Source organism: Caretta caretta, chromosome 2 (genome assembly GCF_965140235.1).
Source record: "Caretta caretta isolate rCarCar2 chromosome 2, rCarCar1.hap1, whole genome shotgun sequence".
NCBI classification, from domain to species: Eukaryota; Metazoa; Chordata; order Testudines; family Cheloniidae; genus Caretta; species Caretta caretta.
In genome coordinates, this window is record NC_134207.1 from 85,389,250 (window position 1) to 85,452,786 (window position 63,537).

Consider the following 63,537-nt stretch of genomic DNA (forward strand, 5'->3'; position numbering starts at 1 on the left):
TCCTTTGTTTCAAGGCCATGCACAAGTCTGCCCCTTCCTACATTGCTTTACTCGCTTTTGTCTACTCCCCTTCTCATTGCCTATTTTTCTCCCATACCCTGTTCCCAACCCCATGACTCCCGTTTTGTATTCTTCTCCCACTCTCATTTATATGTCTACTTTCATGATGCCCTTTCATTTGGAACACCCTCCTCTTGCATGTGAGCTTCATCCAAACCTCTCTTAAAATTACCACCTTCCATGAAGCTTTTCAGTGATAATCAGCTGACAAAAGGTGAATGCAAAGAATCACCAAAGATCAGTATCACTGACAGTGTTCCCTCTAATTTTTTACATCTGTGTGCGCAATTAATTTTGTTATGTGCACCACTATCGAGGTGATGTGGTGGGGTGGGGTTGAGGGGTTTAGAGTGTGGGAGGCGGCTCAGGGCCGGGCAGAGGTTTGGGGTGCAGGGGAGTGAGGGCTCCAGCCAGGGGTGTGGGCTTTGGAGTGGGGACAGGGATGCGGGGTTTGGGGTGCAGGCTGTCCTGGGGCTACAGCAGGGAGAGAAGACTCCCCACAGCTCTCTTTCCCCGCAACAGCACCTGGGATGGGGGGAGAGGTGCCTCTCCCCAAGCCATGGCAGATCTGGGCCAGGGCTGGGTTGGGGCTGGGGGAGGGCCGCCTCTCCCTCCAGCTGCGGCAGTTCAGGGGCTGGACTGGGGGAGGGATGCCTCTCTCCCAGACGTGACAGGTCTGAGGCTGGGGGAGAGGCATCTCTCCCCACTGCAGCCCTGAGTGCCTATGCAGTGCTTAATAGGCTGCTGCGTGGGTGCGCAGCGTAGAGGGAACTTAGATCACTTGTTTGAATGCTGGACTTTCATATAGTACATCGTGTGCATCTGTGTATCTTTTGCTGACTGTGTCTAATTTTGACTGCAAACTCCTTGGGGTAGGGATTGCGTGATCCTCTGTATGGGTCAGATTATGATAGCCATACTCCCACTAAAGTAGTCCTATTGAATTTAGAGGGATGATTCACACATAAGTAAGCATATCACAATCTGACCCTATATTTGTTTGTTGATGATAATGAGTAATAAAGAATAACAAAGTAATAAGAACCTCTTTAGGACAGGGAGGGGAGAGTGGTTACATGGAAGAATCTGTCCAATGGTGCAAGTACCTGTCTGGAATAAGTAGTCTGTTTGGGAGACCACAATGGATTTTAGAGGATTACATATTTTTAGCACCCAGTTAGTCTTAATCTTCCCCCTCATGAGGTGAGTGAATGCCCTTGAGCTGTCATACTGCTATGTTCAGCAGCCTGTGGTATGAGTTGTAGTTTTGAGTGTAACTCATAGCAAGGCGCATAACATTTATAAGAAGCAATTTAAAAGTGCAGACTAGAGAGGAGAGTTTTTCCTTGGTTTGTTCCTGTTCTTGTTTTTTTTTAAAAAAAAAAACCTTTCATTTCTGAATGTGACAAGTAGTATAACTTAAATCATAAATTTACAGGAAAAAAAGTAGCAGTACGTTCTATGGATACTATGGTGTGGAAACCAGAGAAAACCTGTGGAATCCAAATATATATTGCTTTATATCCAGCTGGCTATGTCAAAAAGAAATAAGTTGGCTTCCATAAACCCTTTTCTAAACATTGCCATTTTTGAGTGTGGTTAGGTACGAGGGCAGAGTTTTTTGCTAATGAGTTCTTACATAATACCATGTTTTTCTCAATATTGTATTTTGTTAGGTTTTCCTTTAAACACACATTTCTGTAAGAACATTACAAGCTTTTTAAAGTGTGTGCTAGTGAACCAAAGGTAGGATTTACCTTTGACTAGAGGTTCCAGACTGATCTGGAGTCTAAAATAGCTGAGAAACTGTCAAACATATTAAATACACCCTTAAAAACAGCAACTGTTCCACATAACTGGAAAGCCACTAACGTGCTGACAATTAATTTTTCAGGAACCCAGTAAGCTGTTGAGCATTAGTCTTGGGAGTTGTCTATATGAGAAAGTTGCATCAGTTTAATTTAAATCAGTTTTTAAATCTACTTGGTTAAACTGGAGCAAACTCCTTTGTTGACACTGTCATTTCAGTTTGAGGGGTTATTGCAGTTTATCTTAAATTGATTCTGATTATAAGCTAGACTAAAATGAGTCTGGCTTAAATAAAAATAAGAGCATACATGCCAGAGGTTTACACCTGCTTAACTAAAAGGGTTTCAAATCACAGCTTTGAATTTTTGGCCTTTTAAAAAAAGCTTCCCACATCCATTATTTTGGTAAATTTTTGTGGCAAACTTCTAGGAATCATTTTGTTTTTGGAAAAAGGAACCAGGAACTTTAAAAACAATTGGCTGCTGCAATATGCGCACAGGGAGCATGCTTAACAAATTAAAGGTACAGTACACAGAACATACGAAGACATCAGTTTTATGGATATAGTCACCCTATTATTAAGGATAATTTGTTATAAATAAGATTATTGTTTTAAAAATTGAATCTATGATTCACTACTTATTGTATTTATCTACTTTGTGCAGTTCTCCCTACTTTGGCATTTGCTTCTAGTCCATTTCCCATCACTTTCATGGTATCGTCCAATAGCATGCTGCTGAATGTTTGGGTTGCAAACACTGTGGAGGATTGCTTATTTGTTTTAAAAAAACTATTTTCATGAATTTGAATAAAAAAAGTTTAATGGAAACATTTCTATGCTTTTTAAGTATTATAAATGCATATCTGTAAAACCTAAAGTTTGTAGAAAGTTAGAATTGGCAGTGTCACTTTATGATCCTTTTTTTTTTAGCCTCGTGTCTAATTATTGTGTCTACATACCCAGCTTATGAAGACCCAATGTTATCAACATTCTACAGCCTATGAAAACTTCTGAAGGCCACATTCTCCAGGTTAAAAATTGTCCTCTGTGGGAGTGGCTAATAAAGATTTCCCGTGCACTGTAGGGATTGTCTTGGGAATTTCTACAATCTGAAATGACATGATAGATCCCAGTAAGAATCGTTATGGTGTGAATGTTTCTTTCATATGAAAGTAATATTAATCTTGACACTTGGAGCCATCCCAAACTCTTTTAATAAAACCAGGTAGCCCAGTAATATATGCATCAGGAAACAGAGCTTGAATAGCACCTTCAACATGCATCTGAGTCTAAAATTCTTATCTAGTGCACTGTACCCTGTTCTGTGAAGCACAAAAATGATTTTTGTTGGATTAGCTGATATAAGCCATTGATAATTTTTTGGCGTTGAGGCTGATTCTAGATCTCTGGCCAGATTCTTCCATTTTAATCCAATTACAATTCTTCTAACGGCATGTTCTTCTTCGAGTGATTGCACATGCACATCCCACTCTAGATGTGTACGCACCCCCTGCAGAGTCACCGGAGATTTTCCCCACAGGACCATCGTGGCAAGATCTGCACCATGCCAGGCACATCTGGTTTCCCTTTTGACTGTACCGAGGAGCACGGTACTGAATGCTGAAATAACCCAGTGAGTTCACTCCTGTCTGCTGGCTCCTCCAATAACGCTGACTCCTGTGCTGCGGTGATACTGGTATTGACAGTGAGAGAAGGTCACTGGCAGTGACTCAGATACATTTGATCATATGTTCTGATACTCAAGATACATTTCCCCTAAGGGTGGAGTTCTGAAGAAAGTTTCAGGCAACTGTTAGTTGATTCATTATTTGTCATGACAAGGGGATTAATAAATGAAGGCTTACAGTTACCCTCTGTTCTACTGTATTTCATATTGTGTTTGATAACAAAATCCAGGTTTCAAACTATGGGTTGTTAGGGGCACCTCATGCAAAAGTAGAAGTAGTAACTGCTGCCTGGTTGTTATGGGGCACCTGAATCGTTTTCATTCACCAGGGTATAAATTCAAACAAAATATTTTGTGTATACAGACATACCACTGTGTCTTACTTTTGTTTAAATCATCCAATTCATTTTTGCAGTGCAAAGTCATTCAAAAGATAGGAATGACCTCAGTCGTCCATTATTTGACGATTTTCTCTTTCGGGACAGCCCACTCTTACATATTGTAGCCTTTTGAAAGGGGGCCGGTTGGAGTTCCTTTAGTGGAGGGAAAAAAAGAGAGTCTTTACTGTTGTGTTTGACATTTTTGGGACCACGCTGGATTCTATTTTGCCTACTCAAGAGAAATTCCAAAGAAGTTCTATTGGCATAAATAACGGAGTCTAAAATGTAATGGTACTGCAAGTGTAAACCATGGTGCAGTATATTATTTGAACTTTGCCTGTAAAATCATTTATTACAATCAGTCAGTTGTTTTCTTTCCCACAACAGCTATGGAGCACTGTTGGAAGGATGTTATTATGTTAGGTGAAACAGTAAAGACATCCATCATTCCTAAATGGATTAAAGAGAGGGCAGTAATCTTGAATAGTTCTTATTTTAGATGATCTCTTCCAATGCACCTGTAATTTAGAGAAATTTCTAGTGGCAAGCATCAGTAGAAAACTTCAGCAGTTTCAAATGAAGCAACTACTGAAAAGAAATTTGCTGAAAGAATGATTTAGCCTCATAGTCATACAAGCTAATTTTCTTTCAGATTTGGTGGCCTTAGCCAAGCAGTTGGACAGTGGGTTTTGGTAGATTGGCAGGTGGAATTCAGGAAAGGTTAGGAGTTATGTTAGACCATGTGAGAAGCACTAAGTGAAGATAAATGTTATCATGGTAATGATTTATTTGTTTGTATTGTAGTAGCACCTAGGGACCCCAATCGTAAACCAAGTTGTCATGGTGAGAGACACTGTGCAAACCCAGAACAAAAAGACAGGGTTCTTCTAAGAGTTATAGGAATATGAGCCTGTCATTTTCCAAAGTAATACCTTAAAGAGAACAGTCTGGTCGGCAGCGCAGCGGGGCTAAGGCAGGCTCCCTGCCTGCCCTAGCTCTGTGCGGCTCCTGGAAGCAGCTGCTAGGTCCTTGCAGCCCCTAGGCGCATGGGTGGCCAGAGAGGCTCTGTGCACTGTCCCTGCCCAGAGCGCCAGCTCCACAGTTCCTATTGGCCAGAAACCGCGACCAGTTGGAGCTGCGGGGGTGGTGCCTGCGGGCCTGAGGGCAGCATGCAGAGCCTCAGTGGCCGACCATGCACCTAGGGGCTGTAGGGACCTGGCGGCCACTTCCTGAGGGCCATGGTAAGAGCCTGGGATCCCCACCCTGCTTTCTGAGTCCTGAGCCCCCTCATGCACCCCAAGCCTCTCATTCCTAGCCTTACCCCAGAGCCCATCCCCTCCCGCGCTCTGAACCCCTCGACCCTAGCCAGGAGCCCCCTCCTGAATCTCTCATTTCTGGCCTCACCCGGAGCTCATACCCCCCTGCACCCATGCCCCAGCATGGAGCCCTCTCCCACACCCCGGAGCCCTCATCCCCGGCCCCACCCCAGAGCCTTCACCCCCCCTCCCGGATCACGACCCCTTGCCCCAGCTCCGTGAAAGTGAGTGAGGGTGGGGGAGAGTGAGTGATGGAGGTAGGAGGATGGAGTGAGCGGGGGTGGGGCCTCAGAGAAGGGGCGGGGCAGGGGTGTTCCTTTTGTGGGATTAGAAAGTTGGCAACCCTAGAGGGTCATGGTGTATGGGTAGCATGGCAGCACTCCCATTATATGAGATATGACGCCCTACACACAGAGTACAATGTTCATTTTGGACTGAGCAGTTTCTGCATTAGTTACCAGTATTAATGTATAAAGCATTGATTGCAAAAGCTGTCACTGTTACTGTTTGCTGACTTGTATAACTGGGGGGAGAGAGGGGAAGGCAGTCCTGAGTGAATCGTGGGAGGGAGTGGTGGGTGCATGCCAAATGGGTTGCCTGTGTACCTAAGTATCTTACAGTTGCACGTGTGCACTCCTCTGGGGGATTAGAAGACAAAAGTTTCCTGCCAAAGGTGCAGGCCAATAGAGGGCGGGGTGGGGCCTGTTTGTCTGTAAGGGTCTGCCCCGTGTGGTTGTGTGTGCAGAGATACTTGGTTAAACTCTCTCTCTCTGGAAGACAAAAAAACCTCCCCAGCTGAGTAATATGAAGTAATCAAGACCTGCCCCTTCTCCCCTGCAGGGTGGGAAAGGAGTGGGGGTTGCTTGCCTTGCACGGGTTTGGTCAGACAAAGCGTGGGTAGAGGGGAGTCACCGGTCGGGTGTGAATCTAGTGGAGGGCGGAAGCCGAGTGGGGGGGGGCTTCTTGCGTCAGTGAGGGATCGCAGGAGGAGAGCGGAGGGAGAAAGCGGAGGGGCGAGAGGAGAGAACGGGGGATTCAGCGGAGTGTGTGTCTGTGGGGGGCGGGGGGGACGTCTCTGCACGGCGCGGTCCGCTCTAGGGCGTCTCCAGCCCCGCTCAGCCCTCAGGCGCCAGTCCCCAGCCAGGCGCGGGGCGCTCCAGCCTCGCCTGCCCTGCCGGCCGCCATGGGGCTGCGCCCGGGACCCCTCGCGCCCCTGGGCTGGGCACTGGCGCTCCTCCTGTCTTTGGACGCCGGGCTCAGCGAGGCCACCCCGCACTTGAGGTACAACCGGCCGGGCGCCAGGAGCAAGTAAGTGCGTGCGCGGGGCGGGCGGGACGGTCCCGGGGCTGCTCTCCTGTGCCCGGATCGGGGCTCCGCAGCAACTCCCGTGGCAGGGCTGTGGGGGCGGGAGGCTCCGCGGGAATCCCCGGTAGCCTGGGGGTTCGAGATGCAGCTGGGCGAGCCAGGGCGAGAGGAGTGCAAAGCCCCAGCCCTTGAAATGGCTGCAGGAGTGATGGGGGTGGATGCTTGACACTTTGCTCAGGGCGCCGCAAAGTCATTCGCCCGAAGAGCTGATCATAGGCTCGTGCTAGACGACATGAAGAAGGTTTTATGAGCTACAGTCACAGGGCTGTCTCCTGGCGGGTGCTTTTGTTCCCCACTTGACATGCCACTGGCTTAATAATCTTTATTGTTTGTCCCTTTAACTGTGCGTTTGTCCTGCTTTTTGTCACCCCCTCCCAGGAACTGGTGTGCCTACATAGTGAACAAGAATGTGAGCTGCTCTGTGCTGGATGGAACTGAGCGGTTTATTCAGGCTCAGTACAAATGTGCCTGGAACCAGTTTCCCTGTCAACCAGCCCCAGTGTAAGTAAGAGAGGAGGAGAATTCTGGGTGGGGAACCATTGGGTCATCAGTAAATCATTTCCACATCTAGTGAGAACACAACAGCTAACAAGCTTTACAACACCAGAGCTCAGATGGTCTGTGGGGTTTTAAAAGTTTGGGATCTCGGTGTGGGTATTGCAGGACAATGTGTATAATTTTCTAGCCTCTGAGTACTGAGCCATAGCTTGGTTCGTGATTTACTATCTTTTTTTATTACAAACATAAGGCAGCTGAAATGAATTAGAGCCACACTGAGTATTCTGTTGTGAGATCATGCAATAAGTTAATTGTACATTGCTAAAACAAATCAAGGAAGTTACTTGCAAAAGTCTGAACTGTCCATTGATAATTGATTTGGTGCTGATGTCATTCTGGTGATATCTAGTTGGGGTGAATATGCACCTGTACTTCAACTTTTGTGGAAAGAGAGCAAGCACTTGCTGAGAGTACAGTTACCAAACACCTTGGCTTAGAATTATGGGTGCACTGCAGCTGCTTCGCTCTGTTCCAGTGGTACAAAGCAATCATAAACCTGGCTAAAGCTGGCTTTACGGTTGCTTTGCATTGCTGGAACAGTGTACTGGTGAATGTGGGCTAATATGTTTACAGTTTATAGATTCGTAAATTGTCCAGCATAGACAGGAGTCAATGCAAAATTGTTTTTGCTTTTTGTTTTGTAATAAAGCTAGCGCATTATGCACTAAGATATGTTTCTGTAGTACGTGTTTTATGTTAGGTGAGTCATTGTGGTCCAGTGGACAGGGCACTGGAGTAGGAGTCAGGAGATTAGGGTTCTATTCATAGTGCTGCCACTGACCTGTTGTGTGACTGGGGAAAATCACTTTACAGTGCTTCAGTTTCCATATCTGTAAAACAGTAATTATGGTACTTACCCTCCTCTGCAAAGGAATTTGAGCTCCACAGACAATAAGATCTGTTTAGGTCTGATCCAACTCCTACTAAAGTCAATAGACTCCCATTCACTTTAATGGATATTGGATCAGACACTAAATGAGCTAAATTTTATTGTTCTAAATAAAAAAACAAAAACTGTTTGTGTGTATTTCTGAACAGACATGAGCGAATGAAGTATGTGGCTGATACTGCAAGGGCCTGAGCACCTCCTGCGATGGGCTCAGTCCACTCAGCTCATTTATGTCTATGGGATCTGAGGACGCTTCTTGCCTCACAGGGGCCTGAGACAATTAAAGGTGCATATTTAGCATTTATAAGACTTTTTGGCACCAAAAAAAAAAGTACCTTCTTTTCTTATATATACATTGGCCACTTGAGACAAATCATGGGAGGCTCCCTAGACACACAGCTGAATAACCCTGTCTGGGTCATTTCCGATGTTTCTTTTCTTAGATTTTAACTGCCCATTTTAGAGTTGTGACACTGAAGTGGACAAATAAAGATTGGGTGAGGTATATCCTTATTTATTAATGGTGCCTGTCATTGCTTCTGAGTGACAAACCTACCAGAAAGTTATATATGGTAAGCCAGGTTCTAAAATATTGACTGTGAATATCTGATAACGTATACTGGAGGTGTCCATTTTAAAGAAAATTAGATCTTCCTAATTGCAAATCTTTATTTCCTGAATCTCACTTGTGTTATATTGGTGAAGATAAACATTATCTTCTGGTTAACTAGAGTTGGAATTACAAAGCATCTTCTTACCTTTATATAGTATAACTTATATTAAAAATATCTTTCAAGTTTCATATGCATTAAGGTGTATGTTAGTATTGCAGCAGCGTGGCTATAAAACTGTGAGAATATTTTTTAAATAACTCAAAATATAAGTTCTGTAGTCTTGGAAGTTTGCTGTGTGCCCAAAACTCTTTGATATTAGGAGAGTCTATTATTGTTAATATTGATCTATCACTCACTGTGTGCTAGTTTCCTTAAGGATAGAGAATAAGAAAGGAATCTGCACTGCAGAGTTTGTAATCTATGCCCTTGATTCTGCAAACAGTTATGCACATGAATAATTTTACTCACGTGAGTAGCCTCATGAAACCCAATGGAACTACTCATGCAATTAAAGTTACTCATATATGTAAGTGTTTTAAGTTTCAGGACCCAAACATAGACGAGACAGTAAGAGGACAGGGAGAAGGGTTATAACACAATAAAGCCAGTGAGGCAAAGTTCTGTGGTGGTGTTCTTTATTTCCTTTACAAATTTACAGATAGAGGACTAAATCATGAAGTAAATTCTGCTCAAATAGAGTACCTGAGATCTGAATCGGGCATACAACTTGTTACCTGTGTTATAGATGTGTGCCTTTTATTAATGTTGATCTGTGACCATCACTGATGTGTCAAACCGACTTTCTGTATCCAACTTTAAAAACTGACTATACCCCTTCCTATGAGGATTCTCACCTGTTCCATGAAATGTCAATATGTGTCTTTCATTCGTAATAAGCTGAGCAATAAATTGCTAAGAACTGATACCCTTCAAATAGAAGCTCTTCATCATTTTAATGCTGAATATTAAATAGCATTTTAAATTTGCCATTTACTTTTAGTTAGATCGAGATCATGTCCACGGTGCTTTTTTGATATTTGGATGACCTATGTTACATATAAAAATATTTTGATGAAACAAAACTGTGCATTATATATTGTGTATATAACTGTCTTAAATATCAGGTATTTACCTGAACAGCAGATATTCCATACATATGAGAATATATGTATTATGGATATTAATTACAATGATAGTGAACTACTCTATAGAAATATGAATTCCAGTGGCATGTGAATTCATGAACTCATTTTTAATTACTTCTTACCCATTAGTCCTATTAAAAAATATTGTTTGTTTTTGTGTTTTTTTTTTTTTTAAAAAGGCTGTTGAATTACTGCATTGCTAGGAAATTTTAACTGTAACAACTTTAAATACAATTTAAGCAAATACATCTTGTAAGTTAAAATTCAGGAATGAAGTAATTGCAGTAGGATCTCATTATATTTAAGTATCTTTTGATATGTATTGGAGCCCAGTACTACAATCTTTCACTGAAAAGTTAGTGGGAGTTTTTTCTGAATAAGATTCTAGACCTATATGAGCAGATGCTTGGAGTCTAAGGAGTAGGAAGAGAGAAGGAAGAAAAACCAGAAGGGCTCTTTGAAGTATTTTCTGTCCTGGAGAGAGATTTGATTTATTTTTCTTAAACTATGACCGGCCCTGGAGAGAGAGGGGGGAACCAACAACAAACCTTTGCTGTCGGTGGGAAGTCAGAATAAAATGTACTTATGCAAAAATGTCCATGGGTTTACTTACCCACACTCAAATATTTTTATAATTTAAAAAATCACTAATGTTTACAAATAACTGACCTGTACTACCTTATTTTTTATGTATTTATTTTACTTTTTTCCCTTCCATTGTTCATCACTCACTTCGGTTTCTTATTGAAGGGTTATTCATGAGAGTTGGGTTGATACCATTATTATATATTTTAATATAATTATTATAAGAAAACTAGATATGGTAAGCCAGGTATATGTGGTAAACTATATATTGGACTTCTGGCAAATAACAAGTGTAGAATAGTATCCAATATAATCTTCTATATGAGGATTATGGGACTGATCCTACAAATATCTATGCATGTGAATAACTACTCATGTAACTAGTCCCATTGATTTCTATGGTTTGACTCATGGGAATAGAGTTATTCAGGTGCTTAAATGTTAACTGGGTCAGGCTATATGTTCTTACCTTGTGGAGGGTGAATTTAATAATTTTAATTGGTCTTTTTCATCTTTAACTTCTGTGATCAACATATAATAAACAGGGAGACAGATTATTCCACTAGATTGCAAGTAATTAGAACAGACAGGAAAAATGACAAATTGTCTAAAAATAAGTGTGACTAAATGAATATTTGTAAATATTTGAATGAATATTTACAAATTGACCCATTAAACAAGTATTTTTGAACCTATTGTTTTTACGTATATTTATCGCTATAAATAAATCTAATTCCAGAATAATCACAGTGTGATAAATGCCAACATCTGAATAAAACATAGACAGAATTATATAAAACAAAAGACAGTGAAACACCCATAAGCTCTAATCACTAGTATATGTAATTGTAAAGGCTGGGAGACCAACCTATAAGTAGCATCAGACAAAATGTGTTAATAAAAACATTCCAGGTAAAGATGTAAACATTATTTTATTTAATGGGGGGAAAAAGAATATTCAGGTGCTCCCTTTAGAAAGAAAAAGGTAGACCAGATCCTTGGTGTAAATCAGTATTGCTGGTTGTTATCTACATTTTTTTTTTCTGGCATACATGCTGCTGTTTCAGTCCCTGTTCCTTACATATAGGGTACTATAATAGGGTTCAGTCCTGCTCAGATGGAGCGCTCTGAACCCAATCCAGCATAGCACATGCTTAACTTTCAGCTGTTGGCAGTCCCGTGGTAGTCAATGGGACTACTTGAGAGTTGAAAGTTTAGCATGCGCTTAAGTATTATGCTGGATCAGAGCCAGAGTACTCTGCACTGGGCAGGATCAAGCCCAGGTACAATACTCCTGGAAGGATCAGGGTCTAAGTTTGTATCTGGCTTTCAGAAGTCAATATCACAAAAGGAAAAACCCTTGAAAACACAGACTCTATGTTAAGTACAAAAGGGGAAAACTGAGGACTATTTTATATTTCCCCCTAAATATCAAGAATGGAGGGGTTTTTTTTGTTTTTAAAGAGAGGGTATCTTGTGTGGGACAGAAATCTCTCAGTACAGGCTCCTGCTAGCTGACTACATGGAGAGTTTAGCCTAAGGATGGGACATTGAAGGCAGTAAGAAAACTTTAACATATCTGAGTTTCCTGGAGTGTTTGTTTGATAATCTTTGCAAGACGGCTGGGTGTGGTGAACTTGCCTGGCTGTGTGTCTCTGAACTTAATGTTGTGTATCTCTGTCTATGCACACAGCAAACAACACTGCCTTTCTTCTCTGAAACTTGGATAGGAATTTTCACTTCATACATCATTCATAGCTTGTTGCAATAATTCCAAAAACTTCACAAACTCCCCCTCAACTCACATTAATACAAATATTGCAGTTATTTATGTCTGTGTTTTCATGATTTGAAAATTGCACTGATTGGAGGTCTGGGGGTTCTGTTAAGTGACGGACAAGTTCCAAAGTAGCAATTTAAGGTCTGATATTCAATAAATCACCAGAACAATAGAGGCATGTGCTACATCACTGCCGGGTTTCCCATAATGTAGAATATTCCTGAATTCCCTTTGTGGTTCTCAAGATACCACACCTTCATATAATGTTCTGATCACAACTTGCCTTTTTTTCCTCCCCCTCTGGCCACCGCCCTTCACTTCTGACCTGATTCAAGTCAGGGATCAGCAATGTGTCCATTCACACACACGCAAGTGTCCGTGGTAAAAATGTTGAGTTCCGTAGAGGCGCTTCCCTCGGGCGGCTCCCCGCAAGCAGCTCCCCATCACTGCTGTTGCTGGGGGAGGCACAGTCAGGCGCTTGGCAGCTCTGCAGGCACGCTGCCTCCATCCCCACTCCCCAAGTGATGACTCCGCAGCTCCCAGCCCATTGGCCATCGGGAGCTGTGGGGGTGGTACCTGAGGATGGGGCAGCATGCAGAGTCACCTGGCTGTGCCTCCGTGTAGGAGCCGGAGGGGGGGACGTGCGCGTGCTTCCAGGAGCTGCTTGAGGTAACTGCTGCATGGAGCCTGCACACACACACCCCCACCCGATCCCTGGTCCTCCTCCTGCCCTCCGAATCCCTTGGTCCCATCCCGGAACATCCTCCTACACCCCAACCCTAGCCCCACTCCAGAGCCTGAACCCTCCCACACCCCAACCCCCTGCTCCAGCTCGGAACCCCCTCCCACACCCTGAACCCCTCATTTCTGGACCCATCCCAGAACTCGCACTCCTAGCCTAGAGCCTGTATCCCCTTCCATACTCCAACCCCCTGCTTCAGCCTGGAGCCCCCTCCCGCCCCCTGCCAATGTCTGTCACTAAGTCCGGTAATTTTGTCAAGTGTCCGTGGTGCTGACCCCTGATTCAAGTGTGTGCTGCCTTGAGAAATGTAAGCTCTAGAAACAATGATATAGTTCATTCTGAAAGCTTAGAATCCCAGCTTTTTCCTTGTTCTTAAGATCCAAGGGTTTGGGTCTGTGATCACCTATGCAAATTGGTGAGGATTTTTATCAAATCTTCCCCAGAAAGGGGGGGGGGTAACGTTTGGGAGGATTTGGCGGTGGGGAAGATGTTTCCAGACGGACTCTTTCCTAATAATAATAATACCGGTTAGATGTTTGGTTGTGGCAGTGAAAGTCCAAGGGCAAAAGGTAAAATAGTTTGTACCTTGGGGAAGTTTTAACCTAAGATGGTAAAAGTAAGCTTAGGAGGTTTTCATGCAGGTCCCCACATCTGTACCCTAGAGTTTAGAGTGGGGAAGGAACCTTGACATGGTTGTGTTTCTGAATTCAATATTTATCTTCCATATTTATTCTTTAACATTCTGTGAAAGTTTCTCTAAGTTTCTCGTTCTTGCCAGGAAACTTTTTCATGGAGAGCAAAGACAAAAGAGCTGCAAACACAGATTAAGCAAATTCATTTTTTATTCAAGTAAATGTGTTCAGAAAAAAAGAGGTACATTATTTTCACAGTTCTCTTGATAAGTCCACTGTTGCTGACGTGTTGTTCGCTGTCACAAGAGAGCTGTCCAGTAAAAATAATCTGATAAAATATCGTAGCATCAGTAAGGAAATCAGCAAGTGAAAAACTGCAGTAATAATTAGCAGGACCAAGTGCCTCTAGTCCTCCTTGCTTTTGTGAACAAACTTAAAAAACGATGAGAGAGCATTGACCAAAATGAAATCTTGCTGAAGAAGTTATGTGGGGAGGCAGTGAGTGATTCAGTACTATCTATGTCATTCTAACACTAACCAGAGCTATTCCTTTGCCAGCTGTAGTGAAGGGTAGATTAAATGATAATGACCAAAGCCAGGTGAAGGGAGAGCAGTAACTCTGGTTCAAGCACAGAGCATTTTGTAGAGAAAAATGAGAGCAGCAGCAGTGAAAATCTACTATTGTCCCAGTGTCTCCTTCCTCAAAATGATTCAGCTGCTGGTTATAGCAGAAATTCAAAATCAAGCAAACTTTGCCAGGTCTGGTGTGAATTCCAACTCCAGTCCATCTGTAGAACACATCACATGCTCATGCTTTACCTAGCCTGAGTTGTCAGGGGGAATCTATTAGGAAGGCATTTCAAAATCCAGTTAAATATATGTCCTTTCTACTCACTGCTCTGCTTTAATCTCTTCTTAAATTTCCTTGGCGATCTGTAGGGCAGCCACTCCCGTTGATGCTTTTTACCTTTCTTCCTGCTCATTACAATGCTCTGTTCACACTGCTGCCTTGCTCCTGCACTTTGCATCCTTCCTACTCCCATCTTCCTCCTCTGACTTCTGATTTTCCCTCATCCTTTGCAGTGTATCCTGTCCTGAGCACACAGCTCCTATCTCCCCACTTTGCCAATTGCCCTCCATAGTTCCAGTTCCCAGGAAATTGTAAAATGGGGTCTGATTTTTCTCTCACAACTTTTACAGCACTGACCTCAACTGAGATACTCCAGTGTAAAAGGAGAATCAGGCCCAGAATCTGGGATTATGAAGTGAAAACAGAGTTGACTAAGTATCTGCTGTTAATGTAATCAGTGGCTAATATACTACAAATAGAGCTCTCAAGCAATTAACCCCCCCGGCAATTAATCGCATAATTAAAAAAATTAATTGTGATTAATTGTGCTGTTTAATAATAATAGAATACCATTTATTTAAATATTTTTGAATGTTTTCTACATTTTCAAAAATATTGATTTCAATTACAACACAGAATACAGTGTACAGTGCTCAATTTATTTGATTACAAATATTTGCACTGTTAAAAAAAAGTTTTGCTCATAAAAGTTGAACTTACAAATGTAGAATTATGTACAAAAAAACCTGCATTCCAAAATAGAACAATGTAAAACTTTAGAGCCTACAAGTCCACTCAGTCCTACTTCTTGTTCAGCCAGTCACTCAGACGATCAAGTTTTTTTACATTTGCAGGAGATAATGCGGCCCGTTTCTTGTTTACAATGTCACCTGAAAGTGAGAACAGGCATTTGCATGGCATTGTTGTAGCCGGCGTTGCAAGATATTTACATACCAGATGTGCTAAAGATTCATATGTCACTTCAGGCTTCAACTACCATTCCAGAGGACTTGCGTCCATGCTGATGAGGGATTCTGCTCAATAACGCTCCAAAGCAGTGCAGACTGATGCATTTTTCATTTTCATTATCTGAGGAGATGCCACCAGCAGAAGGTTGATTTTCTTTTTTGGTGGTTCGGGTTCTGTTATTTCTGCATTGGAGTATTGCTCTTTTAAGACTTCTGAAAGCATGTTCCACACCTCGTCCCTCTCAGATTTGGAAGGCACTTCAAATTCATAAACCTTGGGTCAAGTGTTGTAGCTATCTTTAGAAATCTCACATTGGTACCTTCTTTGTGTTTTGTCAAATCTGCAGTGAAAGTGTTCTTAAAACAAACATGTGCTGGGTCATCATCCAAGACCGCTGTAACATGAAATATATGGCAGAATGCAGGTAAAACAGAGCAGGAATTTAATTAATGCATTATTTTTTTTTAACAAGCACCATCAGCATGGCAGCATGTCCTCTGGAATGGTGGTCAAAGCATGAAGAGGCATATGAGTGTTTAACATATCTGGCATGTAAATATCTTGCAATGCTGGCTACAAAAGTGCCATGTGAACGCCTGCTCTCACTTTCAGGTGATGTAAATAAGAAGCCGGCAGCATTATCTCCCATAAATGTAAACAAACTTGTTTGTCTTAGCGATTGGCTGAACAAGAAGTAGGACTGAGTGGACTTATAGGCTCTAAAGTTTTACATTATTTTTGTTACATAACAGCACTCCATAACAAAACAATCTACATTTGTAAGTTGCACTTTCACAATAAAGAGATTGCACTAGAGTACTAGTATAAGGTGAATTGAAAAAAAACTATTTCTTATTTTTACAGTGCAAATATTTGTAATCAAAAGTAATATAAAGTACAATTTGTATTCTGTGTTGTAATTGAATCAATATATTTGAAAATGTAGAAAAACATCCAAAAATATTTAATAAATTTCAATTGGTATTCTATGGTTTAACCGTGCGGTTAAAACTATGGTTAATTGCGATTCATTTTTTTGAGTTAATCACATGAGTTAACTGCGATTAATTGACAGCCCTAATTACAATTCAATGTTCATTTACCAGCATTTTCCCAAACCCTTTTTAAAATACAGACCTTTTTTCTGTTTTCTTATTATTAGAAGTATTTAGGTTTCTTCTGTATGTTTTAAATACAATGGATTCTGTAACTAAAAGTGGAATTTAAGGGTGTGGTATTGAGAATAATTAAATGTGTTTCTCTTCCAACAGTGCCCCATAATCCACCTGTCCCTTACAAGAGAAACAAACATCCTGAAGTGATATCGGGTTAGAGTCTCGGCTGCACCCAGCTTCTGCTCAGTGTTGCAGAGTGGCATACAGGAGTGGGGCTATAGTGAGTGGGATTCTCTGTCCTCCCCAGCACAGTTTAGAGTGTTCAGAGGCTGCTCTCATTTGTGCTAGTTAGCAGCGAGTAGGGCCCTACCAAATTCACAGTCCATTTTGGTCAATTTCATGGTCATAAGATTTAAAAAATTGTAAATTTCGTTATTTCAGCTACTTAAATCTGAAACTTCATGGTGTTGTAATTGGAGGGCTCCTGCCCAAAAAGGAGTCGTGGCGGGGGCCTGCAAGGTTATTGTAGGAGACGTGTGGTGCTGCTACCCTTACTTCTGCGCCGCACTGCTGCTGGCGGCGGTGCTGCCTTCAGAGTAGTGCAGCTGCACCACGGCAGCCTTTTAAGTGTAAACAGGCCCCTACGGTGCAGATGTGCTACGTTTAAACTGGTTCCTGCCAAGTCGCCATAAGTGTCGATCGAATCGTTTGGCCAACAGGTGTTTGTTCAAGACTTAGCTAGTCTGGGCAGTAGTTGTGTACACACTTCTTTCATTGATTTTAATGGTAGTTGTGCATGTGTGAACATTGTAAGATTGAGTCCTAAATACTTTTTTTTGTCTTCCTTTTTCTTCCTTTTGTTTTGCTGTGCCAGTATTCATCGCAGTGCCTGATCATAGCTGTAAGACTCAGGCACTGGAATTTTGTTTGGGAGGATTTTGCCAGTGCTGGCATTGATCAAGTGTGTAAAATTAATGGCACACTTAATTCTGATTTATGGCCGTCCATTTTTTATTTTCCGTCCTCACTTGCTAGACGGAAATTATTTTATTCAACAAGTCACTCCCTATCCTTCCTCCTCACCTCCCCACCCAGCACGTGTTCTGTTTTTTTATATATTAAGTTAGCAACTGGAAATAAAAATAGCAATGTAATACAGTAAACGGTGCCAGCAATAAACAGACAGTTCTTTCTTTAGAGTAGCAGCCGTGTTAGTCTGTATCCGCAAAAAGAAAAGGAGTACTTGTGGCACCTTAGAGACTAACAAATGTATTTGAGCATAAGCTTTTGTGATCCGATGAAGTGAGCTGTAGCTCACGAAAGCTTATGCTCAAATACATTTGTTAGTCTCTAAGGTGCCACAAGTACTCCTTTTCTTTTTGCGAATTATTTCTTTAGTGCATTCAGTAAAAAGAACCTTGATTTTTTTTTCTTAATGTCAGACCAAGAAACTGATAATTTGAAAATAATGTTTATTTGGCTATTTTTCTTTGTTAATGGCATTTTAACTCTCAGTGTAGTCTAGATTTACTCCTAACTTTACAGCTCTCTCTCCCTTCACATTTATGCCTTCAGCAAGTTAATCTGTGTTCCTGCCCCAAAAAATATTTTTCTGTTTTTGAAATATTTGGATTATATGCACACAATTATTTACCAGCATATAGAACAATAAAAAGTTGTCTTTTTAGTTTTCAGAATTAAAAGTTTTTAAGAATAAAAAACCTAAGAATTGAGCTGGATTCTGAGACCCACAAGAACCAATTCTTTGGGAATTTGAGAAGGTGAGGAGAGCTTAAAGTGATGGAAGTCCCCAGAAATAACATTGAGGGCCCCAAAACCCTAAATCCAGCCATCCTAGGAATTCACAAAAGAATTTAAACCACTTGTAGTAAATGCTTTTGGAATAAACGCCTACTTTATTAAGACACTTTATATTTTTCTAAAATCAAACTACAAACGCTGTAGAATGGCAGTGAGTTGTATCATAAAGCATCTTGTCTGGGTGAAATCGACTCCATTAAAATCAGTGGAAAACTTTCATTTACTTCAGTGAATCCAAGGTATCCCCTACCATTTGTTGCAGTACTGTATATGAACTCTCCTCATGCTGCTAGCTGAAGGTATTAAGCGGTGGCCCCTCTTCTCCCTCCCCCCCCCCCCCCCAGTTTCTTCTCACTGGCTGTGGTTGATAGTTGGGGAATGTGTGAGCTTCTCACATTCTCTTCCCTTTGTCCCTCTAGAAAACTTTCTAGAAATAATTTATTGTAAATAGTTTTTAATTAGCAGTAGTTATTGTTAGTGGTACTTGGTTTTTGTTTCTAAAACATTTCCTTGAGTTTTATAGTGTTTTCTTTGAGATTTTTGGATACTTCAGTGTACCTAAATCCTCGAGATTTAAGCACTGTTCTGGCTCTAACATGTCCATGCCAGTCAGCAATCCTCACCCTTGCTGTTTAAAGTGTTTGGCAGAAGGTCACTTTGAGGCATAAATCCCCTATTTGTAGGGGATTTAAGACTAGGACTAAGTAGTTGAGGGAAGTTTGCCTTTCATCCTGATGGAAGCAGCTTTGCACCCCCATTTGATTGCAACCATTTCTAGCCAGAAGAAAGCCACTTCTTTTTGAGAGCTAGATTCCCTACAGATTCTCACAAGAAGAAGACTTCTGGTAGGAGCTCCCTGGCACTGCATTCTAGCAATGTACAGTCATTGACTCTGGATCCTCATTTGGTACCATGTAGACCAACTCCATTGCTGGGATCTTCAACAGCATTAACTTCCTCTGCAATACACACTGCTATATCGGTATCGACGAAGCCTGAGGTGTACGCCATGGACAGGGGTCTTTTGTCAGTGCTGAACTCACCTGTTACAGGATGAGATCCAGGTACCGATTATTCCTTCCGTGCAGGTACTGGTACTGGGATCTTGCTTGGCACCTGTACATCTGATATCTTTGGGAACTGAGCTTTTGTTGGTACCCTCAGGGTCTGGACTCTGTGATGCAACAGTCCAAGTGCACAGTCCCTTCAGCAGAGAAGCCTTGGATAATTTTTCCACTACCATCCTCTGAGTGCTAGTCCAGGTCCCTGGCTGCTTTGCCCTATACTGTGCCCCCTTGGCCTTTCAGTGTTGACTTTTCTTTGGATACAGATGTGGGATCCTACATATCGAGCTCTCATTACAGGAGATATCAACTGTCTCCTTGTTCTTCATGGCACAGGTCAAGGCTCCAGCACAGTGACTCTTACAGAAGTATATCTAGATAGGTTGCACTGGGGTTTGACTCTGGTACCGTATCAAATACAGCAGTGGCCTTGCCGGAAGTCATGGGGGGGGAGGTCTTCGGGACTCCAGATCATCTTCTCCTCAACACCGCTTTACTAAGTCCCTACATAAGCACTGTTCTCTGTCTGATATCACTCTCTCTGCTGGCACTGGTACCCAACAGCTGAAGAGGATTATCCCTGCAGATTCTGATTCATTTGCAAGCAATTGAAGAAAAAATGGTTACATGCCTGTTCAGTAACTGTTGTTGTTAAAGATGTGTTGCATATGTTGGTTCCATGACCCAACTCCCTTCCTCTCTACATTGCAGTTACAGCAAACGTAGCTTCCAGAGTGAAGGAACTTGGCGGGGGGTGAGTGTGTGTAGAGCGGCTCCACCCTTTATACCTGACCTTGTAGCACAAGGTTGCAGAGGGTGCATGAGCTGCCCTGGCGAGAGCAGCTATGGGGAAAACTCTTTGAAAACTCATGGCGATCGGGGGAGGTCCCGGACGACTGGAAAAAGGCTAATGTAGTGCCCATCTTTAAAAAAGGGAAGGAGGAGGATCCTGGGAACTACAGGCCAGTCAGCCTCACCTCAGTCCCTGGAAAAATCATGGAGCAGGTCTTCAAGGAATCAATTCTGAAGCACTTAGAGGAGAGGAAAGTGATCAGGAACAGTCAGCATGGATTCACCAAGGGCAAGTCATGCCTGACTAATCTAATTGCCTTCTATGATGAGATAACTGGCTCTGTGGATGAAGGGAAAGCAGTGGATGTATTGTTCCTTGACTTTAGCAAAGCTTTTGACACGGTCTCCCACAGTATTCTTGCCAGCAAGTTAAAGAAGTATGGGCTGGATGAATGGACTATAAGGTGGATAGAAAGCTGGCTAGATTGTCGGGCTCAACGGGTACTGATCAATGGCTCCATGTCTAGTTGGCAGCTGGTATCAAGCGTAGTGCCCCACGGGTCAGTCCTGGGGCTGGTTTTGTTCAATATCTTCATAAATGATCTGGAGGATGGTGTGGATTGCACCCTCAGCAAGTTTGCAGACGACACTAAACTGAGAGGAGAGGTAGATACGCTGGAGGGTAGGGATAGGATACAGAGGGACCTAGACAAATTGGAGGATTGGGCCAAAAGAAATCTGATGAGGTTCAACAAGGACAAGTGCAGAGTCCTGCACTTAGAACGGAAGAATCCAATGCACCGCTACAGACTAGGGACCGAATGGCTCGGCAGCAGTTCTGCAGAAAAGGACGTAGGGATTACAGTGGACGAGAAGCTGGATATGAGTCAACAGTGTGCCCTTGTTGCCAAGAAGGCCAATGGCATTTTGGGGTGTATAAGTAGGGGCATTGCCAGCAGATCGAGGGACGTGATCGTTCCCCTCTATTCGACACTGGTGAGGCCTCATCTGGAGTAGTGTGTCCAGTTTTGGGCCCCACACTACAAGAAGGATGTGGAAAAATTGGAAAGAGTCCAGCGGAGGGCAACAAAAATGATTAGGGGACTGGAACACATGAGTTATGAGGAGAGGCTGAGGGAACTGGGGATGTTTAGTCTACGGAAGAGAAGAATGAGGGGGGATTTGATAGCTCCTTTCAACTATCTGAAAGGGGGTTCCAAAGAGGATGGCTCTAGACTGTTCTCAGTGGTAGCAGATGACAGAACAAGGAGTAATGGTCTCAAGTTGCAGTGGGGGAGATTTAGGTTGGATATTAGGAAAAACTTTTTCACTATGAGGTTGGTGAAACACTGGAATGCGTTACCTAGGGAGGTGGTAGAATCTCCTTCCTTAGAAGTTTTTAAGGTCAGGCTTGACAAAGCCCTGGCTGGGATGATTTAATTGGGGATCGGCCCTGCTTTGAGCAGGGGGTTGGACTAGATGACCTCCTGAGGTCCCTTCCAACCCTGATATTCTATGATTCTATGAAAGTTTTCTGTCTTCAGTGCACTGGTGCACACAAACCTAAAGTGAAATGGACATGTGCAACACACCTTGAAGAACAATAGTTACTGAACAACTATGTAACTGTTTTTTTTTTATAGTCAGTTACAGAAAGTCAAGTCAATGGAACGATAATTTAATCTATATGTTACAATATTTTCACCACATTCTAGTACTAACAAGTAGTAAGATGGAACATGAATTTTCCAAAGGCCTTGGCGGACCTGTGAAACTGTTGTGAAATCTTTGGTGTAGAGTTGTAAGGGGAGGGCAGGACAAAGCTACAGAACATGCTCTGAAGGCTGGGGATCAAGATTCCCTTACCCCTATCTTGCAGGCCACATATTGGCCACGATCTGGATATGTGGGCTGTGCGTTGGCCGAGAGTATACAAGACATGAGAAGCCCATGCACATTATTCTGTCTATATCCTCCCCACCCACCCACCAGTGTTGGGGTAATATGTTGTCTTCAAACTTACACTCAAACCGGCAGAAAAGAGAGACTTTTGTTCACTTTGTGATATGAAAATCAACATGAAGGGGTGGCTTGGCTTTAAATTGGTATTTTTACTGTATGGCATTTTAACACTTAATCCAAATGTACTATTAAAATATGCAACCTCACAATTCATTGTTAGAATATGTTCACTGTTAGATAAAAAAATCTTTAAGTGGTTGTGCTATAGAGTAAGTCTTCCATGAAATGTAGAGATGCCACGCTTCCTGTACATTCTTCATGTAGTCTTTGGTTTCCTGTGACACACTTCCATTCTTCTGGGACAGAAACAGGGAAGCCCAGGACAGAGCAATCACAGGCTGAGCTACATAGCATAGTAGGAAGTTTTGTTACCTCATGTCTGTACGTAGTTCTGTTCATAATAAAGGATTTATATTGAGACTGGTAGCATTGACCCGAAAGTACTTGTGCTCTGTACTAAACATTTAGGCCTCAATCGTACAATTGGGTCTGTGAGGGTGGACCATTGTGCCCACCCAAAGTCCCATATGAGACTCTCTGTGGGCCCAAGGATCTATCTGTGCAGCCCCAATTGCATAATGGAGACTTTTGTCTCCACTAGTTACAGATCCTCATTGGCATTGGTCCATAATGACATCTTAGACTTTTGATTATGAAAATCAGAAAATGACTATGGGAAAATCACTAACTGGATGTATAGACTAGGTGTATGTTGTTAATTATCACCTAGAAACACATCCACAGTGTGAGAGTGGTCATGTACTACTTATTGTGAGCAATTTTAACATGGTGGAATACATCAGTAGTCGAAATGCTACAGCAGTTAAGAAATTAACCTTATTGTAGCTGGGAACATGGTGGAAAGCCATTAAGGTAAAATCCTGTTTGCCTTACTCATGACTAGACACACTGATGTTGATGGGACTGCTTGGCTGAGTGGCTCCGTAAATCCCAATTTAAATGCTAAGGCACACCAGTTTGTATGCCTGTAGTTCTCTTGAAGATTATAGCAGTGTAGAACTTGTAGGTTGTTCTTTCTATGGCTTTTCACGTATTTTAATTCTTGCTCCATGGAGTTTTGTTTTAAGATTTAGGTGAGTTTGAACCTGATGTGGTAAAGCTGAAACTCAAATCAGAGCCAGTGGGTCTGAGTAAGCTGTATGCTGTGTATGAGCTATCAAATTTGCAAGAATTCACAAGGAATAGGGTTGGTGAGGGATTTCTTGATTCATGGGACCTACCATGTGGGGTTTTTTTAAACTGTCAAATCAGAATAGGAGGGACAGCCCAATATTTTAGACTTATTTTTGTATTAAATTATTGGAAGTATTTTAAAATACATTTTAAATGTTTAAATAAAAAATGTAATTGATGGCATATTCTGTGTTGTATTTTCACATAAATACCATATGTGTATCAAGTAATGGTAAGCATACTGTAATCACTTTTTTTATTTTATTTTATTTTGCAGGATATATAGAGTAGTAAAATCATATGTAAATTGTCTGTATGAATAAGATTTGTCCTGATTGGCTTTAATTTTTGTTTCACTCCTCTTTTATTCTTATGTGTTTTTTGTCATGATTTATTTTTACCTGAATATTTTTTGAGATGATCTCCTCTTGTTTAGCTCTGAAGGAGGTCACAGGGAAAGTGTGCACAGGGTAAAGGGCAATAGTTGTGTTATGAATTGCAAAAGGGACTGCTTCAAAAAAAATTCATTTACACAGTTTTTCAGAGTAAAGTGAGATGAAATTCTGTGTCTGAGTTCTTTTCTTACATTCCTTTAAACCTGTTCTTTTAAAAGTTTATTACAAACTCCTAGCTAATTGTATTTGGAGCAGATTAACAAAATATCTTAATTTTCAAAAAGGAGTTTGGCCCCACAGGGATGGAATGGAACACACACCAAGCTTAGAGTAGTTAAACATTTCATGGAAATCAGAGAGTATCTATTGCCATCTCCTTCATACCAAAATTGACCTATGAGTTCAAAGTTTGTATTCCAGTTAGATGCTATTTCTGAGAGAGATTGTAATGACCCTCAAACCACTGAAATATCTAATTAATCCTCAGTCACTCCACTGTCTCCAGCAAGTAGGTCAAAGTAAAAGCACCTTAACAAAATTTACATATAGAATATAAGTGATTTAATGTTATAAACAAGAAAAGATGAACAGGAAAGTCGTGGGTGGCCAGGATGTTGTTTTTTTCATTGTTCCACTTTCCACTACATTAATCTATTTAATGTTTAGGAATTTGACCTAGGACATCTGTACTTTGCAGTTACAAACAGGATTTGTTAGATCTGTTGATGGAAATCATAACAGAAACGATAAACTTGTGTGCAACCTACAGTTCTGAGTTTATATTTTCATGAATGTAAAATTTAGTGGAAACAGTCTGAATGAGTGTGCCGTAGGTCATAATTTGAAACCATGATACACTGACTCTGATTATTATTTTGTTAACATTAGCTGAGTAGCAGATGAGAAATCCTGTGGACTTCTGCATTTGAGATAAAATAACCACAAGGATCAGAGACTCCAGAAAGTGATTTTTAAAAAAAATATTTTAATTAGGCTGCCTAAAAATACAACTTATATAAATATAAGTTGAAGGAAGTACACAGTTGTCTTCACAGTCCAATAATTCTTTCTTTCTCAAACTAGAGATTGCAATGAACGTAATGCAGAAAAACATTCTCTTTCTTTAGACCTAAGATTGATGCAAAGGTTAGAATATATTATTGTGGAATGTGGAAAGAAACTTGATTAGAAGAGAAAAGGATTCTTAATAGTCATTTTTCCCCCTGACTTTTCTGAGCCGCATACTAAATCAGAGAGGGACAGTAAATGGATAACGGATGTAGGACATTATGTTACAATTGTGATAAAGACACATTTTACTGAATAGAAGATGTTGGCTAAAATATGTCTAATTACTAAAGCAACTGTTTTTGCATGTGGCAAGAAGTCAGCAAGAGTAACAGTTAAAATAATATTTAATTCATTTGTGTTAGGAATTGTTTCCCAAACACAGCAGGATTTAAACTTTTTAGTCTGGTGGTTGATTTCTGTCTCATTTAAACAATAACACTCTTCCCAATTTAATGTTAGAAAATGATTAATTTAATACAGTCATTCATATATAGTTCAAGTTTTGTGACTGTCTGTGGTGCTCAGTCTGCAGTGTGTTGCCTGTATCCATATGTTCCTGAAGTCAATGGCAAAACTCCCATTGAGTCCTATGTCATTATCCTGTCTTCCTTTCTACTGCATTACTATTCCAGTGACATCAAAGTTGTGGAGTGTGTGTGTGTTTCATTAGCCTATCACCAGAACTCACAATCAGACAAACAAATCTGAGACATGAAAAAGCAAACCAAACACTATACAGTATAAAGGATAGCAACAGGATACTAATTTTATCAACCGTGAAGGCATTATTTCAAGCAAATAGGTAACATTGTATTTGTTCACATTACTTTTTATTCTAAGTGTAATAATTTATGGAGACACAGTTAAAGAAAATAGTCCCTGTTTTGTTTTGTTTTTTCCTTGTCTCTTACTTTGAAATGAGATGTGCGTGTGTGTGTTGTCTTGCTTCAGCATATACCCATAAGGAGAAAATGGTCTGTCTGTCAATGTAGTATGAAAAAAATTGCAAGATGCCACATGTATCATGTATAGGGAAGAAACTTGATATTTAGAAATAGTTGGTGATCATCTGATTAAAGATTGTTGTAATACATAAACAGAGGGTGCAAAATTAAGGTTAACGTTTCAAATTTGTAATTTACCAACTTACAAGTGCTTAACCATGGAAACTTAAAATATTTATATATAGTTTTTTGCATTTAATTAAATTTATTTTTTCTGGATTTTTCTAAAAAGAAAAGAGCTGGTGGGAAAGGGGGTAATTAAAAACTATAAAAATAAGGTGTTTCATTCTATAGGAAAAAGAACAGTAGTACTTGTGGCACTTTAGAGACTAACAAATTTATTAGAGCATAAGCTTTCTTGGGCTACAGCCCACTTCATCGGATGCATAGACTGGAACATATATGGAACAGCATGGAGAAAAAAAAACTTTTGTAGTGATAATCCTGCTGATAATAGCTCATCTTAATTAATTAGCCTCTTACAGTTTGTATGGCAACTTCCACCTTCTCTGTATGTATATATATATCTTTGTACTATATGTTCCATTCTATGCATCTGATGAAGTGGGCTGTAGCCCAAGAAAGCTTATGCTCTAATAAATTTGATAGTCTCTAAAGTGCCACAAGTACTCCTGTTCTTTTTGCGGATACGGACTAACACGGCTGCTACTCTGAAACCTGTCATTCTCTAGGGTTTCAAAGCTCTGCTGTCTTACAAAGTAATGTCATAGAACATGGTAATTCCCTAATCTTGAGCTATTTGGCTAAACAACACCTGGACATTACCACCAAAGGCACCAGAATCTAGCCACATTGTGTGAAAATTATCAGGGCTGGTTTTGGAGCACTGTGGGAGATGAAGGGCTTCATAATGCAGGTAACTACTGACATACACATCCCACATCTTTTCTTAAGTGTGCATTTAATGAACTTAGGGGAAAAAACTCACTGTACACGCTCAGTATGTGATTTTTCAAATGCTCATAAGATGGCCCAATAAAACTAATAATTACTAAAAACAAGGCCCAGCAGTGCTTCTGAATGAGTAATCTTTCTAGGCCAAGATGCAGCTTTCAAACTTCAGCCACTTGGAGAACAGAAATCAGTCTCTCCTGGCACCCTGCCTGTGCACACTTAGGTTTGTCTTCAAGATCTTCTACACCTTAACTCCTTCGTACTTCTCTTCTCTAATCTCCTTTTCCCCCCTCCCCTGATCATTCCAAGCCTTTCTTCTAACTATGTCCTTCATATCCCTATTCTGTGTCCACCTCCAAACCTTTTTTTTCTTAAGCCACTCTCAGTGAATGGAACCTCTTTCCTAATTCTGACAATGGTCACTATCACAGACGCCAACTTCAGTTGGTGCCGGTGGGGGCTCGCGCCTCCCCCGGCCCTGCCCCGACTCTGCGCCCTCCCTGCCCCATTGGATCTCTCCCCAAATCCCCACCCAGGCCACACCTCTTCCCCAAGCACACCACATTCCCCCTCCCTCCCAGGCTTACCATGCGAAACAGCTGTTTTTTGGCGCAAGCACTGGGAGGGAGGGGGGAGAAGCAGGATGCATCAGCCCGCTCAGGGGAGGAGGTGGAGGTGAGCGGGGGTGGGGGGAGCTGCTGTGGCACCCCAGAGCACCCACAGAGTCGGCACCTATGGTCACTATATCACATACGCTGATGCTGAAAAAAAATGTAAGTCAACATAATGCAGAAAAATAGTATTTTTATGAGACAAAATAGGCAGCAAAAGTTTTTTGAGATTCAGGTTGGCTCTGATTCAGCAGCTGCTCTGTGTTTAAGGATGTAAGAAAAAGCATTCAGTGGAAAGGAAAACTGTTGAATCAGTAGTGCAATATTAACACTGGTAGTCACCAACACTCTCAGTAACTTCCCATTCTCCTGTACATCAGTCAGTTCATAGTGCGAAAACCCGATTTATACAGGCGGCACATCCTGTTTGTTAACTCTTACCAACAGTGGGTAGGTGTTCATGTGTATGTATAACTAGAGTGTTATGCTCTCTCTAAGAGGAAAAATAAATCTTGGTAGGTATTATTAATTTAATTAGTCATCATTGATTACTGTCTTTTTGAATCTAGGTCTGATATAAATGACTGAATGATTACAGATTACTTTTAAGTACTCTCTTTCTATTTTGGCAGCTACCGTATGAGTTTCAGACCTCGATATACAATTGCTTATAAGACAGTAACAGAACTGGAGTGGAGATGTTGTCCTGGTTATAAAGGTGCAGATTGCAGAGAAGGCCCAGCAGAACAACCAAGAACCATCCTGTTTCCCACTCCACCACCACGAACTGGTGTGAAGAAAGTCTTGGGTAACTTTTTGTTTGACTCTTGGTATGCATGATCATGTCTAGTTTTGTATTTTGTCGTTTGAACCAAAAGAAAAGTGGCTTCAGTTACACGGCTACTGAATGGTTCAAAAACAATATTCAAGATGTCATATAGTGGGGGCGGGGGGGAAATAGCAAAGCTATAACAATACTGATTCAGGGTGTTTCCTGGGGGTGATGAATGACTGGGTTATAAGGCTAGTCATAAACCCATGCTGGTCAGTAATAGTTCAGGAAATTCCTTGTGGTAAACTTGTTTGTGATAAGGTTTTTAGTGGGTTTTTTTCTTTTTCCCCCCAGAATGTTGCAGGGAAGATGAGTTTGATTAGCACTGCTATAGAACCAAAAGTGATAATAGTAATACATGATCATTTTAAATTACATACTAATAATGCATAATACTTGCATAGCATTTTACTTGTAAAAGGGCAGTCCAAACATAACTAACTAATCCTACAGGGCAGATAAATAGCAAACCTCAACTGTTGAGATGAAACCTGTAAGAGTAAACGATGTTTTCATAAAACACTGCGAGGGTAAATGAAGTTCAGTTTCTACAAGATTGTGATTTTAGTCTCGGTTAAGTAGAAGACAATGAAACAGAAGGCTTCTGCTGGAGGAATTTATTACAACATTTATCAGAAATTAATATCATGTACAACACTCAGAATTCCGTTAGCATTTGTTACATACACTGGGTTGGAAGTGAACAGATTGCTATGATTTTAAGTAGTAAATAAATCTATTTTCAACAGAATAATATAGATTAGATAATGTAAGTGATTATTTGTGAAAAAGGACAACAGATGGTGGCAAGTATTTCAAATAACTAGCACACCAGTTATGCCTATAGCCATGTTGGTCCCAGGATATTAGAGAGACAAAGTAGTTGAGGTAATATCTTTTATTGGACCAACTTCTACTGGTGAAAGAGACAAGCTTTCAAGCTACACAGAGCTCTTCCTCAGGTCTAGAAAAGGTACTCAGAGCGTCACTACTAAATACAAGGTGGAAGAGATTGTTTAGAATAAGGAGTTAACAGATATTCTAAAGGACCATTCAAGTTGAAGTGGCCCATTAACACCTTTGCAGTCCGAGGACAAAAAAGGGCGGGGGAGGAGTTAGTAGGTTGCAGATTCTTGTAATAAGTCATAAATCCATTGTCTTTATCAAAACCATGATTTTTTAGGCCTGGTCTACGATACGGGATTAGGTTGACGTAGGCTGCCTTGCGCCGACCCAGCTGTGGAAATGTCTTCCCTTAAATTTGGCTTTTGCCGATACAAGTGCCTCTCTGCGTCGATTTAGTAACATCACCTCCCCAAGTGGCATAGAGTCATGGTTAAGATGACCAGATGTCCTAATTTTAGAGGGACAGTCCCGATTTTTGGGTCTTTTTCTTATATAGTCTTCTATTATCCCCCCACCTCCAACCCGATTTTTCACATTTGCTTTCTGGTCACCCTAGTCATGGTCGATGTAATTAAGTCAATGCAGTGTCAGTGTAGACACTGCATGGCTTACGTCGACTCTTACTGGCTTCTAGGAGCATCCCACACTGACAATAAAATTGATACAAGCACTCGTGAGGCTGCGCACTGCTGACAAAAGAAGTCAAGTGTCTACACACACAAGTGATTTAATAACTGCAGTGACTGTATGCTCACGTAAATTAGGTCGACATAATTCTATAGACCTGGCCCTGGTGTCGAGCAAAGTTAGGAATCGGGTTTCAGAGTGGTAGCCGTGTTAGTCTGTATCAGCAAAAGAAAACGAGGAGTACTAACAAAATTTATTTGTTAGTCTCTAAGGTGCCACAAGTACTCCTTGTTTTTTTTAAAATTATGAATGTAAGCTCTCAGGCTTGTCTTTCGAAGGTGTTCATGCAGGTTTCCTTAGTAGGTGAGTACACACTCAGATATGGAGTAATGGTTTTGTGAAAAGTCTTCACCCACGGATGATACGGTGTTTCTGTCTTATAATTTTTCACACACAAAACAGAAACACCATATCACTCTGCAAGAGCCAAATTTAAGGGAAGACACTTCCTCAGTTAGTCAAGGCAAAGTAGTTTACGTCTACCAAAATCTGTAATGTAGACCTAAAAATCATGGTTCTGATAAAGACATTAAATTTATGGCTTATTACAAGAATTCGTAACCCCAATGCCCCTCCCCTTTTATCCTATGACTGCAGAGGTGTTAATAGACTACTTCAACTTGAATGGTCCCTTAATAGATATTCTAACTTACGCTAAACAATCTGTTCCACCTTGTATTTAGCTATGACACTCTGAGTACCTTTCCCATACCTGAGCAAGAGCTCTGTGTAACTTAAAAGCTCGTTTCTTTCACCAACAGAAATTGGTCCAATAAAAGATATTCCCTCATCCACCTTGTCTCTCTGTTACACTATATATACAGTTTGTATGTCTATATTCATATATATATACACACAAATCTGTGTATGTATATATTGTATTTATGTATACAAAAATTACATCAAGGACCTGACTTGAATGACTAAATCCAAAAATTAATGATCAGGCTGAAAATTCAATTTATATGAGTTCATTGTGCATATAGGTTATATATAAGGTTGCCCACTATATCTTGACCATATATTACCTTGCAATTGAAGTGCAGTTATTAGTTAATAACTGAATTTCAACTATAAGACTAAATTTTTACCTTTGTTTGACAAAAGAAAATAAATTCAGTGTTATGATCTAATAATTTTCTTTGTGCGTGAGAATTTCCTTTTCTCTTTTCTAGTTTTTGCTTGTAGAAAACACACATTCCTTATGGACTTTTAAAATGTATATTAAATAACTTGGAATTTTTAAAACAAGGGTTATAACCTTGGAATCTGCGTTACTCCATCATATAAATGTGCTTAGACCTTGGTTCAACAAGATATTTAAGAACAAACCTTAACTGTAAGCACGAGTGGTCCCACTGAAATTAATGCCTATTCACAAATAATTCAGGAGCAGAAAAAGGTAAAGTTGTTTTCTGCTTATAATGTGACCAGTATTAATTATTGTTATGAGAGATATAATGGCTCTAAAATAATCATTCATGTAAACTCTAGGTAAATATAGCTACTTAATATGCATACTAGCGGCTAGATATCATGGGTCTACAAAGAAGGGACAGGCATAAGGATCTCTTTGATCTCTAGTGCAGGATGCAGCCAAAACACTAAAGATTTCAGTCCTTTACCTTGGAATGAACTGATAACGGCTGAATTATAAACCACTGACAACAAGGACTGAGAATAGAAAAGATGCCACCAACCTATATAATATTTATAAAGCATTAATATGCTTTTAACTTGACCTAAAGAAATTAAAATTGATCTCCAGTTGTTCTAAACTGTTGTTGTTTAGACATACTTGCATCCAAATTTTGTTTCCATTATGTCTTTAAAACAGACTCAGAACCAACAGAAATGCCCTGGGAATCACCTGGGAAGAAAATTCAATTCCTTGAGGATGAATTGTTTCGACTTACGCGAACAGTGCTTGATCTTCAGTCGTCCTTAGCAGGTGTGAATGAAAACCTGAAACTTACTGTCCAAGAAGATGCCAGTAAAATGTTGGTCTCGTGGCTGAACAACCTTCATGATCACCCAGGGCCTGATAGTGTCCTGGGTGGTGAAACAGACAGTATTCATCTGCCTGGAATCCTTGGCAATAAAGACCAGAAAGAGCCTTTTACTGATTTTGGAATGGAAGACATAAAGTCTGAACTAGCTGAGGTCAAAAATACCTTGAAGACAAAAAATGACAAGCTGGAAGAACTGAATGGGAAAGTGAAAAGCTATGAAGGGCAATTAAAACAACTGCAGGAAGCAGTACGAGGACCTACAATAACAATACCGAATGGTGATTTATATCAGGAATATCTAGATTCTAAAATTGAGGCCCTGAGACAAGAAATGCTGGAAGGATTGGAGAAGAAAATGGCAGATCTGAAAAACTCATGTGAATACAAACTAATGGATATCCAGCAACAATGTGATGACCATGAAACCAGCTGTTCAGAAATAATACAACTTGTAGAAGAAAAAGAAAATGGCCTAAGGAAAGAAATAAACGAGCTCAGAACTCAGATCCAGGCTCCTTCAAACCAGTCAGATTGCTGCAAGACCAGCCACAGTGATGACTTTGGTCAACAGATAAAGAATTTGGATGAGAAACTTGACAGAGTTGTGGAAGCACACAGAATCTTAAATGCCAGAATAGATAATGAAATCATTCGCATGTCCACTCCAAATCTAGAAGACATCTTTGGCCCAAGATGGGAGGATCTAGACGCTAGAATTAATATTACAGAGAGGAATGCTGAAGAACATTGTTTTTACATTGAGGAAACTCTCCGAGGTGCTATAGCTGCTGAAGTGGATGAAGTCAGAGACTTACTTGATCAAAAACTACAGGCACTGGAAGACAGGCTGGGTGGCACTATTTTAGAAATTGCCAATGCCACAGCCTCAGATGGACTATCAATTAGTTCAGGATCAGTCTTGCACAGTGACCTAGGATCTGGAAATGAGCAGCTTACAACTGAGATGAATCTCCTGAGGAACAAACTGCAAGCCATTGAACACCTTTGCTGGCAGAAATGCCAATCTGCACCCCTAGATATGGAAGACCTTCAGAAAAGCATAGAAAATGGTAGCAACAAATATGAATACTTGCTTTTGAAAGTAGAAGACAACTCTGCTCTTTTGAAGTCTTTAAATGGTTCCCTTAATGAGAAATTTAACTTTACTAAGAGCAACCAACAGAACATCCAGAAGGATCTTCGTAGAATTTGGTATGGTCTAAACATCATCGATAAAGATGTGAAAAATCTTCAGGTTGGCTTGAGCAGCTGCAAGGAGCAACTTCTGGGTGTCAATTCTACATGTGAAAAGATCCAGCGAGGTGTATTCAGAAAAATAGATGAAATACGAAGAACAGTTGTGAGTCAAACCTCTCACCCAAATAATTGCTGTAATGAGGTGAAGGAGAGGATGGAACAGCTAAAGTACCAAATCTTTAATGACCTCAGGAAATGTAAAGAGAACACCGATGATATCCAAGAGGGAGTCTCAGATGTGGATAGCAGACTGTCCCATGTTGAAAAAGTCTGCAGCAAAATGGACTCCATCTCAGGTAGCCTGCAGCGAATAAAAGAAGGTCTGAACAAGCATGTCACTAGCTTATGGAACTGCATCAATCAGATGAATGGAACCATGACATCTCATTCCAAAGACATTTCTGGCCTCAAAAATTCTGTCCAACAGTTCCACAAGCAGGTCACCAAAATCACCACTGACCTTCAGGAGCTGATGAAAATTCAGTCTGGGGCACGTAAGTTAACCTTCCTTTTTATTTTCTTCACTAGCTTTCTCGACTGAAAAGTTTAGAGAGTGGAGCTGAGCTAACTCAGTTCAGCTTAACAAGGGGGAGCAAAAAACATTACATTTAAACATTTGTTTTGTTTTAGAAAGATAGTAATTTTGGTTCTGTTTTCCAAAACTACATATAAAGCTCTTTGCACACGTTTTCAAAAAATACAATGAATATGTTAGGAATGTTACCTCTTACTTTTAGATTAAAAGCAAAGCAGCAGCAACAAAACAAATGTTTTGGTACTTTTTTTCTCCCGAGTGCTGAATTTCAAATGAGTGTTTTAGGTAGTGAACATCAGTGAAAATTGCTTCAGTTTGTTTTATTGTATTCACCTCCCTCCTTTTTTTGGGGGAGGGGGGGCGGGGAGAGGGGGAAGTGAAAGACAAATTAGGAAAAATCAAAGCCAGATGAATTTTGACTTGAAATAATTGACATACATCTCTAATTTGGCTACTCCTAAATATCACTCTAAGGTTTCTTTTTAAACAAATGAGATTCGCAGGTCGTGTAATTCAGTACTGGTCCATTGATTTATATGGAGCTATGTCATTTTACACTAGCTGAAGATCTGGACTAAGACTCTGATGGTGTATAGTTTTATGAAGAAGCTGAGTTTACTGAAGAACATTTGAGTTCCTGTCTTTGTTACCGTGATTAAAAAGTTGACTGTATTGTGAAATTTGCACTCTTCAATTTGTTGCGAAACACCTAGCATTTATTTTATTTTTATGCTTCATACATAACTGATAAATTTGATATTAAAATGGATTGATTATGCTATAACTTTAAATCAAGGAAAGCACAATTTCATTATTCACTGATATTAGGATTTAAAATGTAATTGTTGAACTTTTCTTTGCGTTAGCTTTACAGTCTTTTACTCTGAAGTTATTTTCATGTAAGTACAGGATAATTAAGTAAAGAAGGGAGGCTTGTGAATGCTAGATAAGGCACATTGGCATGGAAATTTGTTTTTTTTTTAAATGACAATGTTTAATTGTTTAAACAGCAACAAATGTGTATTTTGATAACCGAAATAAAAATCTTTCTTCTTCAAGTAGTGCCCTTATTGGTGCTCCCCATAGATGTGCATGTGCGTCAGATCAAAGATTTTACATAGCAGTGTCTGTTCGGCCCACGCATGTGCCCCCTGTAGCCTTGTGCCTGGCACGGTGGCTACGTAGAGCTCTGCGGGTGAACTGACCTCAGCTCCTTCTCAATCGCCTTGGCCTGAAACAGAGCCTTAGCAGCATCTGAGTTGAGCTTACCTCAACTGTATTTTTTTCCTCATATGTTACTAGTTAGTGGTAGTTCTTAGTGTTTCCTTTGTGTGTGCTAGTTGAGGTAATTTTATAAAATAAGTAAATTTTTGTAATAATTTTTTTTATTTGTTTAGGATAAGGCCAGTTGTCCTTTCGCCTGTTTTTTTTTTTTCCCCCTCCCCTCAGAGGAACTTAAATGCTGGAAGGACATGCCCGGTTCTAAACACTGCCTTTCGTGCCAAGAGGCTATCCCAGTCACTGACAGGTACTCCTGGTGTGTCCGTTGCATTGGGGAGTCACATGTTCCCCAAAAGTGTAACTTCTGCTTGGCATTACAATCGAGAGCCAGAAAGAAGCAGGATTTAAGCTACATCGCCTTATGATGGAGAGCTCACTCTGACTGGCTTCTGACCCTGGCCAGGGGACCCTCCCACACAATGGTCTCCCAACAAGTCGACCACTTCAACCTCCTCGGCACAGCACTCCTCTAGAGCATTGAAAAAGAAATCTATGGAATCCTCTCAAAAAGACTCTAGAAAGTGGTTTTTAAGCCCGTTATTTTAAGCAAATAAGACTCTACCTCAAAGAAACAGTCTCTGTTGCAGACACCTGCCTTGGCACGTACCAGTCTCCAACTCGGTACTGACAAGGCTGTAGGTTCCTCAGGTACCATGAACACCGGTAAACCCAAGGACTCTAAGCGTTCCTGCTCCAGAAGATTGGTAGCATCTGGTGATTGGAGTGGAGGGAGAAAACGACCAGCTCTTCTAAATTGGTACCAACAGAGTCTACTAGATACCCAGCACTTTGGCACCACAGAAGACCAGACCATCACCTACTATTCATCAGAGCACATAAGACTTTTGGTACCGACTGCTCCCTCTGCCACAGTTACTTCTGCCAACCTGCTTCATCGGTATCAATCATTGCTCCAGTACCACAAGCGTTTTGATTCCTGCAAGACCTGGCATTAACAGAAACACTTGAATCCCCTCTCTTTGGCACCAAACCATTGCTGGTATTGAACACCTCTTGGTCTCCAGACATTCACCTGGTAACATTGGAGTGTCCATCTATCTGTCTGAGTGCTCCACCTTTACCAAGTGTCGAGGAGGAGGAAGATGGGCACTTCTCATCAGTCTCCCACATTGCCATTCAGGGCTCTCCCTTCCATTATCAGGGAAACTTCTTTCCTGAGACCTCCAAGGAATCCGCATGTCCCAGTGAGAGACATGCCCCATGCAGTTGGTATGGACACACTTGGGTGCTGCCTCCACCCCTGCCCTATGCACCACCTCGTTGGTCATACTGGAACTCTGGATGGCTTATTGCCAGCAAATTGCCAGGGCCCCTAGTGTTTTTGTCATCCAGAGAGAAGACAATCCTCACCAGCCTGCCTCTCTCTCTCTGTCTGTCGCTCTCTAGGATGCTTGATCCACAGGAGGAGATCACTGAGGAGCAGGAAGTGAGCTTTTCGGGTGATTTCCTTGTCCATTCTAACATATCTTCCTCCTGTCCAGATGAAGCCGCCATACCTTCTCCACCATCACTGGTTGGTGATTTTTAAACCATTCCAGGACCTTATTAAAAGGAAAGAGAACTCCTTGGAAATTCCACTTGAGGAGGTTAAGGAGTCACAGCATAAGCTGCTAGACATTCTGCACACTACATCATCTGCCCACATCATGTACTGATTAATGACGCCCTGCTAGACAATGCAAAAATAATTTGGCGAACCCTGGCCACAATACCACTTACTTGTAACAGGATGGGCAAAAAAAAAATTACGTTCCCTGTAAGGACTCAGAATTTTTATTTTTGTATCCATCACCCAACTCCCTTGTGGTGGACACTGTGAAAGAATGTGGAAGACAGCACCATGCTAACTCATCACCTTATGATAGAGATCTACAGCGACTTGACTTATTCTTATTTGGCTGAGTGTCCTATTCATCCACGTCTCTACAATTTAGGTTCACCAACTACCAAGCTCTCATGGTGAAATAAAGCCATACTAACTATTGAGCATCTTCCAATAGAGTAGAGGAAACGATTTTAGGCAATCATTGCTGAGGGTCAGCCGCTGGCAAGAACAACTCTGCAGGCCTCCCTGGACACCACTGGTACAGCTGCTCTTTCTATCTCCATGGCAGTCATGAGGAGGCCCTCCTGGCTTCAGCTCTCAGGGTTTCTGAGGGAAGTCCAAAATACAGTTGAGGGACCTTCCTTTCGATGGATTGAAGCTGTTTGCAGAAAAAAATGACAAGTCACTGCATACCTTAAAAGATGAGCATCTCCTGTGACAGGAAATAGACATCCTCCTAAACTTGGATGCTATTGAATGGCTCCTATGCCATACAGAGGGAAATGATTTTATTCCAGATACTTCCTGGTTCCAGAAATCAGGGGCAAGTACATGAAGAAAATGTTGGACAACCTGTCCTGAATGTTTTATATCACTTTCGAGGGGGAGCGAGATCACCTTCCCCCTGTGCTGAAGCAAGGAGACTCTGGAATTGGTGCATACGAAACCAGATCATTATCTCAGCAGCTTACTTTCTGGGTATACAAAATATCAGATGCCCAAAATATCAAACAGCAGCAAATGCCCTCAGCAGGCCTTTCTTACAAGATCACAAATGGGAGATAGATTGCATTACACTCCACCGGATATTTCAATGTTGGGGCAACCTGCAGATAGAGCTGTTCGCCACCCCAAAGAGCAAGAAGACTCCCAGTTCTGCTTGAGAGGCGGACTGGGTCATCACTCCCTAGGGGAAGCCTTTCACCTTTGTTTGGAGTTCAGGCCTGCTGTATGCATTTCCCCCAACATTCTCGATATCCATGGTGCTATTCAAGATCAGAAAAGACAAGGCCAGCGTTACTCTAGTGGTTCTGATGTGACCAAGACAAAGATGGTTCCCTTACTTCATCCAGCTCTCTGTCTGTCAACCAGTTACCCTCCAGACCTTTCCCCATCTTCTCCCACAGGGTGCCGGTCAAATCCTTCACCCCAACCTTGAGCTGCTTCAATTCAAGGCATGGCTGATAGAAGGTTCACAGGGTTAGAAGCAGACTGTTCTGAGGATGTAACGAGAGTGCTGTTACATCGTAGGAAACAATCCACTCGTAATACCTATGTACAAAAGTGGATGAGATTCAATCACTGGTATAATCTAAGACATCTTTCACTACATCCTCTCCATTATTAGTTATACTGGATTACATCCTAGAGCTAAAATGACAGGATTGTCTCTAAGCTTTGTTAGAGTGCACTAGGCAGCTATAACAGCCTTCCATCATATGGTAGAGGGTTTTTCTGTCTTTGCTTATCCTACAACAAGGAGGTTTCTGAAGAGATTGGCAAACATCTTCTCATAAATCAGATGCCCTGCACTATCACGGGACCTCAGCTTGGTGCTCAGATGCCTTAAAAGGCCCTCCTTTGAATCTAGGGTGACCATCTTCGCCTGTGCTGAATACGGGACACCTGGTAAAATTGCTCGTATTCAAATGAGTTCAAAGACAATCAATTAGAACATGCTATTTAAAATGCCAGGGCCCAGCAGCAGAAGGAGGTTCTCAGGGGGTTTGGGCTGGGAGGGGCCTCGGGCATAGGTGTAGTATGACTTCTGTTTTGGGGGCAGGGGCCAGTGGAGCTCAAGCCAGCTCCAGCCCTTGATTCACCTCAGCAGGCCACCCAGCCTGTCTTTTGGTTGCGCATCCCGGTGCCACAACTTAAAAACTATAATTCAAAGGTGCGAGGCTCAGCTCAAAAAGTTTGAAAACAGCTCAGGGAGCCGGTAGCTAGGGGCTGTGTGCGGGCAGGGGGGTAGCTCAGGGTGCAGGCAGGGGGAAGCTAGGGGCTATGTGCAAGCAGGGGGGTAGCTCAGGGTGCAGGGAGGGGGTAGCTAGGGGCTGTGTGTGGGCAGGGGGTAGCTCAGGGTGCAGGGAGGGAGTAGCTAGGGGCTGTGTACCAGGAGGGCTCTCCTGTGGTCCCTGTTCCCCAAGGGCTCTGCCAGCCATGGAGCCAGGTCCCTCCCGCTGCAGCTCTTACCGGCTGCGTGAGAAAAGAGAGCTTGAAGCTGAGGAGCAGCATCAACCCCCTGCAACAGCAGCAGGAGGAGAAGAGGAAACACTATGGCTGCCTGATCTATGGCACCAACCAGAGCAGCAGCTGCCCCGCATTGCCTGGCACTTGTCAGGGGGCAGGAGAGAGAGAGTTGTGGGAGGTATGGAGCTGCCCACTGGACTGCCCCGCTCTTGCACTGCAGTTTTGGGAGGCAACATCCCCAGTGCCCCCAAACTCTTCCCATGGTCTCAGGGGACTTCTGCCCCTGCCAGGGAGCACTGGGGATCGGGGCTTCAGCCCCACGGCTCTGGCTTCAGCCCAAGGCCGGGTATCAGGGATTCAGCCCCACGGCTCTAGCTTCAGCCCCACGGATGGTGCTGGGATCAGGGTTTTAGACCTGCAGAGGGCGCTGGGCTCAGGCTCTGGGGTTCAGCATTGGCGCACAGTGGCCCCCCTTAAAGGGCTTGCAGACCCCCATTGAGAACCCCTGCTTTAGGTTTCACATAGGGGGGCGCCCCCCGCCCCCACACACAGGGCTGCCTCTTCTCCTACCTGATGTCGCCTCTTGTCGCCTCTCCATCTGGCCTGAGGCCACCACGTGCTGTCACTGACCAGCCACCGCCTGCCCACACCAACAAGATGGGGCTGGGGCTGTGCTGGCTGACCAGCAGCGGGAGCAGAAAATACAGGACAATTTGCCCGTTTTTCAAAAAAAAAAAAAAAAAAGTGGGACACCTGCAAGAAGACTTAAATATGGGAATGTCCTGTTTAAAAACAGGATGGATGGTCACCCTACCTTTTACACTCATCTATGAAATCAGACTGTTCTAGTAGCCATTACTTCTGCTTGAAGAGTTGGAGAGAGAGGGGCTCTGATGGCATATTCCCCCTCTCCTCAGCCTTTTCTAAGGATAAGGTAACTTTGTGACCACATCCCAAATTCTTACCAAAGGTATCCTTGGACTTCTATGTGAACCAACTTACCTTCTTCCAGTTTTCTATCCTGTGCCACACTGGGATAAAAGAAATGAGGCATTACATACACTCAGTTTCAGGAGAGCATTATCCTTTTACCTAGGCAGGACTAGGCCCTTTAGAAAATCTCCCAGATTGTTACTCTCCATTGTGGACAGAACTAAAAGATCTCCAGTTTTCAAGCACAGACTCTAATGATGGATATCTGGTTGCATTACCTACTGCTATTGGTCTCCCAAACGTCAACCTCCTCCTGGAATATTAACTCACTCCACGAGATCCCTCTCTACTTTAATAGCCTTTCTTAAGAATGTTCCCATCACGGAAATATAGAGAGCCGCAACTGGGATCTCCATTCATACTGTTCCTGAAAACTATGCGGTTACTCATGCCTCAGCTTCTGATGCCATGTTTGGCTCTACTGTACTATCTTCAATCTGAGATTCGACTCTGAAGCCCCACCCCTCTGTAGATAGTACTGCTCAGTAGTCCCCTAGGGACTACTACTACTCGAAGAAGAAGAAGAAGAGACGGTTGCTCCCCCCTTGTGCAGTAACTGTTGTTCTTCGAGATGAGCGTCCCTGTGGGTGTTCCATTACCTGCTCTCCTTCCCTCTGTTTTGGAGTTATTTACAACGTTGCTCTGGGATAGAGAAGAAACTGAGGGCGGTTTGCCTGTGCAGCTATATGTAGCCACGGTGCAGCGTATGAGGCTGCAGGGGGTGCATATGCAGGCAGAACAGACACAATTACCTAAAATCTCCGATCTGAGGCATGCAGACCTAGAGTGGGGAGCACCCATAGGGGACACATCCCAAAGAAGCACAGTTACTGGGCAAGGTGAATAACCATCTCTTCTGGGAACTTCCCACATGAAATCCCAACCCCAAATTTCCACTAATTTAAGCAAAGAATGCAAGGAAGACTCATAACTCCAAGAAACTTCCTGGAGGTGAAATTCTGGCTTCATTGTCGTCAATGGGAGTTTTACCATTGACTTCAACAGAGTCAGGATTTCACTCCTAGTTCCTAACTCTGTGCCAGATTAGACCCAGCTCCCATAGAAATACAAGATAATGGGGATTTTCTAAGGAGAAGGATATATATAAAATCCAAAAATAGACTACATATGTCCTGAAATAAACCCCCTTCTGTTATTCAGTCTAAATGTGATCATCTTATTAGAAGCCCCCTGAGAGAGGAATGCACACACTGACACCATTTGGTCAAAGCAGCATTATCTTCTGGTGACTCAAGAAGTTGCCATTACTTCAGTTATCAACCAAATCTTTCTAATTTCCGCCAGTGTGATTTAATATCAATAATGTGTGGCCAGAATAGTGGGGTCAAGATTATTGTTTGTGTTCCATACCTTTGCCCCCCAAAACCTTTTATAATTCTGCTGCATACAGAAAAACCGCCATCCCTCACCCCTATTAATATCTCTCTTGCTTTTTTCTTGTCATTTGAACAATTTGTGTTTCCCAAAGCATCTAACTAGAGTATGCATCTCTATTATACTCCTGAGAGGCCGTGAGCCTGCCTACTGATTGATCCATTGTTGGAATTTAATGAAAGAATAAAGATCAAAAATATTGGTACCGGCCAGGAGAGTAGGCTTAGCCCTTCATTGTAGTTCACTTACACTGAGTTTCACAGAAGTCTTACTGCGGTATTGGTAGATGGACTGTGCTGGTGGATTTTACATTGGATGTGAACTGGGATCTTCAAAGTCAGTGATTCCTGAGTTGTTTGATTATATAAAACATATAATGCTTGAGCTGGGCACAAGGATTTGTCCCAAAATACAAGAAGCTGGGCTGAGTATGAAACAGACAAGAGAGGAGAGGGAGGAATCTTCCTTCCCACGCAGTGGAACAGCCGAAGAACCACTCTATAGTGGCTACTTCAGTCCCATGACTAGATCCTCTGATCCAGCCCACCTTGCTCCTCCCCCACTTCACTTCTGCTGCACACAATCCTGACTATAGCCCCATCTTATGCATATTGAAACTGCACCTGCTATGCAGAAGGGATCAAGATTTTTTCCTTGCTGCAGACACACACACAGTCTTGTCCATGCAATGTAAAGCAGACCTCTCAACAGCTTCATGGATTATGTTTGTTTAAATCTACTGCAGTATTTTAAAGCATGAAATAAGCTTAAAACACCCATATTTCCATAGCACTTTATATGGTCTCCATAAACTGTACCTACAGCGACCCTTGAGAAGTGACCCAGCTGTTAGAGACTAAACATACAAGCATTTAAAACTGTAACGTCTCACCTCAAATATGTGTGGCCTCAAAGAGGTTCATAAAGCAAATACTTACATCCCAGAGTGATTCAGAATAAAATAATGCTATCCAGCACAGCAGTCTGAGTAAGTCTTGATGTTTGCAGCTCCAAAAAGCTTTTGGCAACAGAGGGACTCCATTGGAAGTGGTTACGGAACCTTGCTCCGCTAGGCAGTTACATCTTGTACTTTTCCCCTTTGGCAATTAATACTGTTTTTGGAACAAGATGTGTCTCTATCAATGTGCCCATTCCACTAAGATTTAACTTTTTGATGAGTCTTATTGTAATATCTTCTATGAAACCTTTAATACTTTGAACTGGTGATTTTTCAGTTCTGGCTTATAGATCAATATTAAATTCATACCTAGATTTAGGTACTATTTGCCAACATATTGTATCATTTAAATGATGTCATTTTGGTTTGGGAGACTAGAGTAGTAACACATTTCTCTTTCTACAGTTGTTTGAATGTGGTAACACAAGGATACCCTATAAGGTTTTGTTTTAGAATTCCCACGCTCCAATTAGACAACTAAACTGAGCAAAGGCAAATTAGTCTGAAGCCAGGAATATGGCTGCTTTGGCTTGAAATTTTATATTCAGGCCTTTTTAAGCCAAGAACATTTAAATGACTCAGTCTAAACTAATGTTGCAGGGTAATAAGTTATTGTGTGTACTGTATATAAACCACAGGTCAAATCTTTGTAATTTAGAACTTCAGATGAAGTTTGCCTGTTAGGACTGAGCAAGAGGGCAAGCTTTGGCTCATTATGAATAAGTAGACTAGATAATCCCATAAAATGTGTAAATAGGTCCTCTGTAACCCTCTGTGCCACTTTAGCATTTAGAGAAGCATATTACTGAAATGATACTGCACTAAAACTGGCACTAAAATCATCTCTTCTTTAGATGTAGCTTGTTAATACATTTTTGCCATTCATTGCTGAAGCCAGAAAAAGTGTGGTCTGCTGCCAAAAATGGCTTCAGGATTTGAGTTTGCTTTGATTACAACTATTTCAATCCACTTATATTTCTTTTTGTAATTATCTGTGAAGAGGGGTTTCAAACATATGAATTGCTAAGAGCAGTCTGCTATAGTTATTTTTTATGAAACCTTGTGTATACCTAAATTACTACACCTAGGGACGTGTGGTAAAAACTTTTCTGTAACACTGGTAATAGGAGTTCTGGCACAAACTTCAGTATATTCTCTGCCAGATACACCAGGCAGCCTCTTGTAACGTGACAATTGTCAAATCCGTTGCCAGCAACAGGAGTTTGGAAGTCATAGCTCTTCTTGATTCTTGTCAGTGGAATCACTGACTACGTAGTTTCTAGTTTATTTCATCCTGTCATTGTTCTTGTCTGCTCAATGTATCATTAGGGAAATGGAACTGATCTGCCAGTCATGACATTGCTAGAAAGAGCAGAACCATGACAAAGTACAACCTGAGTTTCACATACCTGTCACCCCCGGCCTCCCCCCGCCCAATGTATTTTTTCTCAGTAAAGTACCAGTGGAGTTTAAAAGCAAGGGAAAAAAAGAATTGGCATTTTAAGCTTTGGATAGGGGTGTTTCGCCTCAGCTTAATTTAGACAGGCATCTGAGGTCAGCAAGCTGAGAATGACTAGGCGGGTGATACTAAAGAAAGCCCTGTGAACACTGCTGGTGAAGAGGGTGCCCCTGAGGAGACTCTAATTTGAAGAATAATAATGGTCTAAGCTCTGCTGCTTGCCTTTCCAATTGCTTTGTAGACAATGGGGAATACTTCTCTTTTATGTGCTACTCAACACAATACAAGCTGATTTGGCCAAATTCATCCCTAATTTTGCACCATAACTTCAGTGGAGTTACACCAGGGAATTTTGCCTTCGCTCTTTGGTTTAGTAATACATATTCAGTCCAAAAATATGCTGTCTGTTATTGTCTTTGTCTAGTGATTTTAAAGCACAATGCCATGATACGATGCAATTCAGTACAAAAGGCCAAAAAGGCATTTGAAAACTGCCAGAACCGTAAAAGTGATGCTTCTCAGCTAACACGCACATTGGATAGTTGGCCTATGAGTTTTTTCCAAAATGGGGTTGGTATACCTGGGTATTTTCAAATGTATAGATATCCACACTAAACACACAGAACCAGGCCAAACATTGTTACAAAGGTATTAAGGCTTTTGGTTTAAATTGTAAGAGCTTGGGGTGTGTTGGGGGGGAATAGTCAGACATGCACATTCATTCTGCGTGTCCCTGGCTGGAGGCCTAAAGCGAGCTTAACTAAACTGAGGAGAGAAGGTAAAGAAGTGAAAAACCTATGCAGGCAAGAAATAAAACTCCTGAGCCAGTTTGTGTTGTCAATGATATCAATGCAAATCTGAAGTAACTCTACTGATCTCCCTGGACTTCAGATTTAAATCCATGTTACTGAGATTAGCAACTGCCTCATTAGATTAAAAATCAAACGCAGGTATTATTCAGTTAGGAATAAATTAAACACTTGCAGTTCACCTTTGCTCTTATAAAAGTTTTTAAAGTATAACTTTTCAGTAGTTTAATGTCATGATGAAAGCAAAAAAAATATTATATGAATCAGTAAAAAGTGTATATTCCATTCTTTAATCCTGTATCCTGTGGATAGAATTACCTAGGTAACTTTCAGCAAAACTTTGTGGTGCCTGGTTCTTTAATTTTCCCCTCTCATTACAGTTCTAGAACTTAGTATCAGTCTACAAAACTCAACCAGGAAGGGCCAGTGAGTTTTTTTCATTGGGAGCTATCATATGATGCAGGTACTATGAGAGCATGGAATTTTTTAGATAAACCTTCCAAAAGAGTGTAAGGCCACGGGTAAATTTACTTTTCTGAGATGGAGAATAAGAAACAAACCACCCAAGATAAGAGTGAAGATGCAGGATTTCTCATTACTGTCATCTTCAATTAAATGTCACATTTGCAGGGCAAAGTTCTTACTAAAACAGTCCTAAAATAACACTTATGAATTCCAGCGTATTTGTTAGAGACTCAGGACTACAGACAGCATATCTCAGTGTGTAATTAGGAATTGATCATGCACTGTCACAAACTCTTCCCATTTTCCACACTGGCCTAAACAATGGAGGTACACTTCCCTCACTTGTCAAATGAAGATCACCACAAATAGCAAACAATAACCAACACTAAGGCCCTGTCTATACTTACCAGGGATCGACACTGCTGCAATCAATGAAGGGCAGGTCGATTTAGCAGGTCTAGGGAAGACCAGCAAAATCAAACTCGGAGAACTCTCCGCAGTCGGCTGCAGTAGTCCCCTAGAATGAGAGGATTAAGGTAAATTGAAGGGAGAGTGTCTCCTGTCAACACAGCACAGTGTAGACACCACAGTAAATCTACCTAAGCTACATTGACCCCAGCTACGTTATCCCTGTAGCGTAGACAAGGCCTAAGTCAGTACTACAAATACATTAATAAACTAAAATTATTACTACCCTATACCTCTTCATTGTGTTCACCAGAGTTCGAATTTGTGGTAGATACTACTTTTTCCCCCTTCAATGTAAAAGGCCTTGTGAGTGATTCAAACCGCTGGAGTCTATACATTTGCAATCTCCAATTTATTTAGACAAAAATTTTACATTTCACCCACACAATGTCCATTGTAATTACCGCTGTAGCCAGCCAATAGAATGATATACTTTTGCCCTGCAGCCTTCACATGTTCCTATACAAAAAAAACAGCCAGGTACATATCATACCATCCTGCCAACATCTGCACTGGGTTGAATTTCACCTTCATTGCATAATATTAGGTGTCATATGTACTGTACAACTTAGGCACAATAGGTAAAATTTCCAGACGCACCTAGGGAAATGTCTATGCTGCAGTTAGCCACACCGGGCTGGCCTGTGCCAGCTGATTCAGACTCACGGGGCTCAGGTTAAAGGGATGTTTAATAGAGGTCTAGACGTTTGGGCTCAGGCTGCAGCCTGAGCTCTGGAACTCCTCCTACCTTGTAGGGTCCTAGAGCCCTGGCTCCAGCCCAAGCCCAAACATACACATCACAGTTAAACGGCTCCTTAGCCTGAGCTCCAGTGAGCTGTCATGGACCAGCTGCCGGTTTTTAGTTGTAGTATAGACAGATCCATACACTAAGAGACCAAGGAGCATGTGAAACTCAATGACTTGCAGTAAGTCTTAAGCTCATAAATAATTTAGGACCTTTTGAAAATGTTACACAGTGAGCAGTGTTAAGGGGCAATTACTATTCTTAACTTTGAATGTCCTTGCCTTTCAGATGTTAATGATTTTTGTATAACAATGTTAAAAAGAGAAGGAAATGGAAGCTCAACATACATTGCCATGCTGTGTAGTTCATGGGCCTGTTCTGATCTCACCGACACCAGTGTAAATCAGATCTAATTTTACTGAAGTCAATGGATTTAGACAAGTGTAAAATTGTATATATTATAGTAGTTATCTTCTGTGGTTAATTCAAATAGAGATGGAATTGCTTAAAATGAATAAGGCAGGTTTTTGATGGAGAGCAAGGATTGGGAGTAAGGTTCTTCGCACTAAGAAACTTTTTTTAGCACCTTTCCTATCTTTTAAATCTATATAAAAATTAACCCCCCATGCAAATAACAGACATTCACTTTCAGGAAGACCTTACATTTCTAAGATTCAGTTAGGACTAAATTTTTTACAAATATGTTGTAAATGCAATCAAAAGGGATTTGAAATAGAACAGCTACACAACTATTATCACATCAACACTGTCTGGCACTGATATCATACAGTACACTGGCTCTCCTACTGGAAAAGTCCTTTTACAATGACCCTTCCAAACAATGAATTTTTCAGTAAACTGTGACCCTGGATCTGCCTTCAGTGTCATAAAGTTTTTAAAACAGAAGAACATTGATTTTTTTTGTATTATTCTATCTTCAGAAAGGAAAAACAAAAACTCGCAATTTAATTGTTTGTTTACAGAAGTATAAATGTAATGGGTTTTATGAATTTTCTCAGATGGATAATATTTGACTTTCCTCTCTCTACCAATACTTAGCTGAAAATCAACCAAGAATACCACTGCAGATACCACAAGAAAGAACTCCTCTGCAGCCACCACAGCCAAGAATAGTAATACAGCCACCACAACAAGGAGCCCCTCTTCAGCCATCACAACCAAGAACTCCACTACAACCATCATTACCAGGTTCATCCGCTTTACCACTTTTGCCTGGATCAACTGGGATCATTATGGAGACTGGACAGGCTGGTCCTCCTGGCACAGTTGTAATGTCAGGAAGTGGACGGCCTAAAGGCATAGATGGTCAGTATACCATGCCCATAGCTGAAGGATATGCAGGAGCACCAGGTGAGCAGACTGAAATGTTATCCAAGTGATCACTTTATAATATTAGACCCCAAAGTCAGTGTTTCCGGACTTACGTTATGTTGAAGTATAGAACAACACATAGCTCTGCTAAGATGCTAGACTAGCAGGGCCTTTTATCAATCAGTAAGACAAGCTGAGCTGTCAGATTCCAGCAGTGAGTTTGTTACTCTTCCCACAAAGTGACATTAAAGCTGTCGTGGGTGCACGGGACATATTGGGGCTGGCTACAGGATAGAAGGTGGCAGAACTGGAGTGTGATGCACTTTGCCAGTCCCCTGCAGGATATGAAATGATGCTTAACTGGCATATGTTAGAGTTGTTATCTGAGAACAGCCTTTGGCTAATTTAATTTGTATGATGTCTATTTTGGCCGCAGCTGGCAACAGGACCAGAGGAGACAGAAAGAAGGCCTCAAGCTAACTTCGCCTCCCCAGCCAAAGCTGCACCAAGCATAATCTCAGTACGATTGCTGTGTAGTCCTCAGTCGTGCATCCGATGAAGTGAGCTGTAGCTCACGAAAGCTTACACTCAGATCAATTTGTTAGTCTCTAAGGTGCCACAAGTAGTCTGTATTCGCAAAAAGAACAGGAGTAACACGGCTGCTACTCTGAAATACGTACCACTAGGGTAGCTTAAAATAACCTGTTTTGCCACAGTACACACAACAGAGCCGATGCACTGTAATGAGGAACATGGTCCCCTTTGCTATGGCTGCTACCGTTTTTTTAACAGTCTTAGTGGTACGAGTTTCTGCCTTCTGATACTGTGCACTTGTTTAAATGAGTTGCTGATTGATAAAAAGAAAATATTACTAAACTGTTGTGATATTTAGACTATGTTGTACTCTTATTCAGTGTGTAATATAACTTCTTTTGTTTTGTAGGGTATCCAAAATCTTCTCCACCTTCTACAGACTCGCAAGGTAATCCAGTTGCTATATAGGAATTCTTTGAACAAATATTCACTTATTTCATAAATAGAAAATTCTAGTAGGGTGAAATTGAAGAGCAAGAATGTGAACGCTTTTAGGGCACAAGCACAGTTCTGATCTCTTTATACTGGAAAGGGACAACCACCAGGGATGATAGCTTTCTCCCCTTTTTATTCACACTAGCACTCCTGTCCTGGCCCGGAGGATGCACAGGGCATGTGGAGTATGAGAAGGTAATGGAGAAAGTGGCACTTAACATATATTTTAATTTTTTCTTTCACTGCCTGGAAAGTCACTACTGAGAGAACTAACTGAAAATTATGGGTCATTTTCAGGATTTTAGCCTTAACTTTAAAGGGACTCTAATACTGTCCTGCCAACCCCAAGTGTTCAAAAATAATGAGTCAAGCCCAAAAAAATCAAACACTCGTTTCATGGAGATGGTAAAAATCTGATTTTTAAAAAATAATAATTTGGGGGTTCTTTTTATTTGCCTTCTGGTTTTTGAGCCTTTAAGGGTTAATTTTTTCATACTTTTTTCTGCAACCCTCAGGGCTAATAACTTATATTTTTCTTTTCAAATGAAAACTGAGATGCTTACATAATCATATGACTCTAGAAGCTGGAGCTTTAATAAAAACACCAAATATCACAAACTTCAGTTTGCAACACTATTGTTGACTTAATTATCCTATTTTAAACAAGCACATTGCTTACCTATTTTACCAAGAATACTTTAGATTATTTAAAAAATCCAGTTTACTTTTCATTGTTTATGCCCTTTGTTCACTTTAACTTTCATTGTCCAAGAGGAGAGAAATAAATAAATAAATGAAACTAATTTCACTTTTGTTTATATTCATTTTAACTTACAGGTTCTCAGTGTTGCATGTCTAGGTTCCAAGCACTATATCGGAGTGTTTAGTTAAATAAACTAGTTTCGTTTATTTGAACTGTTGTACTTTCTGTGCATCACTATACACCAATACATTTGGATTACAAAAAGTGTAAACCTTTCAATAAATGAATTATTAGTTTGATTAGCCCAAATATTAGTTTGCTAGGTGATCTGACTACCCTACAGCCTTTAAAAAAAATCTTTTAGTTTAGCCCTTTTTATATCTAAGCAATGAATATTCTTACCCTGGATCAAATGGATCCTCCTACACTCTCTTCACAGAGAATGATTTAATCAAATTCTTGTTTGAAGAAATGTCAGCAACAGATTAAAAATGAAACATTAGAATTTTATGGCCTCTGAAGGCACTTTCTTAGGACTCTGTTCTCTGGGGCTAAGAAAATTGCAGAGACAAGGCATGACAAATTGGTCTGGGAATTGACATGAAGACAATTGTAAGAGTTCATGCTACAATCTTGAGGTTAAAACTAACAGATTAGAAACTTAATGTAGCCTTAGAGGAGGCTTTGTATTTGGGAAGTGTGGGGGTGGGAACAAGCAGCAATCGGTTAGGGTCCTGGAAAGGGATAAGAAATAAAGAAAAAAAGTATTGGTGTCAACAAAAGCCATGATAAATGTCTAGACATACGTATTAAGATCCTACTCTCACAGTGTTTTTTTCCTTTGTACCTGTATTTGCATTTTATAGACAACAGTATTTTCACTGGCTGATGGTTAAATTGTATGAAACACAACAGTATAATATTCTTTAAATGTTAATGATGTTGAGATACGTAAACAGTGTTTTATTGTGGCAGCCATTATTTGCACTCCGGAAATATATTAAAGGAAATAGACACCGCCCAATCTCCCAGCTAGAGAGGAATATTTAGTAAAGAGATTTCCTTTGCTAAATCTCTATGCTTTTTCTTAATTGCCCTAGACTATAATTAGTAAAACTGAAAATAATTGTATTATTTACATTATATATACACACCCAATATGTAACAGCCTCCATCTCAAAGTGCCTCACAAACTCAGATATCAGATGCACTCATATAACACAGTGATGAACATGATATAAAAACCTTGGTGTAGATCCTCAGCTGATGTCAGTGGAGCTGTGATCGTTTATAAGAGCTGAGGATGCACCCTGGTAGTTAGTATTGCAGTGTACACATACAAACATCACTGAAAGGCAGCGAATAGCAATTAGCCCCCTCAAAACAGCTGTTGCCAGGGCTGACTTTAGACTTGCTGGGGCCCAGAGCCGGGGCCCGAGTCCCACCACCTGGGGTCAAAGCCTGAGGGATTCAGCCCTGTGTGGTGGGGCTCAGGTTACAGGCCCCCCACCTGAGGCTGAAGCGCTTGGGCTTGGGCCCCCTCCACACCCAGGGCAGTGGGGCTTGGGTTTTGCCCCTCCCTCCCCCCACCTGGGGCAGTGAGGCTTGGGCAGGCTCAGGCTTCGGTCCCCCCTCGTGGGGTCATGTAGTAATTTTTGTTGTCAGAAGGGTGGCCCAATGAAGTTTGAGAACCCCTGCTAGGTGTCATCAAATCTTTAACATCCATGCAGAGCAGGACCCCCATTTTTAATTTCTCATCCAAAGATGCACATCCCATCAATTTTATGTTCTGAGTTTCTCTCTCAAAAGAATATAGGGCTGAGCTGACCCTTCTTGTATTTGAATGTGTGCTTCCCAAAACAAGAGGCTTTTCAAGCCTTAGATTACTAGACCATCCCACCCAGCACTCTTTCTTCTCCTGTATAGTTTCTACAGTTTTGGAAGTGTTATAAGTGCCGAGTTGATGGCTCTGCTCCAATCCCCTGGACTGGTCTTATCCTCTTCTTGGGTGATAATTTCCATATTTTCTGTATCACAGAATTTCATCTAACCTCTTCAAGTTCAGGAATAGCCACTGACATACAACTAACGGCTAAAGTTCAAGTTCACCTGTAGTTCAATAAAAATTTAAAAAATCCAAGAAAATAATGCTTTGCACTTCTTATCCAAAGCTCTTCAAGTATTTTACAGATGTTAATGAATTAAATCTTATAGTTCATTTATGAGGTAAGGAAGTAAATGTTAGCTGTATTTTACAGGCAAAGGAGCTGAAACAAAGAAAGATTAAATGACACCGGATCAAAGTGGATCCTCCTAATCTCTCTCTCTCTACAGAACAATTTTAGTTAAATCATTGTTGACAGAAATAGCAGCAGCAGATAAAACTGACATACTAGAATTTTATGGAGTCTGGAGCCATTTTCTTAGAATCTTTGCTCATTAGGGGTTGAGAAAATTTCAGACACAGGCCATGGCAAATAGGATTGGGAATTGATGAGAGAGCTTGTAAGAGCCCTAAGTCGCACAGCAAGTCAAGGACTGAGCCAGGAACAGGACTTGGATCTTCTGATTCTCAGTCCTATGCCTTAACTATTTCCTCTCACGCTTCCCTGTCCACAGTCTTCATTAACACAGTTTGTGAAGATTGCATACTTATACTAGAGTTTCACTGTTCTTATACTATCCTTTGGGCTGTAATACTTTGGTTTAATGTTGGTGTGCGGGTGCTGGGTGGTGGTAGCCTGTGATATATGGAAGGGCAGTCTAGATGAACTACTAGTGGTCCTTTCTTGCCGTAAATTCTACGACCGTGTCTGGTTTCTATCCATCACTTTAGAACTTTTTCTTCTCACCAATGATGGTGACAATACTCTGGTTTGCATTCGCTTGTATTAAATCTGTGAGCCTAAGATAAATAATTTCTCTGTATTTTCCTTTGCACCGTTAGCCATTTACTGTTTGTGTTTACTTGTTAGGCTCGAGGGAAGAGCTCAATTCACAAAAGCTTGTTGCAAAGATGTTGTTTTAAAAATTGCTGAAATTGGCTGATGTCTAGGTATGTGATATTTGAAGAGGAATTGGGTAGGCGACGTGGATATTTAAGGGGACCAGTAAGTAGGTGACACAGTGAGCATTCTCTCACCTTGAACTCAAAGATGGGATTTGGAAGAACATAAATTCGCTTGCATCTTGTCCTTTAACAGATCTAGGGGAGAAACCTAATTAAACTAAGCAGAGAGAGTGTTTTTGGGGGCCAGACTTCAGTGGCAAGTGTTGCAAACAAACAAACAGCCTGACACACCTCAGGGCCAGACCTTCAGTTGACGTAAATCAATGTACCTTCATTGACTTCAGAGGAGCTACAGCGCTTTATACCACCTGACTTCCCTCAAACTATTTATGACTTGTCTGCATGGCACCAGCAAGGTGCAGTACAGCGGTGTGAGTTGTAAAAAACACTAATGTGCTGTGCTCTAACTGCCCTGGGTAGACACTACTGGCGCAGTGCAAAAGATACCTAGTCCACATTAATATAACACTGCTCTGGCACGCTTTGCCATGCCGTGTAGACAAGCCCCTAGACTGACTTAGGGGCAATTTCAGAGGTGAATCTAAGAGAGTCTATGATATGTAACTTCATCCTTCCAGGACCCACCATCTGAAAGGGAGTAAGTTACACTTCCATAGACTCAGACAGACTCTCACACACTGACTGACATGTAACTTACAGACTTCTGCTTCCTTTTCTATACTGTTCTATACATGTTCTTATACTATCCTCATCATTGTAGTATCTGAGTGCCTTCCGATGCATTAAGCAGTTTGATGAACATCTTGGTTCATGCTTTCCATGGGCGGTGGGTATAATAGGCCAGGGGAGGCTAAGCCTCCCCGGTGCAGCTGCTGTCAGTGAACTCCCAGTTGCAAATTTTGGTGGTTTGCATGAGGGAAGTTTTTGCTTATTAATATGATTAAAAGCTCAGGTTCTTCAGGAAGAATGGGGTGGCTTGGAGTCTCAGGAGGGGAGGCGCAGCTGGAGAGCTGGAGCAGCTTGGGCTGATCATGGGTGGGAGGGAAGGGTCGGGGCTCCTCCAGCTGTGTGTATGTGGGGGGGCCATTCAGGTGGCAGTGGGGGGCGGGGGCAGGGTTAGGCAGCTAGCCACCATGATTTTTCTCTGTCATCTTTTCCGTGGGGGAGGGAAGAGGAAATTGTGTGTGAAGTGTAGTGTGGTGTGTTGGTTGTGGGATTCTATTTCATCTCTGAATACAGTCCATTGAGTCTTGAGGAGTCATAGGTCCTGTAACTTACATGCTAAAAAGCCAGAAGAGAGGAGTGCAGCAGGAGCAGATGGAAGCTAAATTAGGTCACCCCAATATTTTAACTCCACTATCTTATGACTCCTCAGCATACAAATTACATCAACTTAGATCCCCATGCATTTCCATATCAGTAGGTGTAATTAGCCCTACCAGAGTCTAACTTACAGGAGCATACAGAATGTTAACTTGCACATCACTCTGAAACTGACCAAAGGACTTTCTTGCATATGAGAACCCTGGCTAACAAACTGTACTGCCTGCCTATCTGTAGCAATAAAGCACGTGTTACCTACATTTTTATTTATGCTTTTCTTTCTATTTTTGTAGTTCCACAATGCAACATGCTTTTATTTGAGATACTGAGTTTTCAAAGCTGAAACTCAGACAGAGAAAATAACTTCAATCTTGTGGGGAAGAACAGAATTGGTAGGTAATGGCACACAGTGGAGACCTTGCAAGAGGTCATGTTCGACCTCTCCAAATGCTACTGTGAGAGCCACTGACAGACTTGAGTGATTTGAAAGGTATTAGGTATGAGTGGGATTGGCTGCATTACCTTCTTCCACTCACTACCTACTAAAAAACCCAGTTGTCTTTTTTTTTCCTATTTCTCTTTTGTATCGTGTAGTTAAAACTCTGCGTGGATGCTGTACTAGGGAAATATGAAAATCTGAAGCAATTTCAGCTGTAAGATCTTTGTAAAGATAGGAATGTTAATCCAAAGAGCATTAGTGCAGAGTGTCTAAGAGAAACCAGACCAGAGGTAGTCTTTGAGAGCTGTTGTGCTGGTCCAGTAGTGGAGAATGATCTTCTGAGAGGAAGCACAAACCATGCAAAGGAGCAGGGCATTATCACTGACTGGAGAAGTGAATAAGGATATCAGCCAGGAAGATGAACCAGGCAAAGCTGAGGGAATCGGGCTGAAGGATTAAGATGAGAAAACTCCAGTTCAGGAAGAGTATGGCACACAGTTGGCAGGGATTATTCAGGCAGGAGCAGCCAGCGGCGGCATAGCTCCTGAAGAAGGGAGCTCAGAAAGCAGCATGAAACACCTGAGTTGAAATCCTGGCCCCAGTGAAGTCTATGGCAACACTCTCATGGCACTGTAGGCCATTCGTCTTGCAGACCCTTCTTCTCAAGAGGAGCATGTGTTAAAGAACACTCTGGTAGGTGAACCCAGTTGCCAAGCTCTTCTGCTGCTCGTGGGTGGGTTGTAATATGGGAGGAAACATTATGGCTCTCGGTCCTTTTGTGGTGAGGTAATTGGAAAATGACCCAGTGGCACTCATGCCAGCCTCTCCAGATTGACAGAAAACAATGTGTGTGCAAGACCACAAACAAACTCACTCTACTATAAGCACCAAAAGTAAAAGGCAACATCTGTATTCTGATTGGCTCTGGATTCTGTTCTCTTCCCCATTCTAGGACCTACTGCTGCTGCCACCTCTCTGGTGTCTTTTTCGGCTGGTCTTACCCAGAAGCCTTTTCCCAGTGACGCAGGCGTGGTCCATTTTAACAAAGTGCTTGTGAATGATGGAGACTATTATAATCCTAACACAGGTAATAGCCAAAAAGGGACATACAGGGGAGCTGGGAAGCTGGTTGGGCAATATCATGGGATAGAGACATTATTAGATTATCTTAAGTGTTACCAGGGTGCTTGTGCTGGAGAAACAAAATACATTGTTCTATAGTATAAATCAGACACACCTTGGTTAAAACTACCTGTCACACACTGACACTGGAGGATGATCCAGCCTTTAAGTGCAAGTATCTATACATTCACAAAAAGGCTTTGTTATAGGGAATTCAGGTTACTTAGCAGAGCCTTGTATCCTTCCAGAACATGAAAGTTGGCAGCAGAAAATTTAAACACCCCTGCCATCTCTGTAATCTCCATGACTCCTCACAGCAGGGATTAGGGGACGGAGCAGAGTTAAGGATATGGGAGGCATGACTGTAATTCTACATTTCCTGGTTTTCTATCTCTTAGAGATGTGTTTATGGGTACCAGTTTCTATGTTCTGGAAGCGTACAAGGCCCTGCTTAGCAACATTAATTTCCCTTTAACAATGTTTTTGGTTAGTGAATTTCCTTTGTTGCTTGAGAAATTGGTGGTTGTGAGGGGGACATGACTGAAGGACCCTTTCGGGGGCAAAGGATGGAGTTCCCTGGACACAGGTAGTTGCGCCTCAGCCACTAGTTCCTGGCTCCTCTAGATGTAGGTACCTTTGGAGGGTTATAGGAAAGTGGAAACTGAGGGGCTGTGAGAAGTGCAGGTACCAGCTGGAGGCCATGGCTCTGTACACTACTTGTGCCCAGGAGAGGCTGATGGCAAATCCCAGAGCCTTTACCGCAGATGAGGGAGAAGTGGGTGAAGGAGGAATTTAGAGTCCCCCTTTGCCCCAGGAGTGGTTGAGGCATTCCCTTGCCTGCCTTCCTCTTTTGAAAGCTTCATGACATTTGCAACTGCCACTGCATACCCCAGGAGGCATGCAGATGAGTGGTGAAACTTCATCTCAATGAGAAAAGGAGTACTTGTGGCACCTTAGAGACTAACCAATTTATTTGAGCGTAAGCTTTTATGAGCTACAGCTCATTTCATCAGATGCATCCGATGAAGTGAGCTTTGGCTCACGAAAGTTTATGCTCATATAAATTGGTTAGTCTCTAAGGTGCCAAAAGTACTCCTTTTCTTTTTGCGAATACAGACTAACACGGCTGTTACTCTGAAACCGTTCATCTCAATGGTTATATTCTTCTCCTTTCCCATCATCACCTAGTCTGAATACTGTGAGCCTCTGGCATATTAACAGGTTTCAGCGTGGTAGCTGTGTTAGTCTCCAAGGTGCCACAAGGATTCCTCGTTGTTTTTGCTGATACAGACTAACAAATTTACTTGGGCATGAGCTTTCATGGGCTAGAACCCACTTCATCGGATGCATGGAGTGAAAATACAGGAGCAGGTATAAATACATGAAAGGATGGGGGGTTGCTTTACCAAGTGTGAGGTCAGTCTGATGAGATAAATCAATTAACAGCAGGATACCAAGGGAGGAAAAATAACTTTTGAAGGTAAGAGAATGGCCTATTACAGACAGTTGACAAGAAGGTGTGCGTAATAGTAGGGAGAAATTAGTATTGAGGAAGTTAAGTTTAGGTTTTGTAATGACCCAACCACTCCCAATCTGATAGTTTCCTGTTCTGCATCTTCTAAGAGTCTTGGAGTCTTGAATGCATCTTGGAGTCTGTTTTTTGAAGGTTTTTTTTGTTGAAGAATTGCCACTTTTAGGTCTGTTATTGAGTGACCAAAGAGATTGAAATGTTCTCCGACTGGTTTTTGAATGTTATAATTCCTGATGTCAGATTTGTGTCCATTTATTCTTTTGCGTAGAGACTGTCCAGTTTGGCCAATGTACATGGCAGAGGGGCATTGCTGGCACATATCACATTGGTAGATGTGCAGGTGAATGAGCCCTTGATGGTGTGGCTGATGTGGTTAGGTCCTATGATGGTGTCTCTTGAATAGATATGTGTACAGAGTTGGCACTGGGGTGTGTAGCAGGGTTTGGTTCCTGGGTTGGTGTTTGTTGTGTGTAGTTGCTGGTGAGTATTTGCTTCAGGTTGGGGGGCTGTCTGTAAGCGAGGATTAGCCTGTCTCCCAAGATCTGTGAGAGTGAGGGATCATCCTTCAGGACAGGTTGTAGATCCTTGATGATGTGCTGGAGAGGTTTTAGTTGGGGGCTGTAGGTGACGGCTAGTGGTGTTCTGTTACTTTCTTTGTTGGGCCTGTCTTGTAGTAGGTGACTTTTCAGTACCCTTCTGGCTCTGTGTTTCTTCACTTCAGCGGGTGGGTATTGCAGTTTTAAGAACGCTTGATAGAGATTCTGTAGGTGTGTGTCTGAGGGATCGGAGCAAATGCGGTTGTATCTTAGAGCTTGGCTGTAGACAATGGATTGTGTGATGTGGTCTGGATGAAGGCAAGTATAGCTGTCAGTAGGTTTCCAGTATAGGGTGGTGTTTATGTGACCATCGCTTATTAGCACTGTAGTGTCTAGGAAGTGGACCTCTTGTGTGGACTGGTCCAGGCTGAGGTTGAAGGTAGTGAACCTGCCAGTTCCCACAGGCCTTGTCTTTACTGATGCAAAAAGATGTATTTTTAAGCTCAGGGGAACTGTGAGAGCTATTCTGAGGTAAAAACTCAGTGAAGATGAGGCACTTTAGTTTTGCTAAGAGGCAATTAAACTTGCCAAGGTCAGCACTATACCCTTACCTAGTCCTGAGCTTAAGTCCCCATGGGTGTAGCATGCTCCTAGTTTCCCAATTCTCATCTCCCTTGGTGCATGTGCCCATTCTCCACTCCTCAACCCCCACCGGTGCTGAATGTTATAATGCCGAAGTCCCTTTATAGATCTAATCCTCCATTCCTTCCTTTTTGCCACCAGCTGGGGGGTGGGCACCTGTCCTCCATGCCCAGACTCAATTTTTTTCCCCTAACCTTGATTTCCACATTTTTCTGGATGCCCACCCTACTTAGGCTGCCCCCCGACTGTTTGACTCGATCAACTTTGGCACACAGTACAGAACTATTACTTTGTGCTGGCTAGAGTTTTAGGGGGTGGTAATGATATCAGGGTAGATAATATGAGCAAACACCACAAATTGAAATCCTGCTCCAGACAAAGCCTGAGGGCTTGTCTACACATGGGTGTCATTTGGAATAACTATTCCACTTTAAATCCACATGCTATGGAATAACTGCCTCTTGTCAGCCCAAGAAAGACATCAGATAGAGCAGAGGGTGGTGAGATTTCTATATCAAATGGGCCTTTATTTTCCTTCCTCTACAGTGCTTATTCAGAGATCTGGGTTATGAGCAAGTGGATAACTTTTGTAGTTTTAAAATGAATGTCATTATTCCTACTGCACGGGAGAGTTTTCAATCAGTAAAACTAATTAAATGTCTTTGCAGGCATCTTCACATCTCCTTATGAAGGGCGCTATCTGATCACCGCTGTCCTTGCTCCTGAAAGGGATGAGTATGTAGAAGCAGTGCTGTCTGTCGCCAATGCAAGCGTTGCTCAGCTTCACACAGCTGGCTATAGAAGAGAACTGCTTGAGTATCACAAACCACGATCAAGGAAACGAACCTGTGGTGGTGCTGGAACATTCCATCTAGTTCTTCACCTGAAAGCAGGAGATGAAGTAAACATTGTAGTTACTGGGGGCAAGCTGGCCTACTCTGACTCTGATGAAATGTACTCCACATTTAGTGGAGTTCTTCTTTATCCTTCCATTGCTCATGTCTAGATTCCTCGTGAAAAGAAGGGTAAGATATTCAGAAGAAATAAAATTTGAAGCTTTAATATATTCATTTTATATACTTGATTTGAGTGGTGGGTTTATGATCCGTATTTAACTCTGCCTCCCCCCCCCCCCACAAGACTTTTAAGTACTGCCACTGTAAAAGGCATGTTTACAACAGTTAAACTAACTCCTTCCCCCAAGCTGTACAAACAGTAAATTTGTACCCAGCCTGCATAGGTAGCTCTCTAATTTGCTCTTTTATTACTCCTTAATAAACAATTTGCCAATTTCCATCCCCCCCTCCCCCGTATCACCATCAGTTCCATAATCCTAAACCTGGTAATTTGAAATCCTACAATTCTTGTCCTCTGCTCTGCTACTTTCATGTTTCCACTCGTGCAGAGATGAGGAAGTGATAATTACATAGGACTGACCTGCTTTCTGCCCAGATATTGGGTTGTTTAGTATCTGAGCAACTGTTCTTTGGTTCAGCAGCCTTCATTGAAGAGAAAAGTAGCTCAAGGGAATTATGGACAATGGTTACTCTGGGCAAAAAGGATATTGTTTGGCTGTCCAAAGGGCAAACCTCCATTCTCAGTTGCAAAATAAATCAATCACATCATATTCAACTGGAAACACATGTAAGGGGAGAGTTTGGCCCTGACTCAAGTACTTGATGCAAAACTGAGTTCCTTTTTCCCATATCAGCAGAAAGTGAGACAAGTAGAAGCTTCCTTTGAGTCATAGCACCTGGCTTTGAAAGCTTAAGACAAAAAACATTGAGAACAAACCTCATCTTTCCCTCCAGTATGAGTGCCACAGCTAGCAATGGGAAACTTAATTGTTATCTATGATCTATTACAAAAGGTGCATTCAACTGGGCTACCTTTCAAAAACTACACTTCCTTGTACCAATTTTCAGAGGTTTTACAATTAAGAAAAAAATTTCTTTGCCCTGATACTACGTGTCAAACCCACCAGCCACAGAAGGGACTATCAAAGCTGGCTGTAGCTAGTGTGCTGTCAAATACACAAAGTAAACTGAAAAACATTTTCTTTAGTCTTTGTTTTAGTAACTACATTACTTGTAGCAGCAGTGACAAACTTTCAGACAAGAGTGCATTTTACATTATGTACTCTAATGTACTGCAACCAGATAGCAGGCTTCCCTTTGGCCTGAGTAGATGAAATCAATTTTAGACTCCACTGTAGATTTCCTTGTGCCTTCATTAAAGTAACCAGTCAAATTATGTTTTAGCTCATTAAATCTGGTAGTATTTTGATCCCTTTTGCAGCTAGAAAAAAAATCCAACAGCATATCTGAGTGGGAATGTGCTGCAGATTTGTAAAATCTATAAACTGATGTTTTTAATAGTTTTATTTATAGCAGTAGTGTGTAAATATTTTAACTTTTCTACTGATAAATCCAGAACAGCTCTTAGTCTCTGTCTGAATACAATTGTTAGGAGGTAAGCACTCTTTCCTGTGATGAGGTATGATAAATATATATCTAGTCAACATCTTGTTACAGCTGAGGTGGTAGCTTTGGGAAGCTACTTAAGAACTCTGTTCATTGCTTGGAAACAGAATAGCTCAGCTTGAGAAGCTTAATACATGCGCTACAGAAGAAACTATTTTACTCTATCATGGAATTGTGAGTCAGAGTTTCTTCATAGATTTGTTTGACTATAGTTTTTATAAGCAAAGTATCAGAATCTCTGTTAGAACTTTAACACAATCTTCAGCAAAAGTTGTTGGCACATTCTTGGTTTCCAGTGAGCAAGTTATAGCTAAGTTGAGGCTAGGATTTTGTGTGGTGTATAGTAGGAAAACTACTAAGTGGAGGAGCTGCGGTCTCTCAGCCAGTGACAGAAAGCACACCAAATGTCTTTCCCTTCTTTCCCTAGAAGCTATATGTTGTTTTCCCTGAAACCACAGTGCAGCTTTAAGTGTTTTATAAAGCTACTTGCTTTAGCATACAGCATGCTAAGGGGGGGGTGCGGTGGGGAGTTTATTTTCCTCTGCCTTAAGTCTGCTTCATGCTTTCAAGCCATATCTTTTAGTGTAGACATAGACCATATGGCCTCACTCTCTGTGAGCCAACTATTAGGACAACCAATTTGCTCCTAGTATAGGCAAAGAAGTGAGAGACTCCTCCCAGAAGACTATGCTCTAAGAAGTTGGCTCCAGGCGATGTGTGAGTCAAGTGTTGTTACACTATTGGTGGCTGTCCTAGAAATGACTCATGGAAACAATGCGAGCTGAGCGCTCAGGGAAACCCAGCTGGCAGGCAAGCTCCCTTTAAAAAAAAAAAAAAAGCTTTGTCTAGTGATAGCCAAGTACAGGAGGTAGTGCTGCTGCTGACTTATCCAGAGAAGCCAGGCAGCTTGGAAATATAACATGAATGAGATCTTCAGTCTAACAGAAAACATCAGTCGAGCCTGTTATGTGCCTGGAAAGAATCCGAGAATAAAACATACAAGACAAAGATTTACAAGTGCTAGCATCTGTCATTCTATGGATGGGCAGACACATGAAGACCTCTCAAGAATACTAGGACTATTGAGATGAGCTTACAAGATAGCATCATATATAAAGGCAGTCAAAGCATAATACCCAGATCATGGGAGAACAAACAAGTATTTGTCAGCGCTATTCTAGAATTGAAGCCTGTATCCGAAAAGACAGATTCAACATAGTGGCCAAACATGACGAAGGATTTCTGAGTCCTGGTGAGCAGATGTGATACATGTGGGGAAATACAGACCAAGCAGCTAAAAGACAACAAACAATATTGCCCAACAGACCTTGGAGCAAAGTAGGAATGGACCTTTTCACCAAACACAACCTCATTTCTGGGCACTAGATGAACCACTAGAGCAACCACCATAGACAAAGCAGCAGCATGGTATCCCAAACTGTTTAGATTCAGACAGACCACAAGTTACTTTTACTGAGTTTGTGCAACTTACCTGAGAATAGGAATTTAGTCACATCACAGCATTGACTGTTTTTTAAAAAGTGCAAAAAGCCAAAGCAAATATATGGCTAGCAATTCTTGAGTGGAGAAACACTCCCACAGACTGCAGTAATAGTAGCCCAGTACCATGCTTTATGTTAAGATGCTTGTGTATCATGGTGTCTAGCCCCAGCCTTACTACAGCAAGTATTAATGAAAGAAATTGAATAGAGGACAGTGAAATATGCAGTCCACAGAAACTTGATCAGCAGGATACAGATGGACCAAGAGAGAACATAAGTCTCAAAACACCACACTGCCACAGGAACCAAATGCAAGTCAGTCTCGTGTCATCACAAGTCAGACGCACACTCACTCCAAAATCAATCACCCGCAAGGTATGTGCCAGACTTTACGAAGCATGAAAGAACAATCCTTAAAAAATTAAGTAGGAATAAAAACCAGTTGGTGTTGTGTTAAGTTATATGATATATGCTTTAAGAGTGTATAATATTAAATATTAAGCAGTTATAGTATTTATCTCAAACATGAGGGATTTTACAATAGACAGCTTTCAATAAGGGGCATTATTGTATGATAGTGCATAGAGTAATGTCTAGGAAGAGTGTAAGTGGAGGGAAAGTAAAGCTTAACAGTGCACTGTCTAGCCTCTCTTTTTAGCCTTGGAAAGAGAATATGTGCAGCACAGCCAGCAGAAGTGTAGTGGGTTTTTTTATTTTACAACAGACTGCTTTGCTATTCACCTTTGGCTCTTCCATCACAATTTCCACCTGGCTCTTGCCTGGGATTTAGGCCATCTCTGAGTCATCCAGTTTGAAACATTGGTCTAGGTTTTGTGGAGGTCTTAGCTACAAGAATAGAAATATTGCAGATGCAGTTTTTAGCTAGCCAGTCAGTTCAGCTGGTGCCTCTGCTCAGATGGCTCATCCTCCTCCTCACAGATCTCTTTGATGCAGGTGCAGAACAGTGTTCCCACACCAGAGCTGAGGAAAGAGACACTTGATTCAGAGAGGGCAATCTGACATACTTCAGTAATGATACAGCCTTGGATAGGTCTGCTTTTTCAAGGTAAAAAATTGCATTGAGTGCATACCTTTTTGGAACTTGTGTTCTTTCCAAACCCAGCAGCACCACAACTAGTCTTTCTGTCAACTTCTTCCATTGCCATGGGTGCTCCGAGACATTAGGAGATGCAAAGTCTAACAAAGTCCTAACAATAGGTCTACGCACACTGAACTACAGGGTTTGCCATTCTAGTCCTGATGTTTGTCCATCTTGTCTGGAATCCTGTATCTAGAAGGGGGACAGATTATGTCTGCCACTTTCAGTAAATATTGTTGGCAATCCCATGTTTAATGCTACTTGTGGCCATGTAAGAGACAGCAAATCTGTTACTTTAAGTTGCCACATATGCTATGCCCAGGCAGATAGTGGGTAGAGTACAGCAGGAAGTGGCACCATATGTGCTGTAGCAGAGCCCCCACTCCAGTAGTTTTGAAGTGGTCTGGGGGCCCAGCTATAGAGCTCTGTACAAGAGGAAATTGTGTTTGATTAAGTGGTGGGAAGGGCACACATTATTCATTTATACTGCGAAGAGTCAAAGACACAACTATTTTTGTCTAGTGAGTATTTCTGTACACAA

At 41.6% G+C, this 63,537-nt stretch overlaps 1 protein-coding gene across 4 annotated transcripts; it reads left to right on the plus strand.

Annotated features, from left to right (window-relative positions):
* The first annotated feature begins 6,280 nt into the window (after nucleotides 1-6,280).
* EMILIN2 (elastin microfibril interfacer 2) lies at nucleotides 6,281-58,987 on the plus strand. Of its 4 annotated transcripts, none has more exons than XM_048840383.2 (9): nucleotides 6,281-6,561; nucleotides 6,997-7,119; nucleotides 28,019-28,194; nucleotides 31,649-33,574; nucleotides 47,284-47,433; nucleotides 48,500-48,538; nucleotides 48,731-48,780; nucleotides 55,034-55,168; nucleotides 58,581-58,716. In XM_048840383.2, exons 1-8 carry the CDS (start codon nucleotides 6,437-6,439, stop codon nucleotides 55,136-55,138), a joined length of 2,694 nt encoding a protein of 897 aa, XP_048696340.2. In that variant the 5' UTR covers nucleotides 6,281-6,436; the 3' UTR covers nucleotides 55,139-55,168; nucleotides 58,581-58,716. The 4 variants fall into 4 exon arrangements, with proteins under 4 accessions (XP_048696340.2, XP_048696339.2, XP_048696338.2 ...); XM_048840382.2 differs by having other exon boundaries at nucleotides 6,282-6,561; nucleotides 47,284-47,595; XM_048840381.2 differs by lacking the exon at nucleotides 48,731-48,780 and having other exon boundaries at nucleotides 6,283-6,561; nucleotides 58,581-58,987.
* The last annotated feature ends 4,550 nt before the right edge of the window (nucleotides 58,988-63,537 follow it).

Bases quoted from the DNA above. Each gene is read 5' to 3' on its own strand.
- EMILIN2 (XM_048840380.2), top strand. From the start codon at position 6,437: ATGGGGCTGCGCCCGGGACCCCTCGCGCCCCTGGGCTGGGCACTGGCG. The intron at 47,596-48,499 runs GTGAGCAGACTG...TTTGTTTTGTAG, and splicing joins AGGATATGCAGGAGCACCAG to GGTATCCAAAATCTTCTCCA. The intron at 48,539-55,033 runs GTAATCCAGTTG...TCCCCATTCTAG, and splicing joins ACCTTCTACAGACTCGCAAG to GACCTACTGCTGCTGCCACC.